Below are 71,065 nucleotides of genomic sequence, written 5' to 3'. Positions count from 1 at the left end.
TAAGCAGTTTAAGAAAATAGTATGATACACCGCCAATGGTGGCGTATTGCAACTTCTCATCTCCTTCAACTAGAAAATCACCATCCTTAGCTCGAGTAAATCCTCCAGCCAACCATCCCAAGTTCTTGTATCCCACTTCATGCAGCTTTGAAACCGCCACTATAGACCTGTTAGTTCCACATTGTTGCAGTGAAACAAATTAGGCACACGTACTATTCAGGCTAATTACCAAACAGACAACTAATAGAGGCAAACACTGCTTCATAAAAACAACAATATGATCAAAGATTTAAACTCTTTACCTTAGCCCCTCACCACAGGCAACAAGGAGCATGGCATCCTTGTCAGGAACAATCCGTTGAACCTGTGACACAAACTCCGAATTGATGGTAGTGAACTTCTGGCCAGTCCATAAGCCAATGTACCCCAAATGAACCCATTTCTTGAGTAAGGTAATAAGGGAGTTGTCCGTGTCCTTGATAAAGAGCGGAACATGCAGTGAACCAGACACTCGCGCTTTCTCTCTTTCCCACTCAGGCCTCACATCCAAAAGCTTCAACCCATCAGATTTCAAGGCAATGGCAGCTTCTTTCGGAGGGATCGCTCTAACGATCCCTGACTCTATCAGTTGCTTTCCGGATTTTCCACCTCCTATGGATGCATTTATTCGTAAACTGAAGCTGTTAGTGTGTTTTTTGTCAAGTTTCAGGGCTAATGACTGGAAATTCAAGTTTAATGTTGCCATTTTCTAAAACTTAAGCTCTATCCTACTCTCCTTATCTGAAACTAATTCTAAGGTCAGTTTTGTACTACATTATTTGATGTTATGGGACCATGCATGGTCCATGATCAACTTAAAACGACATAGCTTTCCTATTTTCACCCTTATATCTTACATAATAATTGATCCTTGACGAATTAAGGAGTACTGCAATAGATTTTACCCAAATAGAAGAATCAATTGTGTAAAAGAGCAGTGAGTAAAAGAACATCAACTATATTATAGGTGTTTCACTCGTGAGAAAATGGGCCCACCATTTACAATGACAAGAATTGAAGGGCCAAAACCAATGAAGAGGACACCAACAATAACAACAACCTGCCAATTATTTACCACAACTAATCAATTCATGGCATTCATAGGTTGGCCTTTTTAGTTCTACTTAATTCATTTACTCTAATAATAGCAATTTTGTAAATGATTATGTAACTTTGGTAATTATGTAATCAACACTAAAGTAGGAATTTATTACCAAGGGAACCCAAAATCAAAATTATGAATTCATGTTTTCTTGTTGTGTTGTGGTAGGATACTAGGATTTACTTACCTCCATCTCTATTACCATAAAAGAATGTCATATGTTTGACTTTTTATGTTTCAATTAGAGAATCATACACGCAAAAAAACACTAGTCATTCCTTAACTATTGCAATTTTGACACTTTTGATCATGTTCATATATTCTCGTTTACCATATATTGTGATTTGTACATTCAAAAAATATTGTCGTGTGTTGTCTTACTAAATTCATCTTGATATATATTTCAATTTTTGTATAACATCAATTTTATTTTTTTTTAAAGTAAAGATATTTAAGATTTATAAAGTGTTTTGGCCTAAGAAGCTTAATCCGAATAATATGTCTATATAGTTCCGAGAACGAGTTCCATTTAATTTGTTAATATCAAATTCTTACCAATATTGGCAATATATGAGTATATATTAATATAGCTATAGAACCTATGGTTTGTCATCAGAACTCATCACGTCTAATTATAGATTATTTATGAATTTAAGGATGCAATTTGTACTTATTATATATCTTCGGCAATTTCTACTGTTAAATCGGTTGAAATATTTGAATCGTTCCTTTCATATATACTTCTATATTCAACAAGAACTAAACCTTTGAAATTCTAGAAGAATAAGAATCATTCTTGCAAGTGATTAGATTCAGTCACTATATTCTGCCTAATTAAATAAATTGGTTTATTGGTGTACAAGTATGTTCCAACATCTTCTATTGATCTTAAACATTAGTCTTTATATACATACGTACTCCTATTGATCACATATGAACTCCTTAAAACTCATTTTATAAGTCAAAACACTCAAATTGATAATTCTTCAATGCGAACAAATAAACCAAATAGTTTCTATACAAGTTCAATTTAACTCCAATAAGTTCAGTTCTTATCTTAATTTTATTCTCTCATAAAATATTCAGTTTAGTCAATCAGAACAGACCCGAAGTAGTACACTATTAGCTTAGTATATTGAACATAAGTCAAAACAACGCTAGTATGTTTTATGCATTGTTTGGTTAAATTTCCATCTCATTAAAGATCAGCACTCTCTATTATACTTCTTAACACTCACTTTCCTTCTTAATTTCACTGTTTATCTTCAGTAATTATGTCAATAAAACAGTATTTTGCTAATCTTAAAATGGTGTGTTATTGCAGTTTAAGTATGGAGTACTACAAGAATCTCAATCATGCTTAGATTAATCGCTCCAAATTATAAATACTACCTCAAATATTATATGCAACTTTTACATTTTTTATATTTTATAAATAAACCCTAAAGTTACACATTTAACGAAGATAGGTTAAAGTATTAATCAGATACAAACAAATTACTACTTAGAAAAAGAAAAACACGAAGTGTTTCCATGAAATCCATCAGTAAAGTCACCTCTTTTAATGGCAACTTACTATTTTTAACTGCAAAGTAGGCAAGTAGCAGTAAAATTCGTCCTGTTGTCGTGGCCAGCGCAGGAATATAAAATTACTACTTCCACGAATTCAGCATAATTTAATGATATAAAAAGTGCAAATAATTAAGCGTTGTTTAATTATAAACAAATTGACAATGTGTAATTAATAAATAATGATGGTGGAAGTAGTTTATTACAGAAGATTCCAAATACTATTGACATTGTCCCCGTACCGTGCTGAAAACGTTGAGAGAGTAGTAGGGAGTTAGTAAATAATAAATGTTACATTTGACACTTGCATTCTACTCCCATATTTCTAAGTGATAAATGTTCGTTGTATCAAGTATCAACCTTCGTTTAGCCCAATACCCCGTAGTTCATAAGGTAATGACCTAATGGGTGATTATGAAATTAGTACTCCCTCGGAATTTCTCCAAATTTTCTCAAAAAGCGTGGATAATGCCTTTACTTTTGGAAATTTTTGACTTTTTTTCACTTGGAAATAAAAATTTCCTAAATATTTACCATGTTCTCTAATAACCCCCGTGAGTCCAATTAGCTGGGTGGAACCATCAAATTAGCCTTTCAACGGCCAATTTACCGGTTAACAACTTGCACCGATTTCATTAACTCAAGCCTACCACAAACATTTATGACAACATATAATGATCATATATGGTTCCAGACGGCATTATATGACCCTGAGATGTATCCCCTCAAATCTAAATGCTTTTCAACACCGGGTTCCGAAACATTCAAAATTTCTCAAAAAGCGAGGATATTAAGCCTTAAATTTTGAAAATTTTGACTTTTTTCGCTCGAAAATAAAAATTGCCGAAATGTTTACCATGTTCCCTAATACCGTCAGGGAGTTCCACTGGGTAGGTGGCCTGGAACCATCCCATTATCAATTTACCGGTTTACAACTTGTACCGATTTTACTAATTCAACCCTACCACGAACATTTATGACAACAAAATAATGATCATATAAGGTTCCGAATGGCATTGTATGACCCCGAGATGTATCCTCTAGAATTTCAAGACTTTTCGACATTGGGCCCTGAAACCTTTGAAATTTCTCATCAAAAGGCGTGGATATTAGCCTTCAATTTTGGAATTTTAATTTTGAATTTTTTTCGCCCGGAAATAAAAATTGTCGAAATTTTTACCATAGTCCCTAATACCCTGCGGGAATGATATGTCTATTTTATATAGTGTTTTACCCCCGTCCCGTGGTCATTATTAGTAGTGTTTTTGGCTCTTTCGGGCCACTTTTATTGCTAATTTGTGTGCTTTAGTGTTTTCGTAGTTTCAGTTGTGTTTTACAGGAAATTGCACTCTTGGAGCATTTTCCCGGGCCTTATTGGATCGACTACGGAAGCTAGAAGGACACGACCACTTTTGGAGCCCAAGATCGGTGAGAGCCGGTGACCAAGGGCTCGGTAATTTGGATCACGAGGCATTTGGACCATGTATTCGAGACCCGAGAGGAAATATGGATTGGGCCGAGAAATCTAGCCCAATCGAAGTCCAAGCCTCGAAGATGAAGACTGGGCCCGATCGGGCAAGCATACGCCCGATCGGGCGGCTGCGTGTGTTAGTGCCATCAAGGAAAGGCGCGCCCGATCGGGTGAGCGTAGGCTCGATCGGGCGCGGCATATCAGAAGGAGCATAGTAAAAAATGGCGGGCCCGATCGGGCGCCCCTTCGCCCGATCGGGCGCGTGTTTTTCCTAGAGTTTGATTAAGTTTAGTTTAATTCGTGTTTTAGGAAAGGTTTATATACGTTTTTGTACGGAAGTAGGACGGATCATCCTCTTCTCTCTTAGACTTTCTCTCTCTACTTAGTTTTCTCTCTCTTAAACTCTCTCCAAACCTTTGTTCTTAATTCTTTCATTAATTCCAGATTATTTTGGTAACGATTTCTCTTCCTTTAATCTTATTTATTTTTATTCCTTCCATCATGATTTATTTTATTACTTTGATTAGTTTAGTTTTTATTATGTGTGAGTAGTTTAATTTCTAGGGTTTATGGGGATCTAATAAATAATATGAAGGGGTAAATTATTGTTGTTGATTATCAATACTAGATTAATTTCCTATTGATTGATTTAATGCTCTGTGACTAGATTAGGCCTATCTTTTATGCATGAGTTTGACAATATTGATTCAAGAATCGTGAGATGAGAATTAATGTTTAGGTCTAGTTTCAATAGGCAAGTTAATTTATAAATGGTTAAGTCAAGATTCGAGAGATGAGATTTAATACCGATAAATTAATTGTGTGATTGTAATAAGTAGCGAGAGCCCTTTACAATCTGGTTAATTGATGCGTTGATGATTGACTATTATTGATTGTTGGTATTGCATGATAATTTCTTATTGGATTGTTTTAATGTTTTACAATTGCGGCTTGTAAAAGTATAGCAATATTAAATTGATGAATCGAGCAGATGTTAATTTGATATTAAAGGCTATTTTCAATAAGAACTTAGATCTGGTAAATTGCGAGAGCCTGTTAGATCTCTGTTGATTAATAAATTGCGAGAGCCTGTTAATCATGTTATTTATGCAATGTCAATGATTGATTACTATGTTTTACCCTGGAATATTATTTATTGGTGAACCTATGCTCTAGATCCCTTTATATATTGTTCTCTTCTTACTCTTATCCTTAGTAGTTTAGTTTCTTGCTTAATTATAAATATTGGTTACTTAAATAATTTAGATTATATTAATTAATTAGGAGTAAAAAGACTAGTTTCCCTGTGGAGATCGACCCTACTTCCCTATCTACTTTAGCTAGAGGACTTAGGAATTATTTTTGATTAGGGGATACGACTTTACCCTGTCAGGGAGTCCAATTAGATGGGTGGAACCATCCAATTTGTCTTTAAACAATCAATTTACCGATTTATAACTTGCACCGATTTCAATAACTCAAGCCTATCACGAATATTTATGACAATAAATAATGATCATATATGGTTCCAAACGACATAATATGAACCTGAGATGTGTTCCCTAGAATTTCAAGACTTTAAGACAACGGGTCCTGAAGACTTCAAAATTTCTCAAAAAGCGTGGATATTAGCCTTCACTTTTTGAATTTTTTTACTTTTTTTCGCCCGAAAATAAAAATTGTCGAAATTTTTACCATGATCCCTAATACTCTCTAGGAGTCCAATTGGTTGAGTGGAACCATCCAGTTTGCGTTTTAATGGCCTATTTACTGGTTTACAACTTGCAACGATTTCATTAATTCAAGCCTACTACGAACATTAATGACAACATAAAATGATTATATATGGTTCAAAACGACATTATATGACCCCGAGATGTATCCCAAAAAATCTTAAGGCTTTTCGACACCTGGCCCCGAAACCTCCAAAATTTCACTAAAAGCTCTTGGAAACCTCCAAAACGACATTAGCCTTCAATTTTTTTGACTTATTTTCCCCCGGAAATAAAATTTTCAAAATGTTTACCATGGTCCCTAAAACCCTCCGGGCGTCGAATTGGGTGTGGCACTATCCAATTTGCCATTAAACAAACAATTTAACGGTTTACAACTTGCACTGATTTCATTAACTCAAGCCTACCACGAACATTTATGATAACATATAATGATCATATATGGTTCCAAATGGTCATAACTCAAGCCTAGAATTTTAAAACTTTTCGACACCGGGTTCCGCTCCAAAATTTCGCAAAATGCGTGGATATTAAACTTCAATTTTGGAATTTTTTGAATTTTTTTTGCCCGAAAATAAAAATTGCCGTAATATTTACAATGGTCCATAATATCCTCCGGGAGTCCACCTGGCTAGGTGCAACTATCAAATTTGCCTTTAAACATCCGATTTACCGGTTTACAACTTGCACTGATTTCATTAACTCTAGCCTACCACGAACATTTATGATAACAAATAATGATCATATATGGTTCCAAACGACATTATATGACCCTGAAATCTTCCCTAAAATTTCAAGACTTTTCGACATCGGGCTCCGAAACTCCCAAAATTTCTCAAAAAACGTGGATATTAGACTTCTTTTTTCGATTTTTTTTAACTTTTTTACGCCCGGAATAAAAATTGCCGAAAAGTTTACCATGGTCCCTAATACCCTTCGGAAGCCCAATTGGGTGGGTGGAACCATCCAATTTGCATTTAAACGACCAATTTACCGTTTTACAACTTGCACCGATTTTATTAACTCAAGCCTACCACGAATATTTATGACTACATACAATGATCATATATGCTTCCAAACGACATTATATGACCCCGAAACGTATTCCCTAAAATCTCAAGCCTTTTCGACACCGTGCCACGAAACATCCAAAATTTCTCAAAAAGCGTAGATATATATAAGTCTTCAATTTTGGAATTTTAATTTTTGAATTTTTTTCACCCGAAAATAAAAATTGCCGAAATGTTTACCATAATAGTCCCTAATACCCTGCGGGAGTCCAATTAGGTGGGTGGAACTATCCAATTTGTCTTTAAACGACCAATTTATCGATTTACAACTTGCACCGATTTCAATAACTCAAGCCTATCACGAACATTTATGACAATAAATAATGATCATATATGGTTCCAAATGACATTATATGAACCCGAGATTTATTCCCTAGAATTTCAAGACTTTTAGACAACGGGTCCTAAAGACTACAAATTTCTCAAAAATCGTGGATATTAGCCTTCAATTTTGGAATTTTTTGACTTATTTTCCCTTTAAAATAAAAATTTCCGAAATATTTACCATGGTTCCTAAAACACCCCAGACGTCCAATTGAGTGGGTGGCACTATCCAATTTGCCTTTAAACAACCAATTTACCGGTTTACAACTTGCACTGATTTCATTAACTCAAGCCTACCACGAACATTTATGATAACATATAATGATCATATATGGATCCAAATGGCATTATATGACCCCGAGATGTATCCCCTAGAATTTTAAGACTTTTCGACAACGGGCTCTGAAACCTCCAAAATTTCACAAAATGCGTGGATATTAGACTTCAATTTTGGATTTTTTTGACTTTTTTTCGCCGGAAAAAAAAATTGTCGTAATGTTTACAATGGTCCATAGACTATAATATCCTACGGGAGTCCACCTTGCTGGGTGGAACCATCCAATTTGCCTTTAAACAACCGATTTACCGGTTTACAACTTGCACTGATTTCATTAACTATAGCCTACCACGAACATTTATGATAACAAATAATGATCATGTATGGTTCCAAACGACATTATATGACCCCAAAATGTATTCCTGACAAGCGCACATTAGGGCGCGCTTTAAGGCATATAAATGGGTGATTTTGGATGTATTTAGGCCCGTTTTGGTCGTTTATTGCCTTGTTACACTCGTTTCCTTCATATTACGTGCTTCACGGGTTTCGGTCTGTTTTTGGTGTGTTAACAGGTATAGTTGACCAAGTTATGTCGAGTCCCGAACCATTGGTGCGTAATCAGGCTATTATCGATCCTAGTCCACCAAGCTAAGGCTTTGCTGCGGTTCTCAAGGCCTTGAAAGGCAAGTTAAGTAGCAGGCAAGGAAGAACAGTTCACAAATATGACACCTGTTCACTATTTTGCTCACAACTTTCGGTATACAAATGATAATGGAGTGATTCCAATTGCATTGGAAAGTAGACTTGAAGAGATTTCCAACGATATATTGCACGCCTCAAACAGAGCTCTGGATAAGAAGTTGTGACTGTTTTAAGAAGACCAAAGTGCCTGCAACCTTCCTGCCTATGCTGCACGGCCGTGCCACTTTTAGCACGGCCATGCCAGGCATTAGCACGGCCGTGCCAAGCCAATTTCCATGCCCGTGCTAGTGCCAGATTCAGCATGGTCGTGCCAGGCATTAGCACGGTCTTGCCAGATTCAGCACGGCCGTGCCAGGCATTAGCACGACCGTGCCAAATTCAGCACGGCCGTGCCATAATTGAAGATATTGTGGATCAGCTACTGCCATGCTTGCACGGCCGTGCCACTTCCAGCACGGCCGTGCCGATTCACGAAGGGCAGCCTGCGATTTACTTTCCGATTTAAAACATATATATATAGCCCGATTGTAAGGGTTAAGAGACAGTTTTTAGAGAGAGTTTTGAGAGCCTTTGTAGAGAGTTATTGGAAAACGTTCTTAGTATTAGAGATTCATTAGTTTTCTTAGAGATATTTCTAGAGATTTTAGTTTTCTTGGATTGATTTGAAGCAAGATTTGCGAAGATTCTTTGTATTATTCATTGACGACGGATATCAAAGTTCTGAACTTTTCCATTGATTCGCATCAATACAATTGGTATTATTCATTCTTGTTTATTAATCAAGCTTTATTATTCCTTAATCAGAATTCATGTTTATATCTATTATGCTTTTGGATTTCATTATTGCTTTGATTATGAATATGTGTGAGTAGTCTCCTAGCTAGGGTTTCGGGATGAAACCCGGCCTAGGTAATCTATGTAATTGAGGATTGATTTTGATAAACGGATTGTGATTAAATTGATTATATGCGATTGCATGTTAATTCATTATAATAGGAGTAGCTAACCTAGAATCTTGAATTTGATTGCATGATATTCTTGATTTGAACAAGAGATTGTGAATTGAGTATTTCATTATTGAATGTGTTTTGATTATGTATCGAGTAATGTTAAGTGCATGAGAAATCCAAGCTTAGTATTGCCCGTTGTCTTCCTATCATATGATATTGATCAGACTTATAGTCTTTGCATATCCCGTTTGTCTCTGTGATTCCTTGCTGCTTAGTTACCAATGGTTAGGCGGATTCCCGTTCTCCCTAGTGTCTTAGTTTATCGATTTATTCCATCTTATTAGTAGTATTTTAGAATACCATTTTCCATTGATTTCGAACTAGCTTAGGTTTAAGATTGATTTGCAATTACTCTCGTTCCTCGTGGACCGAACCTTTATTTGCCATTGTACTTGGTTATAGGGTGTTCGTATAAGTATTGTTTGATTGAGAGTTAGATTGTAGCGACCGATTTAACCCTCGTCAAAATGGCGCCGTTGCCGGGGAGCGGTGTTTGTTAATTGCTTTTTGATTTCTTGAGTCTAGTTCATCATAAAAAAAAAGCACAAAAAGATTTTTCCCTTTTGGCTACACTTGTAGCCCTGCTATTTAATTGGTTTGGTTAGTGTGTATGCGCAGGCCTAAACAGAGAGAATTAATACCCTTCGATCCAGAAATCGAAATAACTTTGAAGAGCAATCGTAAATCTCGATTGACGTCATCAAACTCTCAAGGAAAGGAACACAACACACAACAGGTTCCAATGGAAGACATACCGCGCCAACCTAATCGGCCAGCACCACGACCCCTTAAGGAGTTGGGAACTCCTGGGGCGTATAGAGCTTCAAGTGGGATTGCTCCACCCACTACTGAGGCCAATGATTTCGAGATTCGGCCAGCTATGATCACCCTCATCGAGAGAAGGCAGTTTAGTGGTGCCAAGCATGAGAGCCCTTTGGCTCATTTGAACGAATTTGAGAAGTACTGCAATACCATCAAGGTTAATGGGGTGAATCAAGAGTTCGTGAGATTGAAGCTTTTCCCCTTTTCACTTATTGGGAGAGCTCTCGAATGGTTAGAGAAGGAGGTGAAGCCGAACTCTCTACACACTTGGGATGATGTCACGACAGCATTTTTGGGAAGATTCTATTCTCAAAAGAAGACGGCCGACGCTAGAGCCTTGATTCAAGGGTTTCGGCAAAGGAGTGGGGAGTCGATCTATGAAGCATGGGAAAGGTACAAGGAGTACCAAAGAGAGTGCCCACACCACGGAATCCCAACATATCAAGTTTTATAGATTTTCTATGGAGGATTGAGTCCTCAAGGGAAGACCAGTTTGGATGCGGGAGCAGGTGGCCCAATAATGAACAAAACTGAAGAGCAAGTCATAGATATTATCGAAGATGTGGTACGACACCACATGGATTGGCAAGACGGCGAGCGAGATGCTGTGAACAAGAGTGGAGGAGCGGTCTATTTAGTGGACCACCTCAATGCCATTAGCAACCTGACATCACAAATTACGAACCTCGGGAAGGAGATGTCAGTGATTAAAGCCAAGCTCGATTCCGTGCCATTGCAAGATCTTCCCTCCCAATATAAGGGGAGAGGTATGAATCCTAATCCTTCCGTTTCTAATATGTCTGTAGGATGTATTTTCTGTGAAAACTGTGGGTCTTATGATCATTATACTAATGCTTGTAATTTTGATCCCTCATATGATCCTAATAATAATGATAGTAATAGATATAATAATGAACAGGTCAATGCTATGTCTTATGATAACGGACCTAGGAATGACAATAATAGATATCTGCCACCTAATCAAAGAGGGAACAATTATAATCAGGGAGGTAATGATTTTGATTATCAAAACCAGTGGGGAAATAGGGGCCAAAGGGACCAAAATTCCCAAGGACCCTATAATCAACATGGTGGTTTTGGAAATCAAAACCAATACCAACAGGGTAATCAAATGAATCATAATTCCCAAGGGAAATTCAATCAAGGGGGAAACGGCATTAATAACAGGGGAAACTGGAATAATAATAAGGGGTACTCTAATCAAAATCCCCAACAATCTAATGTGCGTGGTTCCCGAGCTACAAATGATAATTATTATGCTCATGGACCACCACAGAGATCTAGCTTGGAGGAAATGATGGAGTCCCAGGCCAAAATGTTCAACACTTTTATGTCCACCACTGATAAAAAGTTTAGTGAAGTGATGACACATAATAAGATGCTTGAAACCCAGATTTCTCAGTTGGCTAGTGCTATAAAAGATGGGGTTGGAGTTTCAAAACTACCGCCTCAAGGTATTGACCCTAAAAACTCTGTAAATGCTATCACCACTAGGAGTGGAAAGACATTGAGGGGGAGCGATGAAGTAGTACCCCCTAGGAGTCAACCTGTGACTCCACCTATCACTGATAATGTTGTAGGAAGTAAGGATGAGAGGACCAGAGAAAAAGATAAAATTAATGAGGTCCCAAAGGAACAGGTGGGAGCACAAACCAATGAACCCGACCTATTACATAGACTCCCTACCCCCAAAAATATTTGAGACATAAGCTAGATGCCCAATTCGGGAAGTTTTTAGAGACCTTGAGAGAAGTCCACCTTTCTATACCATTCACTGATGCTATCAAGCAAATGCCTAACTATGCTAGGTTTTTAAAAGATATATTGAGTGGTAGAAGAAACTGTGAAGGGGTAGAAACTGTTAACCTCACTGAACACTGTAGTGCTATAATAATGAACAAAATGCCTCCTAAGTTAGGAGATCCGGGTAGCTTTTCAATCCCTTGTGCTATAAACAAAATGAATATTGATAATGCTTTGTGTGATCTTGGAGCTAGTGTTAGTCTCATGCCATATTCTGTTTATCAACGATTAAATATAGGAGAACTTATTCCCACTAACATATCCCTTCAATTAGCCGATAGATCGATCAAATTTCTAAAGGGTAAAGTGGAAGATGTTCCCCTAAGGGTGGGGAAGTTTGTCATACCTGTTGACTTTGTGGTCCTAGATATGGATGAGGATGTTCATATACCTATAATTCTAGGACGTCCTTTCCTAGCTACTTCGGGGGCCCTTATTGATGTAAAGGGTGCCAAGATTTCATTGAAAGTAGGAAAGGAGGTTTTAGATTTTGATTTAAATAAAACTATGAAATATCCTTGTTCTAATTCTGATAATTGCATGATGGTTGACACTGTTGATTCCATTGTCTCTGATATGCGTAACGAATTATTCTATACTAATCATGATTTTGAGTTGAATGAGAACAAGGAAAACAGGGACATGGAGGAGCAATTTCTAGATGCATTAGATGTGGCCACTGCAAAGGAGGCTAATGAAGCACCAAAGGTAAAGCTTAAACCCCTTCCAACACATCAAGGAAGGGTTTCCCCTGTGTTTGTAGTACCTAAGAAAGGGGCGGTGACTATTGTCAAGAATAAGAATGGTGAGCTTATCTCCACTGCAATGGCAAGTATTGATTATGGGTAACCTGTAATCCATGTGCTGCGTCAAGCTAATGACGTTAAAGAAGCGCTTCCGGGAGGCAACCCGAGACCCAGTCAATGAGGTAATTTTCTCTTTCCCTTTTTGCCTTCTAGGTAGTCTCTCGATGCCTGACATTGAGGACAATGTCTATACTAGCTTGGGGGGGGGGGGTGAATGGTTTCCTTGTTGATTTTCCCTTGTTTTTCTTCATATTCCTATAAAAAAATAAAAAAAAAATGAGTTTATTTTGGTTTCGTTTTGGTTTGTTTCTATCTAACCTGTGCAGATATGAAGACTCATGGAGGTAGCATTAGGAGCTTCGCCGCATCTCATGTTGTCTTAGTGTGTTTTCAAGAAGCATTTGGTGAAATCTTTCCCTTTTTCCTTTAGTTTTTTTTTTTGTTTTTGTGTGCAATATAGGAAAAGCTTCTGTTATGAGAATGTGTAGTATAGTTTATATGATTTGCCTCATAGTCTTTTCCTATATTTTTGGATCGTGATAAACTTGTCTAATTGCATAAACTTTTGGAATAATGCTTATATTTGGATTCGAAACGTGAATGAATGTGTGTGGAATATCTATTTCTACTTAAGCCAGTGATGAATACACAGTTTGAGTCTATTGTTGATCAATGTAGACGAGTCTAGGCGAAGGTAGTTGGTTAGAACACTTTTGTCATGTGAAACTCTATGCCTTTGGGCTGCGGTAAGATGGAGTCGCTTCCCATTTGTGGATTTGATCCCCTTAATTGGTAGTTGCTTTGTTTTTGAATCCCGTGAGATTTTATTGTTCTAGCCTTCATCATTCTTCTTGAGTGGCATATTTGGATCCTTGATTATGCATGTTTCGATCTTTGTGTTGACTTGTAGCTCCCAAAACCGACTTGACACTTTTAAGGGAGGAAGAGGGCACCTTTTTCATTTTTCTTATTCTTGTTCCTTTTGTTTTGTTACAAATTAATTTTCTTTTTACATCATCTTACTTGCTAACCATGTTGAGCCTTTAATTCCATTCTTGGTTACCCATGTTACAAACCCGATGGCCGATGTTTTACCAACCCTTAGTTGTGAAGCGTTTACCTCGCAAGGTTTGTTTGAGCTTATTGTGTATAAATCAAGAATAATGATCGATAGTTGGTTTGAGCAAGTTTGAAAGTGAGCTTAATTGTAAAGATGTAATATGAAAATTTGTTTTTGAAAAAAAAAGAAAAAAAAGAAAAGAAAATCAAAAAAAAAAAAAAAGAGGAGAAAAGTCGTCCGAATTGTGAAAAAGGCGAGGACATATGAATAAAAGCTTTGAAGTTTGAAAAAGGTGATTTGAGTGTGTATAACATAGAGAGTTTGGGATGTGTAAAAGTGTGATCAATGTTTATTGTGGAATGTGAATTGCATCTTTTGAACTATTGTTTTTAAGAATTGTGATTCTTGCGCTTCATTTAGGAATTAACCCCATTTTTTAAATTGTTTTCACCTACCTTACCCATTGCCAATACATTACAACCCTTTAAGACCCTTAGACTTTAGAGGTGTTCGGTTCTCAAACGGTGGAGGGAGATACCTTTCAACCCTATGGAAAGATTATGCGTAATCGAGATGTCGGGATACCTTTGTTATTTCCTCAAATATCACTTAATCTGGTTCCTTCGAGGAATCACGAGGGGCCAATTAGGGTGGTGATTTGAAGCAAAAGGGGAGGACGTGGCCGGTTTGGTTGGGTTTAGAGGGAAGCATGACTTCTTTGTTCTCTATGCTTGGTTTAGGTTTTGTTTACATTTTGATCAACGATACCTTGGATTGTGTGTCTCGTTGCTTGTTTGAGTGAGTTTTCATTCCGTGCATGGTTGTTCTAAGTAGGATCCATTGACTTCATTCCGTGCTAAATTGGATTTATATGTAATGACAATAGTTTATTTGATCCTGTGTGTGTGTGTATCCCTTAGTTTTGCTCGAGGACTAGCAAAAGTGTAGCTTGGGGGATTTTGACAAGCGCACATTAGGGCGCGCTTTAAGGCATATAAATGGGTGATTTTGGATGTATTTAGGCCCGTTTTGGTCGTTTATTGCCTTGTTACACTCGTTTCCTTCATATTACGTGCTTCACGGGTTTCGTCTGTTTTTGGTGTGTTAACAGGTATAGTTGACCAAGTTATGTCGAGTCCCGAACCATTGGTGCGTAATCAGGCTATTATCGATCCTAGTCCACCAAGATAAGGCTTTGCTGCGGTTCTCAAGGCCTTGAAAGGCAAGTTAAGTAGCAGGCAAGGCAGAACAGTTCACAAATATGACACCTGTTCACTATTTTGCTCACAACTTTCGGTATACAAATGATAATGGAGTGATTCCAGTTGCATTGGAAAGTAAACTTGAAGAGATTTCCAACGATATATTGCACGCCTCAAACGGAGCTTTGGATAAGAAGTCGTGACTGTTTTAAGAAGACCAAAGTGCCTGCAACCTTCCTGCCTATGCTGCACGGCCGTGCCACTTTTAGCACGGCCGTGCCAGGCATTAGCACGGCCGTGCCAGGCATTAGCACGGCCGTGACAAGCCAATTTCCATGCCCGTGCCAGTGCCAGATTCAGCACGGACGTGCCAGGCATTAGCACGGTCGTGCCAGATTCAGCACGGTCGTGCCAGGCATTAGCACGGCCGTGCCAAATTCAGCACGGCCGTGCCATAATTGAAGATATTGCGGATCAGCTACTGCCATGCTTGCACGGCCGTGCCACTTCCAGCACGGCCGTGCCGATTCACGAAGGGCAGCCTGCGATTTACTTTCCGATTTAAAACATATATATATAGCCCGATTGTAAGGGTTAAGAGACAGTTTTTAGAGAGAGTTTTGAGAGCCTTTGTAGAGAGTTATTGGAAAACGTTCTTAGTATTAGAGATTCATTAGTTTTCTTAGAGATATTTCTAGAGATTTTAGTTTTCTTGGATTGATTTGAAGCAAGATTTGCGAAGATTCTTTGTATTATTCATTGACGACGGATATCAAAGTTCTGAACTTTTCCATTGATTCGCATCAATACAATTGGTATTATTCATTCTTGTTTATTAATCAAGCTTTATTATTCCTTAATCAGAATTCATGTTTATATCTATTATGCTTTTGGAATTCATTATTGCTTTGATTATGAATATGTGTGAGTAGTCTCCTAGCTAGGGTTTCGGGATGAAACCCGGCCTAGGTAATCTATGTAATTGAGGATTGATTTTGATAAACGGATTGTGATTAAATTGATTATATGCGATTGCATGTTAATTCATTATAATAGGAGTAGCTAACCTAGAATCTTGAATTTGATTGCATGATATTCTTGATTTGAACAAGAGATTGTGAATTGAGTATTTCATTATTGAATGTGGTTTGATTATGTATCGAGTAATGTTAAGTGCATGAGAAATCCAAGCTTAGTATTGCCCGTTGTCTTCCTATCACATGATATTGATCAGACTTATAGTCTTTGCATATCCCGTTTGTCTCTGTGATTCCTTGTTGCTTAGTTACCAATGGTTAGGCGGATTCCCGTTCTCCCTAGTGTCTTAGTTTATCGATTTATTCCATCTTATTAGTAGTATTTTAGAATACCATTTTCCATTGATTTCGAACTAGCTTAGGTTTAAGATTGATTTGCAATTACTCTCGTTCCTCGTGGACCGAACCTTTATTTGCCATTGTACTTGGTTATAGGGTGTTCGTATAAGTATTGTTTGATTGAGAGTTAGATTGTAGCGACCGATTTAACCCTCGTCAATTCCCTAAAATTTCAAGACTTTTCGACATCGTGCTCCGAAACCTCCAAAAATTCTCAAAAAACGCGGATATTAGAATTCTATTTTTGAATTTTTTTAACTTTTTTACGCCCAAATTAAAAATCTCCAAAACGTTTATTATGGTCCCTAATACCCTCCGGCAGTCCAATTGGGTGGGTGGAACCATCCAATTTGCATTTAAACGGCCAATTTACCGATTTACAACTTGCACCGATTTTATTAACTCAAGCCTACCATGAATATTTATGACTGCATATAATGATCATATATGGTTCCAAACGGCATTATATGACCCCGAGATGTATTCTCTAAAATCTCAAGCCTTTTCGACACCGTGCCCTGAAACATCCAAAATTTCTCGAAAAACGTGGATATAAGCCTTCAATTTTGTAATTTTTTGACTTTTTTTTCGTCCGGAAATAAGAATTGCTAAAATTTTTACCATGGTCCCTAATACCCTCCAGGAGTCCAATTGGGTGGGTGTATCCATCCAATTTGCCTTTAAACGACCAATTCACCGGTTTACAACTTGCACCGATTTGATTAAATTAAATCAAGTCTACCACGAACATTTATGACAACATATAATGATCATAAATGGTTCTAAACGCTATTATATGATCCCGAGATGTATCTCCTAAAATTTCAAGGCTTTTCGATACCAGGCAATGAATCCTCAAAAAATTCTCAAAACGCGTGGATATTAGCCTTTAATTTTTGAAATTTTGGACTTTTTTCGTCTGGAAATAATAATTGCCGTAATTTTTACCATGATCCTTAATACCGTCCGGGAGTCCAATTGGGTGGGTTGAACCATCCAATTTGCCTTTAAACGACAAATTTACCGTTTTACAACTTGCACCAATTTCATTAACTCAAGTTTATCACGAACATTTATGACAATAAATAATGATCATATTTGGTTCCAAACGGAATTATATGACCCCAAGATGTATCCTCTAGAATTTCAAGACTTTTTGACACCGGACCCTGAATCCTTTAAAATATCTCAGAAAGCGTGAATATTAGCCTTCAATTTGAAATTTTTGACTTTTTTTCGCCCTGAAATAAAAATTGTCGAAATGTATATCATGGTCCCTAATACCCTATGGGAGTCCAATTAGGTTGGTGGAACCATTCAATTTGCCTTGAATTGGCCAATTTACCGGTTTACAACTTGCATGGATTTCATTAACTCAAGCCTACTACGAACATTTATGACAACAAATAATGATCATATATGGTTCCAAACGGCATTAAATGATCCCGAGAGGTATCCCATAGAATTACAAGACTTTTCGACAGCGGGTCACAAAACCTCCAAAATTTTTCAAAAAGAGTGGATATTAGCCTTCAATTTTGGAATTTTTTGATTTTTTTTTTCTTCCGGAAACAAAAATTGTCGTAATGTTTACCATAGTCCCTAGTCCTTCCATGCCTATTTCTTTTTCTCTCTATTATGTAAGTAATAAATGAAAGAAATAGGCATATAACTAAGGGACATAGGGAGTATGCGTTCTATTCACTTTTCACTTATCCTAACTTATAAAAAAATTAGTTTAGTACGTAAATTGTACATTGTAAATTGAAATTGAAATTAAATGGAGTAGCTCTTTATATGAATTTATTCTTGTTTTAGTTGTCTTAACTCTTAATACCACGTAAAAATTTATCAACTTTTTATATGAACTTTATTTTACTAAGATAAGTGGGATTGAATTAACAGAATGTCAATCTGCTTAGAACTTTAATTAATCTCAACTCCTTATTAATTATGTTGAAAACTCAAAAAAAAAAAAAAAAAACAGATCTGGAACCAAACAAATGGAGTTTTTGGTAAAAAGTTGAGCTCGATAAAAAAAATAAAAAAAGAACAATCAATAACAATGTTATCATCTTAATTAATGGTAGGTAGTAGTATAGTGCAATGAGGTCAGTGAGTTAATAAGAATTGCGTAAGCGGCATGTCCCATGAGCCATGACTAATTACAGGCATGTATGTGTACATTGCAGTATTGCACCATGTATTTGTACATGATTCCCTGCTTATCTTTGTACAATATTAATTTAGAATTCTACATTTTCTACCCTAAACAATAAAAATGACATCAATAAGACTGTCGGTTGGAATTTATAATCATCAAAACTTATAATTCCGTAGCCAAATCGTACAACATAAATATTTATTCTACCATGCACATTGCACAATATAAAGGGTACACTATTTGAAAAATATTGAGGGTTTATAATTCAAAGTGACATATATCGTTTGATGATAATTCAACAAGTGACATATGTAAGGTTGATCGCTAGAGAGAAATATTTTCGACATTTTAATCGTTGAATAAATTGTGCTCTCACAATAGGAGCATCAAAATCAGTTCCTAATCGATGAATAATATGACTATATATCCGTGTCCTACTAGTTAAAGTGCAAGGTTAGTTACTAGATTGAAGAAGACCTTTCTTTTTGAGAAGACGACAGAAGAATACAAATTATTAAGCAAGAAGAATATAATCTAAAGATTGATGATACCTTAGATATATAAAATTAAATTAAGTAATGAAGATAAGAGCAATTATGCAAAGAAAACAATGGGCAAGAACAACAAGACCAGTGAGACAAGAAAATGAAAGAAAAGTGTGAGTGAACAGTGAAAAGGGTCCCACAAAAGTATTCATCAAAATAATACACGTACTTCAAAGGGTTGAGCATTAAGACACTTGGGTGGCTTGTGAACTACTTAATCGCTAAGTTTTTAATTATTATATTTAACTTGATTGATAATTTCATCATCCATCTGTAATTTATATTATTATTTATTTTTATATTTAGCAATGATCATTCCATCAATCTTTTGCTTCCATTCTTTTAACATTAATTGGATGTCACAAAGAGAAAAGTTAAGGGAATCAATAAAAGTTGAATGCACAGTTTCACCCATTTTCACCCTGAGAAAATGATTGAAAGAATTTTACAAGTTCATGAATAGACTTGATTAATTCGTTAGGCTCATACTACTCGTATTATATATAACTTGATTAAATTCGAGTTCGATGTTATAGTTGATCATTATGAAATGAACGATTAGGATTACATGAAGGAGAGAAACAGGGGAACAAAAAAGGTGCAATTGAGATTAGGCCAAACAAGAAGAAACCGACACTACTTAATATATATAGGTGAATAAGGTGATTATGAATCATGTACTGTAATAATTTGCAAAAAAACAAACTAATGGTAATATAGGGTAGTTAAGATCAAAATCAAAAGTTAAACAATCTAACTAGAAATTTATCACCAAAAATTATCATTCAACCGACACTACTTAATATATATAGGTGAATAAGGTGATTATGAATCATGTACTGTAATAATTTGCAAGAAAAACAAACTAATGGTAATATAGGGTAGTTAAGATCAAAATCAAAAGTTAAACAATCTAACCAGAAATTTATCACCAAAAATTATCATTCACCTAATTTTAAAGACAATGCACCAATAAATGCCAATGTAATTTGGGATAGTTTATTATTAAGTGTAACATTTCCACCATGCATTATACTTATTCCAACCCATATTTGTACAAATATCAGTGTGTAAATTAAGTGTTCACCTACTGTTAATTAAATCACATCACCTTCACTTTATTTGCTCTGCCCCCTTTTTTTTATTTGTAAGGAGGACACCTGATTTCCTCCAGAAACCCTACCACCTCTGTGAGTTATGTAATTTATGTTCCCTTTTATGTTTCCTTAAAATTACGATACTAGTTTAACTTGTATACTTTGTAAATACACTTTTAATCATTGATATTCTTTGCTCACATAGTACTACTACTGTATTATGTTAAAAAAAAATTAATACCAAGGGCTTTGTTCTGATTACTGATTGGAGCTGAACTGTATTAGAAAATAAACTGAAATGAAAATAAGTTGAAGAGAACAAGCCTCAGTATATAAAATTTGATCATGAAAATAGTCATATAATATAAATTAAGACAGTCCAACATCTTCAACAATAACACCATGTTTTTTTTACAACGATAAATATAGATGATCAAAATTTGAGGTGTCAAAACCTCTAACTAATCCAAGCCGAAACCTACCCTAATATATTCGATTTAGATTTTAACTTGCATAGACACAATAATTTAACATGATTCATGATTGAAATTAAGCTCGACTCAACTTCATGGAACCCAAATTAATTTGCCACCGCCTCTAATCAAAATCAGTATGAGTTGTACATATGAATAATGGAAAAGTTAAACAATAAGAACACGAAGGAAAATGAGAGGAGTAAATTGGGTCGGAATTACAAGCACTACAAGGCTAGGCAAGCCGAATAGACACTGTAAAAATAGAATTACTCTGTACTTAAAATCCGTAAAAAAGATAAATAACTTTCCAGGTTGGCAGACCCAAACTCCAACTCATTAAACCGCACTCCAAGGTCATCAGAGTAACGGCTCCATCTCCATCCCCCCCAGCTGGACTCCAACCACTCATCTCCGGCGCACCTTTATCTACATTGCGCCTCCTCTCTTGCGCATTTTAGCTTTTTTTTTTGTCGGTAGATTTAGATATTTATTGAAAGCAGAGGACGAATTTTATTTGTACAGAAATACTGCCTATATATCCAGTAGTATCAAATTACATTATGCTTCATTTTTTTTCTTCTGCAATATATGAAAATGGAACAAATAATTGAACATTAAATTAAAAAATTTAATTAAAATCAGCGAATTTTCTACCGGGATGTGTATACGTGCGGAATATTGACGATGAGCTTCCTTCTTCACACGTGCGACTAAAAATCGCCGAGTTTCCGATGAGAACGTAATTTCGGAATGTCGTCATCTTCAACTTCCTCTTGCAAATTCCGTAAGCTTCGTATCGCAAATACGCCGTTTCCTTTTAATTTATTATCAGCTCTTCCAATGTCGTCAATGTCGGTCGAATCTACAAAGATTGATAATCAAATTAATTCATCTATATATTATACGGAGCATAAAATTGATATATTTGAAGTCATCATCACTTTTACCTATGAATTTCTCTGGTTGATTGAACAGATTAAACTGCGCCAACTCTGCAGAAGAATACCAAAAAGACGACGAAAATGTCAATTTGTATAGTTTAATCGGAAGAATAATTGAAGAATGAAGATGAAATTGAATTTACCTTTGGTAGAAGGATCGTGAGAGGAGAGATATAAGATGAAGAAGCAGAGAAGAATGAGGATAGGAATGAGATGAACAAATTTCTCAGGCTGAGAATGACATCGGAGAGGTTTTTCCGGCTTAATTTCGTCGTCATCGTCGCCGGAAAGTGAGGACGGAATTGATTCGCGTCGTTTAAGGTCGTCGGAAATTGAAGCGGCGTCGTCTTTGGATAATACTGCTCCTCTGACAGGAGAGCCTAACGATTGCCGCTGCATGTTTAGAGGAGAGAGAAAGAGATGAGGGAAGAGAGAGAAAGAGAATAGCTGGAGAGAGAGAGTAAGAGATGATAATGGTCTGAGAGAGTCTCAGTCGAGGTTTTAGTTGGAGGAGCGCATTATTTAGAGCGGAAAATTTATTTCTTTTTGGTTTTTTCCCCTTTCCACTTCAGAATTTTATTAATTAATGTGAATTATTTGATACTCCGTATAAATTATTTTTAGCAATTTGATTATCGGAATATATATATTGTATTTAATTACAGAGTATATTTTCAAACAAATACAGAAAGTTTTAGAGTCTTTGATCATCTAATTTGTACTTATCTAAAATATAAAAGGAATTTAGACAGGTTTTGAAAAAAAAAATCGTAAAATCGCACAAAAAAAAATATTTTTAGAGAAAATAAATTCAAATAAGCTAAAAGTTGAAATGAACCTTATCTTATAATGATTTATTTCGATATATAAGTTCAAATAATGTATATTCACCTCAATGAAAATAAGCTCAAAGAATACGTTGGATAATGTTACTTTATTCGCTAGATAGGACAATGATTCTAAATACTTGTTGTGAAATTAATATTGTGATAATTGATAGAGAATACATCAAGAAAATATTAGTGGATTATGAAATACGAGATAAAATATATTTTTTATTATGTAAAAAAAATATTTTTTCATGAAAATATATTTTTATTATGACATAGGAGCCAAGTAGTATTTCTTAACATAGAAAAGTAAAGATTGTCATCTCTATATTACAATCGTTTACAAATATGAACAATGATTAAGATTTGGTAAGAATCAATTGAGTTGATTATGAGTATATGACCTATGATTATCTAAAGTAATTTCAATTAACTTATGGTAAATAACAAGAGTAATTGGTAAAAAGTCAAAATTAAAGACAGTTAAAGTGGAAATAGGGATTAGGGCATTTGATTGGCGGGCCCATAAGCTTGTCGTAGAAGGGAGGATACTTTTTTTTTTATATCGTTTGTGATAATTGCAATTTGCATGTGACTTTAGGTTGTAAAAATGGTAGGCCCATTATAATACAAGTAAAGGTTAAGCGGAGGTAAAGTAAGTTGGTTAATTTGTGGTCAGCCCAATTTTATCCAATCCGTCGGTGACCGTTGGCTTTTCGGTTTGTTTATTTTTGAGGATGAAGGTGACCGTTGGAAGTGTGTGATGAGAGTGTTTACTTTATGTAGTTATCAATGGTTATGAACGTTTTACACTTTTACGTTTCATTTTATGAATGGTTGGAGCTTGTGTACGTAGTTTATGGGAGAGTGAAATGCAAAAATTGTCTTAAGCTCAATTATTGATTTGATGATGTTGTATTGTTGTTGATTAGGGATTATTACGGATTAGATTAAGCAATTTTAACATTGGTAGATTTCAATTACAAGTAGTTTAACGTATATGGTTTTGAGGATGGTACATAAAATGTGATATTTAGTCTTATCTATGCATACTTTTTTATAGGCTAAACAACTTACACTCATACGATAACGTAGAGTTGTATAACTCATATAAAAAGCTTGAAATGATAGGTTAAATCTAATGTGTGCAGTCCAGACAAATTTCGGAGGGATGATATTAGATGAGAATTTTGAGGGAAAATTGTTTGAGTTATAGGAGAGTACTTAAACCTAGGTTTTGACTAATTTTCTTAATATACTATTCAAAAATCAAAATATAATATAATAAATGGACTTCAAATAGTATGGTTTGTCTTGACAAATTTAGTGTATGCTACGTTTTACATAAGATGCTAGCTTCCAATCTTCCATATAAAAATTGCCATTTTCCATATCAATGGGTTGCTATTTGCTAACCTTTTTCAACATCTCTCATAACTTTTAATTTTTGAATCGATTCATCACTTTGATTACAAAAGTTGGGTAGATTGTGGATCACTGGTTTCTTTTATCATCATAACTTATTGGAGAAGAATAAACTTTTTATTGTTATCTTTGTGGATAAGGAAGAACTTGTGGCAACTTACAAGAACAACATACTAGAAATGATATGCGTATATAACCAATATTTAGATTTCACAAAGTATTAAGGGGGCGTTTTGTTCGCAGAGTGGTATAGGTTTGGAATAAGGAATAGGGTTAATATGGTATCGGGTTGGAACTTGATACTTAATACCATGTGTTTGGTTCAATTCTGAAATGAAATATCATCCCCTTAGTTTCATATATTTAATACCTAAAGGAATGGAATGAGTCAAACACACTCTTCTCCCAAGGTTTCTAAACCCCATACCTAATGGGAGGTATGGGTTTAAAAACCATATTTTTGACAACCAAACATATGGTATGAGTTTGGATCATTCTAACCCATACCTAATACCTATAATCCGCGAACCAAACGCCCCCTAAGTGAGTTTGTTTCATCATGAATCCATCCACCCAACACCTAAAATTTCAAAACTCATATGCCTATTAAGGTCTGTTCTCTTCAGATTATTTTAAATCAGTTCAGTTTACTTCTCTCGTAAAATATTCAGTTCAATTCAGTTCAGCACAGCACAGCCTAGTTCAGTCAATCAGAACATACCCTAATTTATACTCCATTCATTTCATTTGTTTAGAAGTATACCTCATCTTTCTTCATAACTCTTTAGATGTTACTTTCTCTGGATCATCAAACAATGAAATTCAAAATGTGTAACCCAGGAAATGATGAACTATGGGTTTGATTCTTTTAAAAAAATGATGCATGGTATAAATAAAGCCCAAAGATACTGAAAAGCCCAATCTTTCAATACAGAACCAGCCCAGTTGCCCAACAAAATATAGTAATTTTTATAATCCAAAATAACAAGACCAAGACCTCCATTTTTCTGAGTGCAGACCATTTAAAAACCAACTGCGCCTCCAATTTTCTGAAAAAAAAAAACAAAAATAGGAAGAAATTTCTGGCGGTACTTTTGACGATCTTGTAACTTGCTATAATAGAAATCTCACTCCACTTCTTCTTCTTCTTCTTCTTCTTCGATCAACCCAGAAAAACTTGAGCAGAAAGATAAACAAAAAAACCAGAAATGGTGTTATGGGAGATAACATTAGCGACGGCCTATTTCTTGGGATTGAAACGAACTTATAGACTTGCTTTGAAGATTCAACGTCGTCTTATTTCGCATAAACACCTTAAGATTCGTAATTTTGCTCAAAGGTTTCTTTCTTTTTCTTCATTTCTATACTTTCTTCTTATGCTTGTTGATTTTAATTGGCAAAATGTGATTATTTGTATCATCATAAGACATTATAATATGTGAAATTAGTGATAATCTACTATTATAGTGTTGAATGTTGGATTGATTTTTTATTTTTTGGGAATTGATGTTGAATGTTGATGATTTGGGGTTTTAGCAGAAGTTTTAGGGTTCATTGTAGCTCTTTCAGTAGGTTAATTAGGCGGTGGTTGCAATTTGGGTTTTGATTTAGAATATGCTCCAGGTTTCTTGTTAACGAATGATGAATAAAGGAATATTCTCTAGTTTAATTTTATCTTTGTATTTGTTTTCTTCTAGTTTGTTTGTTTGGTATGCTTATGTGCTTAGCTATTTGGACCATTAACTGTGTGAAGAAGGATTGGCCGATTCACAAACGATTCTCATGTACAAACTTTGCAACATTTGTTATAATGTTGGCTATCAATGCTCCAATTGGAAATAGATTAGCTCTAGATTAGGTATATATAGTCCAAGTAGTGAAGTGATTTGTCAACTCAACTCGTGTGTTGGAGCTAATACATTTGTAAGTGTTAGGATCAATCCTTTGCATTTAATTAAGAACCCTTCAGCAAAATGAAGTTTAGGGGTGCGGAGGACATGGTACTTGTAATCTTGTATCTCATGAGACGAAGAAAGTAAAAAAAAGTATTAGATGTATGGAGTTGGTTAGGTTAGGAAATTGGTTACTGACTAATCTATTTCTCTAGTTCTAGGAACTTTGGTCTTCTAAGGATAAAGTGAAGGAGGCAGATTGGGAGACAAGTTTATGCAGTTTGCATTATGGACGTACTGCACTTTTGGTCATCACTCATCAGCAGTATTGTAAATCATAAGACAACGAGTGATGGTCCCGATACCTTTGAAGTTGGTTTCACCCTTTATCTGAAGTAAACAATCAATAGTGGGATTTGCATAGAGGAGTAGAGGGTAAGAAAATGTTTGAAATGCCAAAACTAGCTTACTTTCATGCTGGATTGCTGATATTTTGTCTTTAGTATCTAAGATAGCAAGGCTTGGATTTTATATTGCATAGCCCTGGGTTTTGTACTGGATTTGCTGTCCAATAATTGCAATATGAGTGTATTTTGGTGCATGATTACATGCTGTTTGATATTTCATTGCTTGCTGCAAACTGCGGTAGAGCAGGCATAGCAAGAAATATCTCTGCTATGTAAAACCATACATATCTATTTTCTAATTCATTGGAGCCGTATGAGATTTGTTACTTCTCTGTAAATTAAATGATTACCTTTATGACAACCACTCTGAGCTGCATCTCTGATGTCTTGAATCTAGATAAGCACGTTTATGAGCATGTCAGAATATTGAGATAATGTTTTATAATGGATGAAAAGCCTGCTGAAAGACCCTTAATGTTTTCTTCAGACCGAGAATCTGTCTTGCTAGCTCGTAGAGGTATGCTGAGTCCTTTGTTCCAATTATCCATCAAAGATCATCATCTTTATACCTTTTGCAAAGACGCTGCTAGCTTAAAATATTTTCCTCATACCTTGCTTTTTTTTCATTTGCCATTTGCTAGTTGCAAGTTGCAAGTTGCAAGTTGCAAGCAGTCTACATTTTACTTGCCATAGCTCTACAAATTATGTCATATTTCTATTTTTCTTTGCTTCACAGACTATGTACGTAGTACTTGCAACCAGTGTCTAGAGAATGTTAACCAGTTAGTGATTTGCTGCTTCTTATATTCTGTCTTTTAGGAATTTTCTTCCTCTGTTTGCTCTTTGCTCATTCAAGTTGAAAAACAATATATTCTTTGAAGGGTTGATCATTTCTAAATGGTATATGTACCTGAGTGGATTCCATTTAGGGTGCTGTAGTTTAGTCTAGTCTATTTATTTGTGAAGAATTGTTTTTTTTAAAAAATTTTCTTGAAGAACTGGTCACAGCTTCAATATCTCATCAAATTCTATTTTCGAGGCTCACTTGGGAATATGACTCCATGTTATGGACTTATGGGTCATTATTTCTTATCTTATGGTCTTGAAACGAAGAAACAAGTGCAGGCCAGGCAACATTTCCTTTATGTAAAATGCTGTATTTATCAACATAGTTGTGGAAAAAAGGAACTTTTTTTACCCTAGATCATGGCCAAAGTCATCCTCTACTATGAGGAAACAATTTTGTTAGAACTAAGATCATGTTGATGCTGTTAATGTGCTCTTGTTTATTCTTCTATGGTTTCAGTTTTCCAGGGATGTTCATTTGCTCATTTGGTGCTAATAATTTCTCAAAAACCATCATTTGGCTCTAGTAAAATTGGCACAATAGCATATCAAGCAAATAATGTTGATAAATGCGTTTTTTTTGCTGAAGTTAGGGCCTGTTCTCATACGTTGAAATTCAGTTCAGCTCAGCTTTGCTCAGCTCAGTTCAGTTCAGCTCCTAATTTCCTTCTCTTATAAAATATTCAGTTCAGATGAGTTCAGTCAATGAGAACATACCCTTAAATGGTGTCTTCATGATTTTCCTAAGTATTTTAAGGGGGTTGTTGGTAAATGAAGAATTGGTGAGGATTACCCAGTAGAAGGTTTTGGGAGTGTCTTATGTTAGATTAAGTTTGAAGATTTTCCCCTGCCAGGCTACTTTTCAAATAGTATTAATAAAGTCCATGGTGATGTCACTTATGTGCTGCTAACTTAAATTACTGTATTATATTTTATTCAGACGAACCAGAGCTGTATTTGATGTAGCACTAAGGGTTCATCAGAACATTCAAGATAGAGACATACAAGTAGGTCGAAATGTTGGGAACTGGATCCTCAGATGGCTCGACAAGATGAAACCATCAGCCAATATCCGTGGTGCACCCCATGAGTTGCCTCCAGGAAATCACAACCAAGGCACTACCATGACAAAGCAATCAGACTATCACCAGAAAAACAATGGCAACACCCAGAAATTCAGCACCAGAAGTTCTGAAAAGGGTTCTGATCGGCATCTGTTTTCTGCTACTAGACCTACATGGTCTACAGCTTTTCCCTCCATCACAATCATGGCACGGCATCCGAAGTCCGTTGGCTCCCAGTACAGGCAACTTTTCCTCAGTGGCCCTCAATGGTTGGCACCAAGCAGTGGAAGTTCGGGATATAGAAGGGTCATTAGAGAGGATATCAGGCTGTGGATGCAACAGAATTAGCCTCTTTGATCAGCCTTTATCCTTCCTCTTCTATGTTGATAATCTACTGAAGTCTGTTGGACTTGGACATCTTGTGGCCAATGTCATAAAGTTAGAATTATTTTTTTTATTTTTATTTTTATTTGTTTCCCTGTTTGTTAATTGTTTTTATCCCAGTGAATCGCTCTCAGAAAATTACTGTAATTAGGTGGTGTTAACATCGGAGTCAATTTCATCAAGTCTGTGAACATGATGTCAATTTTGTGTACCTTTAAGGGCTTAAACCTTAGTATTATATACTCCTGGATCATGGTACTCCCTACTCAATATACTTGAGTTATTTTGCCTAAGTGTTAGGTTGATCAATGTTTAAAAAAAAACATGCAAATACAAAATAACATATACTTATTTTAAAAATAACATGTATATAAATTAAAATAACAAGAAATTCATATTAAAATAACAAAAAATTTATAAACCTGGAATACCATGCACACGGTACTCCAGGAGTAACATAGAATTTGCGCCTATCCAAATTAGAAAAAGAATAAAACAACCTAATAACGGCAGCACTACTTGCCGGAAAATTCTCAACAGTCTACAGTGAGCTTCAAAGGAGTAACATCGGCCACTCCCTTAAACTTCATCCTCAAAAAAAATTAAAAGAATATGAATAGCTAATTAAGCTATAGCAAGTGCATTATTATGTTGGTTATTGTCGTTAAAAACTTGGAGGAAAACAAAGCCAATCTTTCTTTCTTGTCCAAACCTAAAGGACCATAACTGACTAACATCACCTAGTTTAAGACCAATTTTGTTAACCACATCCATCCAACCACCTTGCAGCACTAGATTCTTCTTCTCTTTCGTATTCTTTGGCCACATTGATAGATATAGCTCTCTCTCTTCTTTGTTTCGCAATAGTAAAGTCACATTAATATCGCCGCCTTCTTTCAATGTTTTTACTTCTTCACCTGTTAAAATAAGTCCATTATGCTCGCGCATGTCCCTCTTCGGAATCAATAATCGATTTTGTCGATCCCACAAATCCGCATAAGGTATGTATTTTTGCATTACAAGCTTAGGCACCTCACCTCCCATAACCACTGCTTTCTCTACCAGTTCACTTGGAAGATTAGGGGGGGTTAAATTTTGCCTTTTTCTTTTCTCTTTTTTTGCTTCTTTGATGACTTATTATGGCCTTGTTCCAAAGAACGACGTCTCTTTAGCACCCTTTTTTTTTTTTATTTTTTTATTTTCTTGATTTACAACAAGTGAATTATTATTTGTCATAACACTTGCATAAATCTTCAGGGATGATAGCCTTATCGACGTTGTCATTATTTTTTCTTCGTGCATAAATCTTTTTACCAAAAAGTATAATCATAGTAATAGTATCATTATTATTACTACTACATGCTTCTTCAGGGTTGTTGACATTGTCTTTACTATTTCCTTCTGCAAATATCTCTTTTCCAAAAAGCTTAATCGATTTCACCATTATTGCAACGGATGATCTTTGAAGTTAGAAGCTAGTTGAAAATATTATGAAAAGGTACGTGAGAAAGAAAAATATTGGTGTATGAAAATTGTAAGTGAAACTCAATTATTTGGGTCAGTATATATAATACTATTAACCGCTTTATGATTTATGGAAATAAGTTTGGGATAATGCTAATGTTAGTCCTAATTCTAATCAAAATGGAATAATGCTATTTTTTTTTTTGGTGTTTAAAGAGCCACAAGGGCAGGATGAGAATTGATTCCAGAATCTCCTGGAACCGGAAGGGAAACTCTAACCACTTGAGCTATCCTTCACTCTCAAATGGGATAATGCTAATGCTAGTCCGGCCGGCCTAATTCTAATTAAAGTTGACACTAACTTTTTAAATAAAATTATTTGTACAATTGTGTTGTAAAGTTGCCAAAGTTATCAAACATTATCCAAGTTAGATTAAAATTACCCCAATATAAACCTTGAGTCTATAATATATTATCGGTGTATGAAAATTGTAAGTGAGAAAACTCAAATATTTGGATCAATATATATAATACTCTGACCGTTTTATTTATGAAAACAAACTTTAGATAATGCTAAGAGCATCAACACTGGTGGTATGATTTTATACCACGGTGTAAATATTCATCCAAAATATGATATATTTTACTACAATGATGGTGTAAAAGTATACTATGGAATGATATATACCATCTCATGGTAAACATTTGCTTTGGTCCCCGTGTAACATAAACCAACCAGGTTAAAGTAAATAATCATAAAAAAAAATATCATTGTTCATAATTTTTCAAGACCTACACATAGACACCCATATTGATATAGTTTTAATTCTAATAATAAAATAAAATATAATTATAATTAAATTAGTTGTATAATCAATACGTATAGGAGAAAGAAAGTGTGGTGGTAAACTTTTTTTATACCATGGGTGAGGTAATTTTTGGAGAAAATATATTGTATTGTGGTATAAATAATGTGGAGGAGTGAGAAAGTGATAGAGAGAGAGGAATGGTATAAATTTTTATACCATGAGTGATGATGGTCTTAATGCGAATGTAATCTTAATTCTAATTTAAGTGGGTTAACTCCACCGTCACAATTTTTTATCCATCCAACAAATAAATCTACAAAAGATCTTAACGGCGTGTAGTCGACGGCCGGCGACTTCCTAGCGCGTTCATCTCCGACGGATCACAGTTTTACCCTTAATTGGTATTTCTCTCTCCTCTAAACCCTAATTTTATCTTCAATCATCAATTGTATGCAATCCTTAGGCAATTCGATCTAATTTTGTAATTAAAGACTTGGAAGTTTCCTAATTTCTTTTTCTATCTATATGATTTAAGAAAATTTAGGGATTTTAGTTCTATTCAAAATAAAAAATCAAAATTGGATTTCAATTGTTAATTGCTTGGGCTTACTCTCAATTTTTCCTCAATTTTCCCCAATTCGATCTAGTTCTATAATTAAAGACTTGAATGTGCTTTCGATTGATCTTAACTGTAGACTATTAATTTACATTGCAAATCAAATTTGGTTTTTATAGGGTTGATTCCGAATTTACAATTTTACATGTATGATAGTGTAATATTCAGCTCCATTGAGTTCTTGAGACTATTAACGGTTAAGTTTTGACGTCTTTGTTTGTTTGGCTTGTATCAGTTACATCATGATATGAAAATAGTCAGTTTGATGTTGATTTCTGCTTGATGTTTTTTCAATTTGTGTGGTTGATTCAATTGCTTCTCCATATGCCTCCTGTCATTTTTTTCACACTCGCATTACACAAATTCTCTTCTATATTTGGAAGTGGATGATTAAGATTGGATGAATTGGACGATATTAGTGTAATTAGGCATTCTGCTTATTTGCCTTTGTGAAACAAGCTCTCACAACACAGTTTACACAGAATATAGAACATAGTTGCTACGACTGAGGAGCGTACACTGATGGAGCTTGCAGACAGGGCTGTTGGTTTTCTGTTGTGTTGTATCAGCTTATCAATATTCACGTACTATACTTTATGGGTTATCATCCTGGTAAGTTCAAATCTGATTAATTTTTCATATATAGTCTGTATGAGCTTATGTTATGTAACAAAATTCTTCATGGATCATTGCAGCCATTTGTTGACAGCGACCACTTCATCCACCAGTATTTCTTACCTCAGGAGTATGCGATCATCATCCCTGTTCTTGCTGGTGTTACACTTCTTTGTTTTCTCAGCGTCTTCATTGGATCTGTAATGTTGAAATCCAAAAAGAAGAAGGCTTAATCTCATTTGTCTTCATTTTTTTTTCCCTTTTGCTTTCAAATTTTTCATGAAGGTTGTTTATAATCCTCCTGTAAGATTGTTAGTACAGCCTTTATGATACCAATTTCAGTAGTGTATGTATACGGGAACAACCGTTGGTATCTATTAGCAGTGTTATTGTTCAGAAATTTCTTTTACCTTTTGTCATTATCAAATTTACTTGTTGAATACATGGGCTTCAAGCTTTCAGCTGCTTTTCTGTTGGAAATTACAGTTGCCATGCAAAATACTACATACTTCATATATGGAGACAATGGAGTAGATGATGAAAGGCATCGCTTTTCAAGATTGTTACCTGCTATTATATGTATAGTGTTGGTGGTATCGTGAAGTTAAAAAAACATGATAGAGAGGCAAGATAACGAAGGAAGTAATTGTCGTATTCCATGACCATGATATTAGAGGGCGGTACCATCTCAGAAACAAAACTTTTGATGCAAGGCCTTGCTTCTTTGTTTAACTTGTATAAGAGTTAAGAGTATACTTGAAAACAATGTGGTGGATTGAGAAGAGTTTAAATGAAAGAGGATAGTAAATCATTGCTTTAACGATATAAAGTCTGTAAATTACTCGTAAACTTTATTCAAATAAGTGTATTTGTGGCAAGATAAACAATCATTAGCCTGTTACAAATTTCTTCAGGCAATTAGCAGTCTTGAGCCCAATATCTTACTCGTACTTATCTATGATAAAGCTAAAGAAAGGAATGTGCCTTCTTACAGAAAAATCAATTACAAACAAGTAAGCTCTTTACAGAATGTATCAAACGCTGCACAACAAGATATCTTTCCAATAATACGAAAAGGGCACATCTGCACTTCTAGTCAAGAAGCGGACTCCCTTCTCTGACAAGCACAAAGAGGCCACCATCTCCTCTTGAAATCCTAAAATCTTCATCGACATATGTGAATAGCAACCAAGATGAAGTGCGTTCACCTGGAATGGAAAGCTTAAGAGGTGGCAGGCCATATAATGACCGTGAAATACTTGCTGCTGCCTCCTGAACAGGGTTCAGGAGCTGCTGCACAGGAGAAAGGGTAATATTTTGTCCAAACACATTTATATTCTCTGGAAGATCAAATTGAGATTTAATCTTTGGAGGCTCAAAAGTGGCTTCTTTAAATTGAACCTGCATATCAGAAATCAGCTGATTAGCACATTTAATCTCCATTTAAGCATCTTAACTGAAAGAAAATAATCAAATTCTCAAATAAAATAATGATTCCTCCTCATAAATTTGCAACCTGTGGGGAATTACACTATTCAACACACAACTTTAATCTATCTCAGACCCTGAAAAGAATTGAGTTGAGATACTTTCCATAAACCCCACGAGATCCCAAGAGGCCAGAGTGGTTGGAATCGTCCACTTCATAAAATATGCTTCCTATCACCTGTGTAACCGTGTTACATTGACTCTTCATTCATTTCAAGTACACATGTCAGACCCTCAACACTCAGACATGAGAATGACACTTGGACACTTCACTTTTAGTTCAAACTATTGAATTTTTTTTCCCACAAAATAGCCGAGTCAGACGCTTGGACACATACCCATGTCGGACATTTGTATCCGAGTCCATGTGACATAGCCTATCACAGACACAAGATCACAAGATGTCTTTATGTAATCGGCCAATGGACGCATAAGGTTCCAAATAACCTTTTATGGCGCAGAAGTCTCTGACCTATTTGACAAACCTTCTACTAAACAAAGGATCGATTCTTTCTACTTGCTTTCCCAAACTGTCGAAGATTCTAAAGGTTTTGTGGCAATTAAATTAATAATGAGTCATTATTGAATGTTTATTGAGAAGGTTATAGGCTTTCATGGAGTCCCTTAAACCTTAAAGGATGGTATCCATTGAGTGGTTCGCATAAATTTAAGATAATCTTAGGTGGAGATGGAGGTGAGAGTGAGTATATTTGCAATGGCTGGGGTGGGTAATTGGGGATTATGAAAGGTTGGGTAATTAGATGGAGGAGGAAAAAAAAAGGGGGGATGGATGTGGTTTGGGTAGATAGTGAATAAGTGATTTCCCTTTTTAGTTTTAGCATATACAAGTATATAATCTAACAAAATTCCATGAAGTATGAGATGATATATTTATTTGCATGCATATATATGAGTAAAAGTAAACTGATGATATGCAAGAAAACATAAAGAGAGAGAATTCTAGTGAGAGAAGAGACCAAACAATCCAACAAATTAAGGAAAGAACCCAGAACCCATGCGAAAATCTAGATCGAAGCTACTACCACCCAGTTCAATCCTACTCTACTCAATTCTCTTACTTAGAACCAAATAACTGCAATTCCAGCATATCTCTTGGTCAAGCCTCATCACTTAAAGGAAAACACAGTGTACACATGCACAATTTCATCTAAAAAATCAGCAATCCCCATATATAAAAATAGAATATTAAAACTGATTCCCTATCCGACACAATTACAATTGTGTAGCTTTCAATCTCCAAATCACTAGATCTACACGTCATAGTCATGGAGCCTCAAAAGGCTTGATCTTTGATAAAATGCTTAACAGTAATTATTATAGCTAAATACAAATGGTGGGGCTACAAAAGGCAAAGAGAGCACTTGAATGGTCTGAGCCTAAGAGTCCGCACATTAATTGTATAGATAAGGCTGCACCATCTACTACGTCCCTCCAAGTCTCCAACCAGCAAAACACTCACCCACACAACAATTGTAGGCAATTGCAGTTAGGACATGGCATCATTCTGATTTTACATTAGGATTTTCGTTGAATTCTATGGTCTTTAAGTACCGTGCCTACCCAGTACCGAGAAATACATGTGATTACATGAACACATTTTTTGGAATGAGATATATGAACAATTTTGGAAGGGGCAAAGAAGATTCATTATTATGAAAAGAAAGCAATGCCATAACAGTAACATAAGATAAACAAGTAAAACAAATGAAAGTGACACCACAACACAAGGTATTGATTTGAACGACAACGCTATTAACTCGATTCCATATATAGCCCAGACCATGTGCAAGCTACATTCATCACACCACAAAGCAAAGGTTTGTTCAATTACCTGTATCCTTGAAGGGCTACTAACATCAAATTTGGCTGTTGCACTAAATGAGAATGTTGCAAAAGGACTGGACAATGTGGTCGAATTCTCTACAGTTTGGCTGGTGGTGCTAATGGCTTGACATATTTGTTGAACTTTTAGCAACGGTGTAGATCCAAGAGCAAGAAGAGGCAACAACTCAGAAAAGGCTGTGTACCTGATAAATACAGAGAAAATGATAGATGAGGCATGGTAAAGAGGATGAATAAAATTTCCTGTTATAGCTCAGACAAAATCTCAGATGATGACCGTTAATATCAAAGGATGTTTATGATAATATGCATCAGATGTCAATATATTCTTCAACTTCATAGCATGTGAATATGTGATCTCTTATATTCTGAAGTTTTATGTTGTGAATTTTCTATTAACTCTTTTAACATCTAAAGGTTCATTGAACACAAGAATATCAGCACACACACACACACACTACAGGGTCAGTTATAACTTTTTAAAAATTGGCATTTAGTAACATACAATCGTGGCTGATTCAAGACAACATTTCCTTGTTAATGCACCAACTCTCTTCCACTGTTCTACCATAATTTTCCTTCAAAATATTTCAACAGAATAAAATTCTGAAGGAAAATGGCAACCAATCACAATAAATGGCTATTAATACTATCTTATCCCATGAGTGAAGAAATAGTGCCCAACATCACAATATCATTAGGAAATAGGATGGTGAGTTGGTGACTAGCCAATAAGGTTAGAGGGTAACTTCATGGTTTAGTATGGAACCTCACTAGTGTGCGAGTCGCTGATCATACTCCCTTGTTTCCATACATAATTGTCACATTATCCTAATTCATTTATAATTAAGGATATAACTTCATTCACTGCTACATGCTTACATCCTTTATATGGACACATCATTGCTTAATTCTCCCCATCACTCATTCTAATTGAGGGGAAGTTCGAAAAATCCAATTATGATCCACTACTATCCTAACAAGCATGTCATCTTTTTTCCAAGCATCCCAAAATAGTATACGTGACTAGTATAACAGTGACAAAACAACCCAAATACAGGCACACAACAAATTCCCATTTCCACTTATCACCCTAAAAAAGACTACAATATGATCTTCCCTAAAAATTAAAAACAACAATTCAATCAATACTTCAATATAAATCAATGTAAGTATAACATAGTAAGAATTAAAATCAAATTCACAATGTAGAAGTAACAGGGGATAAATTAAAACACAAGACAAGAACATAGAAAAGCTTACACCAAAACCCAATTGCCATCAAGCAAGCCCGGAACCTCAGTCGGGTTAGGATTCGGGTTCGCCGCCTCGAGTTGATTAACAAGCTCCGATACCTCAGCCCGAACCTCAGCTGAGGCCCGAAACCCGAGCTCCGACCCATAAAGAGAATCCAACAAACACCTCTTCAGCTCCCAATTCTTGTTCACCCAAGTACTACTACTACCATTAGTTTCTCTCTCCTTAATCTCTTCGCCGTCAATTGCAAGACGGCCCCATTCATCTTCATCCTCGCGAATGGGCGGGTCGGAGTCGGCGAACCTGGACTCAGTCTTGGGCTCAGGCCCAGATTTCTCGCCCCATTCGTCGGAAACTGTGACAGAAACATTGAACTCAGGTGGGTTCACGGAGGCGGAAGGGTTGGGCTTGGGCTTTGGGTCTGGGCCCCATTCATCGTCTTCATCGGAGGAAGAAGCGGAAGAACGGGAGGATAAGAAGGTTCTGGAAGAAGGACGCGTGGAGGAGAGAGAAAGAAGTGGGGTTTGAGAAGGGAGGAGAGAGAAAGAAGAAAACTGGTTGTGGTTGTAATGGAGGATTGAGGATTTGGGGAAGAAGATGGAAGGTGGTGGAGTTGAGAGAATCGTCATTTTTGTTAATGGAATGAAAAAATTGAGGGAGATTTGGTGGACATGGGTGTTTTTTTACTATTTTCTGTTTGTGTATGTTGTTAACTTGGACCTATTGATCAAATTTTGTAAGGCTTCAAATATTTTGCACAATATTTGAGAGACTAGTGTAAATTGTAGAGTGAGGGATTGATTGGCCGACATACTCGCTTCGTCCAAAAAGAGTGGTGTCAAAATCTGATCGGATCAATTCAATTTGAAATCGATAAAAAAAATCAAATTATACTTGAATTAACACCTCTATTTGAAAATAATGGCTATGATATCTGTATGTTTTGTTAGGATTTCAAAGTATAAGTATCATTGATTTATATGACAATGGTTTGCAATTGTATATGGAAATAATTTAAATAATTGATGGGAAATAATTAATAAAAATGAATACTTATGAATTGGTTTTTTTTAGTGATACATGGAATATTTATTATAATCGATATTGAACATGATATCATATTTGTCAAGATAAATTAAAGTAGATTCCATTTGTTTAATACACAAAATTTTGTACTTCTTATTATTAAACAAAGTGGAGTATATGTATTAATGTATATGTTAGTATTGGTCTTTCTTAACTCAATAGTAGCAGGAGTCAACCTTAGAGACAACTAGAGACGATTTTCTTATCCCGATATCCATGCTAGCACTTTCAACCTGAGCATCATCAATGTCTTCACTATTGAAGCTTTAGCCTTGCACAAAGGCATCTCCTAGCTCTCCAACAAGATATATATTCAGACTATTCACAATATTTATATCAAAGGCAACAATCTCTTAGTTATTAATTCATATTCAATCAAAGGTGGTACTTGGTCCCATCCATGGAAAACCGAGCATCTTAACTTAACCAATTTTGATACCTAGATCGAGTATTCATCATACTTATTGAGAGCCAAGTAAAACGGCAGATTAGATCGCGAATCTTATTGAGTATATAACAGGAACATTTACCCTTGTAATAACTCTAGTCTTGTTTCCGTTTTCTCATCCAATACATTAGGAATTCCCCTCGTGGAAAGAGTTTCCTAACAAAGTAACAATGTTTTTTTTTTCATAATTACCTTATAAAATAAAGTTATTCTAAATTGCACCAAAAAGTTTTCTTGATGGCTAATGTACATAAAAGAGAGATTATATTCAAAAAAAAAAAAAAAAAAAAAAAAAAAAACAGAAAAGAGAGATTAAAAATGCATGATCAAGTTTAGAGAAGACCCTAATGGTGGTGATTCATGCTAATGGAAAAAACTCAAACAAACCTAGTTAAGAAGAATGCTTGCAACAAGTGTACATTGCACCACCACGAGGATGGTTTGTCCTTAATACTGATGAAGTGGCAAAGGTTGCGCGACGCCAGCAGGAGGAGGGGGATTATTCGAGATGAACAGAGGAAGAAGATGCAGATCGATTGGCTTTACATCAAACTTTGGCTCATGTTCATCCTATGAAGGTTAAAAGCTGAACTAAAAGGCTGTTGAGATAGGCATTTATTGCTCTTGCCTTCAAATTTGGGGTCAAATACCTAATTATCAAATGGATAATCATTCATTTGGCAATTTAATCTAGCACTTCATGCAAGGATAGGAACCTTACAGAGGAGAATGAGTCCATATTCTCCACAACAGTCAAAGATTAATTAAGGAGAATAGTTGGAAAGTTACATTTTTTTTTTTTTTTTTAAACCAGTTGGAAAGTTACATTATAATATTATATTGGTAAAAAGAAGAGAGAGAAAGAGATTAACGTGACAAAGTGAAAATAGCATGCATAAAGACCAATTAACCACCAATTAGGACATGCTTGGATCGGGAATAATATCAATTTAGGGAGTAATAAAAGTCAAATTTGAAAAAACATAAGTAATTAGAGGTGTTGTAGGAGACTAGGTTTTTGCAAATAAAATAAGGTAGTTGTGAGTTTGTGACATAAGGAAAAGAGAGGGATAAAATCCTCACAATGAGCGTAATAGTTAGTGTAACTATCAACCCCAAAATGAGGGTATTAGTTCATCTTACTTCGCCTCATACCACACCACTACTACATAATTTTTCTTACAATCACACTATCACTATCTCCTCCTTCCCTATATTCACTTTCATTTTACTTAGTTTGACTTTTATTGTCCTAGTAATACATCTCCATCCTCAATCCAAGCATGCCTTTAAATATCTACAATGGGGCTTAGAGTTCAATAGAAGATTTTTACGTAGATTTTTTTTTTTTTTAATTTTTTTTTTTACATATTTTTAATAAAGATGATCAGATCAAGCCCCAATTGGATGAAATAGAGAAAATTCTTATGATAATTAAATGTAAAGTTGTTAGCACCATGTAACCACTTCGAACATTGCTCGAGCCAAAATGCTAACTGAGTAAGTTGTATATATGCTTTTTTATTTCTTCTCAATACGACGACTCTTCAATTAGACATCAATCTCAGTCTCATAACTTTCTACATTCTTAAGTAATTGCTCCCTTTTTTAGTTTTACACTATTCGCCGACTAAATCTTCTTTAATTTTTTACTTTTTTTTTTTATTACTTAATTGTTCATTAAAAATATACTTGTTCAAAGATTTTGTTTGTTTCCTTTTAATTTGTACTTTCGATATTTCTATTTCTTTTAACCAAAAATTAAAGAAACTAATTAATGGTTCAAATTGTGCGTAGGAGAACGTAAAATTAAATCTTATACGGAGTATGAAGCAATTAAATTTGAGAAAGGGTGAAGTACTTAATTTCCATCCATTCACTTCAAAGTATTCTAATTATATTTCCCACCTACTACTTAAGACTAGAGCAAGGACTAATTAATGTATTGTGTTGGCTTTCTAATTACAAGTTGATAAACCTAATTTGTCCAAAAAAAAAAAAAAAAAGAGGATTGATAAACCTAATTCATTTACAGTATTTTGTTTAATTACTCATATATAAAATTCATGCATGTCTGACCCTTTTATAAACGTTTTGCGCTCATATTTACTTGTAAAAAGATCGACTAGTACAGTAGTACAACGATAAACCTTGCTAATAAAAAAAAAATAATAAAAAAAAACAAGTATACAAGTATGATATAAGTTGCAATGCATGCCATTTTTTAAGATAAGATATAGTTAATTGCTTAAAATTAAACTGAGTTAAGATAAGTCGATTAAAATGAAACCTCCACACACATGAAGGATGAACAATTTAAATACCTATAACATCATGCAATCCCCATATATGTATTTGAAATACCTTGTTATATTGGTACCATCATCCTATTATTTTAGGTCAAAGAACAAAAATTAATAAGCTTTTGATCTATCTAGCTTTATAATTTAAAGATAGTTAGGATGTATTCAATTCATTTGATTTTCACTTGTCTGAACTTATTTTATATTTATTTGAACTTATTAGACCCTAGTAAAACTAAAATAATTTGAGCTTGTCATGTCACGTATGATTTTAAGCTACTAACTTTTTTTTTTTATAGCTGTTTTGTACCCCTAATGGTTAGCTATTAGCTTGCTAATTAAATAAGCTTGACTTTCTCAATTATCTTTATAAATTTAATTATTTGATACATTAATCTCCAATAATTTTGGAAACTTTTTTCTCAAGCTAATTAATTTGCTTGGCCAAACTAATTACATTTTTTAGCTTCAATGGTCAAGTTGGTAGCTAGAGGCTTTTAAAAATTGCAAGCAAGTCCCTACCTACAACCATTAAAATTGCTCACGTATTCTATCTTAAATCATTTGAACTTATGATATTTCAAATTAGTAAAAATAAGGTTAATATAGCAAAACCTTTATCCAGTAATTAGTGAAAATAATGGATAAGATCAAATGTATTAATGTACTCCGTATTATACATATATCCTTACATTAAATAGTGTATTAAATGGTAACAATAGATAATGGTAAATTAAATTTGAAGATATCATATTAAATATAGAATCATCTATCCAATAATATTTTTAATAGTATGAACACAAAAATTTGATATGCATTTTATTCTAAAATCACCATCATTACTCTTTTCAAAAAAAAAAAAAAAATAAAAAAAATAAAATACCATCATTACTCTTACAATTATCCATGTCCTAACGTATTGAACAAATTAAAATCATGGCAAATACTTAAATGTCCAACAAATATCCTCTTTATCAGTCCAACTTCTTAATAATGTGTTAGAAATAAGTTTATAAACATTAAATTTCAACTTTTATAAGCTCCCCAATTACATTATAGTGTGTATTAATTTATGTATCCATGTCTTTTTGCAAAATTATGTGGTTTAATATCTTACTAGCTACACAAACTTATAGAGAAAAAGTTGTTAGGAGATGAGAAATCATCATGAACAATGTGGACAATGCATTAATTATATACTTCATCTCCCAAAAAAAAAAAAAAACACAAAATTCAAAAAAGAAAATTAAAAACATTGATTATAATTAATAAAATTTTGTTGGTAGAAAATTAATAGCCTTTTTTTTATTCATCATCATGGGAGCAAAATCCCTTTTTATTTTCAATTTATATTTTTTTACACTTTTTAAGCCATAAAAAAAGCTTTGTTAGGACCTAGCATTGACAATACCTTATTTAAATCCCTCCTAACCCGTAGATTTTGTCCATTGTAACCTCCAAATCAACGGTCTATATTCGTTGACCTATTTGAACTTGACCTTATTACTCACTCACTCTCCTCACGTAAAACGGAAAAACCCGAAAAATTCAAAACCTTCTTTTTACTATTTAATCGCGTGTATCAAACGTTACAATTAACGGCTAAGATCTCATCATGTGAATACCACGCGCTATTCAAGAATTTGATTAATACAAAGAAAAAGGAAAAGTTTTGACTTTGTGAGAGAGAGTAAAGAAGGCTACATGAAACGGAAAAGCATAAACCAATTAAATACTGCCACGTGTTTTCAGAAACAGACGACTGAATAAGTGGCATTCATCGGTTTTTGTCAGAGAGAAATAAATTACGCTTCCTAGATTTATTTAATTTTTTTGATAAATAAAATTAAAAATAAAAATTCATTTATCAAAATATAGAAGGGCAACCCACTAAAAATAAAGCTTGCTTCTTTTTTTTTTTTTTTGCTCTTTCTCTCTCTACTCTTTTAACACTAAACAAGAGTGAGTATGAAGTGAGAGAAAGTGATTTTAAGAGAGGAATTTTTTTTTTTATTTTTTTGTGTTTTGCTAAGGTGGATCCAAACAAGTTTGAAAAAGATATAATCTAATGCTCAAATATTGGTATATTCATTGAGCTCTATTGTTTTATTATTTATGGTCCCGTTAATGTTACATTCATTTGAAAATATGATTTTAGGTTTGTGTTTTTTTTATAATCAAACAAAAAATTGGTATATTCGCTTTCAATTTTACTTTTTTTTTGTTTTGTTATGATTTTTTTTTATTTATTCCGGTGTTTTGATGTTTCGTATTATATCACGAGGTAGGTGGTTGTAGCTAGGAACTCAAAAAAAACCTTTTATGGTAGAAAATCATTTTGATTTTCCTCATTAATTTTGACTTTTTAATTATTAAACAAAAATAATTAATTAATTTAAAAAAAAGGCTGTTCGTTAACAAATTATTTAAATATAATTATTGCACTAACTTTTTATCCAATCCAGTCAATAATTCTTGCATTATTTTTGTTACCTTAGATGTTAGAATGGTAGACAAATGAATAAAAGGATTATGACAACCTAACCCTAAGTTGGTAATTGTTGATATTTTCATTTTATTGAAGATTTGGATATCAAGGGAGCAATTATTGGAGGAGAAAAGAAGGAATTGAAGATAGTATAATTAGCATAATAATGTATGGAGATTGTCAAGTAGCAGCAGCATTACCTTCAACAATGGGAGAAAATGGGATGTCATCAACACCTGATTGTTCTTCTCTTTTCGCTTCGTCTCTTCGAAACCCTAACAATCATAATCACAATCATCATCATGTCAATGCCTTTACTTTCATGGCTTCGCTTCCGCCTGCCTTCCATCCTTTCCCTACTATCCTCCCTGTAATGTTCCTCATTCCCTCTCTCCTCTTAAGCTCTCCTTTTATTTTATTTTAATTATTTATTATTTTATTAATTTGATTTCTGTGTATTTTTGTAAGGTGAAGGAGGAGAGAGGGAAGGAGGAGATGGTGGAGAGCTTGTCAGGAAGCGAACTCAACATGGAAGGACAAGGTGGTCTTTCTGGGAACGAGCTCGAAAGTCTTAGTGAAGATCCGCTCAACCCCAACCAATTGCAACCGTCTCAGAGTGGTAAGAAGAAGCGTTACCACCGCCACACTGCTCGTCAGATTCAAGAAATGGAAGCGTACGTATACGCTTCATTTTTTACTTTCGTCCAAATTTAATTGTCACATAAAATACAAATAATTGTTTACCATATAATTTTTTTTTTTTTTTTTTTTTGGAAAATTATGATAATTTAATTATATTATTAGTCATTTTGTTTGTTTGTTTGTTTTTTTTTTTTAACAGTCTTTTCAGAGAATGTCCGCACCCTGATGATAAGCAAAGGATGAAGCTTAGCCAAGATCTAGGGCTGAAGCCACGCCAAGTCAAGTTTTGGTTCCAAAATCGCCGTACCCAAATGAAGGTGCGAACCATACATTTCTCAAAATTGATTTAATTAATAACGTAATTAATTAGAAGAAAAGGTTTAATTTATATTTTGAATACTCGTATAAATTTAAATATTTTCAATTCATCCCCTCGTAATTTTCCAACTTGATGGTCGAGTAATTAGAGAGAATCCTGTCTAGCTACACGAGCTATATCGGATCTACGATAGTAGTAGTATATACATAAGGAGTACATTATTTACGCGGTTAATTAATTGAAATCTTACATAGAATACCAAATGGGGCTAAAGGGTTGCACCATTGATGGCAGAAAGCCAGCTGTGAGTGAGTGAGTGAGGGTTAGAACTGTAACAGTGACAGCTTCGTAGTTCCCTAGGAAGATTAAAAATAAATAAATAACAAAAAAGGACCAAGGCTAGGGTTTTATTTTTATTTTTTTTTACTGTGGTTTTTGTTAAAAAAAAAAAAAAAAAAAAAAAAATGAAAGAAGAAGATAATATTAGGTAGTACAGAAAATGAAAGCTTGATGATGAAAATGGAAGACTTAAAAGAAGAAGGAGAGGAAGAAGAAGAAGTATAATAAAGAGGATTAAATGAATTTACCTGTACCACAGTCATTCCCAAAGCTAAAAAATTTAATGGCTTAAATGTTCCCCACCCCCCAATGTTCATTGTCCCAGCTGTAGGCCTAATGCAGTCAGTACTCAGTAGTAGTGTTCAATTTATTGTGCTTTTTTTCTTCAATTATAACAGTACATTGCAATGAGATTATTATTTAATTTCATGCATTATTATGTTAATACATCTCCATTTTGTTTCAATTAAGCTATGTTGTTTAATGTGTTTTAGTGTCACACTCGGCTATTCAAACTCGTGTTTGAGAGTACGTACTTGTGGTAGATTGATTTAATTAAATGATTTGATTAATGTGATAATATAAATGCATGTACATATGTGTTTGATTAGGCACAACAAGATAGAACTGATAATGTGATACTGAGGGCTGAGAATGATAACTTGAAGAACGAAAACTATCGCTTGCAAGCAGTCTTGAGGAGCCTTGTTTGTCCTGGATGTGGAGGTGGCTCCATTCTAGGAGAGGTCGAATATGATGAGCAGCAACTGCGCCTTGAGAATGCTAGGCTTAAAGAAGAGGTGTGTTCTTATTTATATATGTTTTATAAGCCACAATTTGCTAGGGCTCTTTGATTTTGGACTAGTGAAATTAATTTGTGTTATTTCATGTACAAATTGTAATACTATTGACTTATTGATATATGTTTTGGATCCTGAGCATCTTAGCTATGATTACTGCCTCATAATTAGCTAAGATTATTCTTCTAATTAAAGTAATTGGTCCACAAATGATTAATTTTTTTTTGGTCATATTCAGTATTCTAAAACTGCAAGTAACAATTAGCTGATGTCTTAACATCAGTGACACATTATTGCATTAGTATCAGTTTGTTTAATGGTAGAATCATCACTAAATTCAAGTGTATTCTTGTGTAAGCTTGTATGCATAATTAAGAAGGCTATTAAGTGAAATCATTATCTCATTATTCAATATAAATCACAATAATTTGTACTACTTGTCTCTTTTACAGTATGACCGAGTTTGCGCAGTTGCATCAAGGTACACTGGCCGATCACTCCAATCTCTTGGACCATCTCCACCACCGGCAGCTCTCCTACCACCCCCTTCTCTTGACCTAGACATGGGAATGTACTCGAGGCACTTCCAAGAGTCAATGCCTCCTTGCACCCAAATGCTTCCAATGCCATTGCTTCCCGAGCCTGCTACTGAATTCCCTGGTGCTGGAAGTGGTAATGGTAGCGGAAGTGGGAGTGGTAGTGGTAGTGGTGGAGGTGGCTTAATATTGGATGAAGAGAGGCCCCTTGCTATGGAACTGGCCATGTCTTCCATGGACGAGTTGCTTAAGATGTGTCATGTGAACGAGCCCCTTTGGTTTCGCAATAGTAGCAACTCCATGGAAGTGCTTAACATGGAAGAGTATTCGAGGATGTTCCCTTGGCCTCATCATCATGCTGATCCTCTCAAGCAACATTACAATGAGTTAAGGACCGAGGCTACTAGGGATAAGGCGCTTGTCATCATGAACAGCATCAATCTTGTAGATTCTTTCCTTGATGCCGTAAGCCCTCTATATTACATACATTATTAACCTAATATGCTTCTTCATTTGGCTATTGTCTTGTTTTTGTTTACCATTTTCTAATCTGTACGCGATTATCCCTCTTGTCAAATTAACAACAGAATAAATGGATGGAGTTGTTTCCTTCCATTGTCTCTCGTGCCAAGACTGTTCAGATTCTTGCTCCAGGAGCCTCCGGTCATGCAAGTGGCGCGCTTCATCTGGTTAGTTCATTCATGACACATTGATCTTCTTTAAAAGTCACTTAATTTCTTTCAATTAATATGTTTCGGAAAAGATAACATTTTCCTTGGAAGGACTATCATGCAAAAGAACCCTGCATTGATTATCTTATACAACATGAAAAGGCCTTGATCATTGTTTATTCCTTCTTGCAGATGTTCGCGGAGTTGCAAGTGCTTTCACCATTAGTACCTACCCGTGAGACTTATTTCCTCCGGTATTGCCACCACAACGCAGAGGAAGGCATGTGGGCTATTGTTGATTTCCCTGTGGATAACTTCCAAGGAAGCCTTCAACTCTCTCAAAATAGTATTCCTAGATACAGGAAACGCACTTCAGGCTGCATCATTCAAGACATGCCTAATGGTTACTCAAAGGTAATTAAAAATAATACATTACATAAATGAACTAATCCCTACTATACTCTTATGTAATGAACAATTGAAATTTATGACATTAATGTAGGTTATATGGGTTGAACATGCGGAGGTATTAGAAGAAAAACCAATCCACCAAACTTTTGATCAATATGTTCATAGCGCGATGGCATTTGGGGCAAAACGTTGGTTGGCTATACTTCAAAGGCAATGTGAGAGGGTTGCTAGTCTCATGGCCAGAAATGTATCTGACCTTGGAGGTTGCAACAAACTCTAATACTGATTACTTTGTTATAAATTTCATTCTATCTAGATTTCAGCTGAACTAACCAGCAAATATGTTGTTCATGCAGTGATACAGTCACCAGAAGCAAGGAAGAATTTCATGAAGCTGGCACAAAGGATGATAAGAACATTAAGTGTAAATATAAGCACTTCAGGGGGTCAGTCTTGGACTGCATTATCTGAATCTGCAGACGATACAGTTAGAATTACAACTAGGAAAATCATGGAACCAGGGCAGCCTAATGGATTGATCCTCTGTGCGGTGTCCACTACTTGGCTGCCTTATTCTCATGACCGGGTTTTTGATCTGTTGAAGAATGAATATCGAAGGTCTCAGGTAATTTGGCTCATGATCAGCCAATGCAATCAAATGTTATATTATTAGTAGGCTTTTTAACTGAAGTAGTGGTTTTAGAAATACAATTAAGTATGATTACGTTTTTATGTTTACCAGCTTGAAGCTCTTTCTAATGGAAGTTCCTTACATGAGGTGGCTCATATCGCCAATGGATCTCATCCAGGAAACTGCATCTCTCTCTTTCGCATCAATGTGAGTTTCCTTTATCTTCATTGTTACAAAACCTATTATTATTATTATTTTTTTACAGTGGCTATTATCTTTTTTATGGTTATTGCATCAGTAAGATATGCACCATTGATAGTAAAAAGAAATCCGGTGACATCAAGGGTGTAACTTTATTTTTATTGTTTCAATAAGTACAAAAACTTGTAGTCATCTTGATAATATCATATTGTTTCTAGGTTTATGTTCATGAATCTCTTAATTCGTACTCGTACTTGTAATCTTGTATTAATGAATGATCATATCATTTATGGTTGTGTTTAATGGCGTTATTTAATGTTAATTTAGGTGGCAAGTAATTCATCACAGAATGTGGAGCTAATGCTGCAAGAGAGCTGCACAGACCCCTCAGGTAGCTTAGTCGTGTACGCCACAATGGAAGTTGACTACATCCAGCTAGTGATGAGTGGTGAGGACCCTTCTTGCATTCCTCTCCTCCCAACGGGGTTCTCCATAATACCCCTGGGACAAAACAATATTACACCCGATGCCACAAACAACACAGATGGCCAGAGTTCCTCCAGCAACATGGGTGGTGGATGCCTCCTAACAGTCGGGATCCAAGTCCATGCCAGTGCAAGCCCTAATGCCAAGCTTAACCTTTCAAGCGTGAACGCCATCAACAACCACATCTGCAGCATGGTCCACCAAATCAACGCTGCCCTTGGCAACACCAACGGAAACAGCAACACAATCACTAACACCAATGACAACATCAATAACGCTAGTAATACTTGTGTTGCTTCAACCAGTAATAACAACGCTGTTGGCTCGTAAATTGAGGCCAAGAGCGTTGTTAATTACTACCCTCCATGTTTTTAAGAGGTTATTGTATTTTGGGAGGGCTTAAAGGAAACAATATAGATGAGAAAAGAGTACAAGTGGAAGAAGTAGACTTTGAATTTTATTTTTCTTTTACAAAAAATGGTTAGTAATTGGTAAATAAAAAATCTACTACAACTACTAATGTACGAGTAGTTAGGTGTGTGAAAAAACAGTGGGATTAATGAAGGAGTAAGAATTGGTGGTGGAAGTCAAGAGCGCACCAGATGTGATCCTTGGATATGGCTAAGCTAGTTGGTTGGTCGGCCGAGGCTAATTTCTTACCAGTCATCCAAGGGTGTTGGTTCGGGCATTGACTTCTGCTTTTACTCATTTAATTTATTGGGTCCTTTTTTTTTCTTCTTTTTATTTAAAAATTCTATTTTTATGGGACTTTTTGGTGGATTACTTTTTATTGATGTAATTGAAGAATTTAGTGTTCAATTTATGAGTTCATTTATGTTGGTAGTTGTGGTTAGTCTTTCTGCTGTCTTGTTATTTTCTTCATCTGTTCTATTTTTTTACTAGTGGCTTGGTTGGATGAGTGAGTAATAATTTCTTCAGGTTGGTATGATTTGTGGATTTTCATGGTTATGCTAAAATCACGAATATGCTCACATGGGACTATTAAAGCCGTCCGCAAAGGCTTAAAATTGTATTCAATACTCAATACAGAAATAGAGAAGTACTTGTAATGGTCGTTATGTATAAGAAGGTAAAAGTAAGAACCTAAAATGGAGTTAACGAATAACTACAGTTGATGTGTTAATCAAGAAATTCATGGCTAATGCTTTTCCTGAGTTTTGTACAAGGAAATGAATTGAAAATACTTGTGTCAATCTATTCTCCGAATCATTTATAGGAGTATGAAGTAGTAAGTCCATACTAGATTGATGAACCCTAAGAACTATCCCATAAAAGAACCAGCTTAGTTGATATTTAGCAAAAAATATAATGATGGGGTAAACCCTAAAGAAATACAAAGTATCAATAGTGAATTTAACTAGAATATGATTATATGATTGTTGAATAATTTTCAGGATCTTCTTTTAAGTTCTGAGTAAAATCCGAATTAATAACGGAGAAAGTATCATTTTTGTTGCTGTCACACAGCATGTTTGTGCTCTTAACTATTTTCCAATTCTAAGTTTCATAAACAAGTATAAAGACCAACAAGCATAACAATGCAACATAAAAGTTCTGAACTTGTTTCAACATTTAAAGCAAACCCTACATTTTTGAAAGATCATATCAGAACCAAATGCTTCTCCCAACAGATAAAATAAAGGCTGTATATATGTCAGCGGTTCAACCAGTAGTCATTAAGGACGTCATGGTACATGAGCTCGAAACTCATCTACATCATTATCCTTTGTAACCATAGCTTTTATCAGCTAAGAAGAAGGAGAAAGTTAATTCTATAACAAACAATTCTTGTAAAGCCTTCTTATGCAGTTCACCATTAGATAAAATTCTCATAATAATATTTACCATCAGATCAATGTATTGTAGCAACATCAGAAGCTTGATTTTGTAATGTATAGTACCAACAATATAATCTATCTAACCCAGTAATATAAGCAAATAGGGATAGTAGTTATTTTCAATGAAGATACGTACTTTCCATCAAACGATCAGAAGAAGTTAAGCTCCAGTTTGAATTAAATGGTCAGAATTCATCGCCATCCTCAATTTCTTCCTCTGTTTTTTAAGCAGTAAGTGGATGCCAACAAGAGTAATGACACTTAAATTCAATGTTCACCATTTATCAGCCAGGGACTCAGAACCTGAAAAGAAAAATGAGATTAAGCAATTTAACTAATATTCATAAGGTTTGTCAGAAATAACTGCAATCAGCTGCAATCAGACCCTCTTACTCAGTTCCAACCTGAGTCATATAACTACTTGGAGAAACTCCTAGTTGATCTTGAGGATAACAATGGAAAGATTATAAAGATTAGTTGCTTAACTTTCATGTAATTTTATCTTCCCTTTCTCCTAATATCTCCCAGAGTTATTTATTTGGCATCAGAGAGTTTTCAAGCCCCAAAACCTAGCTTATTCTATTGCAAGTCATGAATCTTGCATGTATGCAGGATATAAACAAGAGAGCTATTATTACATTCACAGTATAAAATTGAGTTGAATGTAAAAGATCCAAATCTAAATAATTGCAACATTATGTTTCTGAAACTAGATTAAATGAATGTAGTGTTGAACTTACTGCTTGCATTAAAATAAAAAAGAATCAATAAAGGCGTCATCCTCTATATTTAAATTGTCTGCTGCATGATCCTGATTCGTTTTTAATCCAACATAATCAAAGCATCTAGAGCCTTATTCTTAAAATCCACCACCGGGATAAGCTACAGTGATGTTACGCGTCTAATCCTAATAAATGTGTCTCTTTCTTTGTGCATACGGATGCATAAATTAGTGCAGCGGACAGCTACACGTCCCATAACCACCTTAAACGCAATAATTAAAGAGCGTAAATGATAAGATATCAAGGAAAGAGTTAATGGAAGAGCGGAGAAGATATGGTTTATTGCAACTCAATGATGCAAGAACAATCATTAAAAATTCAACGGGTGTAGAAAAGATAACGATTAATAGTTCTTTTCTGTTCCATTAATAGCAAACGACAAGAGACTATAAAACAATCACAAAATTCATAAACATACTGCAGTTTCATTAGTATAAGCAAGCATTAACTAGAGGTCTATTTAGTTAGTCGTTCTGATTGGCTGGCTACTTTTTCATACATGATGGAGTCTAAGTAGAGGATGCGTTATAGTATAATAAATAAAGAACTAGCTTTATCAACTATAATGACATAGAACTACAGAAGAAATATACTGTATTGTACTGAATCAAAGTCAATTATGGAAATAAATCTAATGTAATAGATTAAAGAAAAAGATTCAGTTAAATTTTAATTCCCCGTTATGTTGTGACCTCTAGAAGGATGTGAATCAAGCTCGCCTTAAAAGGAAAAAAGGTAGCTCGCTGGTTTGAAATTTCTAGACAGAAAAAAACAGAGTGGTAATCCAACTTTTGTCTGTTCTTGCTTTTTTACTACTGCTATTGACATAGAAAAAAAAAAGGATGAAGCATGTGAATCAACTACAGGAACTAATAGCACTGCCAGTAATAAAAAGGAAATTAGTAAAACAAGGATGAGTATGGATTGCCTTAGAACAGATCGAAGGAAGAATAGAGGCATGTACTAGTCCATTCCTAAAGAAGAGTTTAAAAAAAAAAACAAGACTATATATCTAGTAAGTCTGGTCCGGACACAGGATTTAGATGTGCTAGTGCTTACTTAAGATCTCATAGCTTTGAAATTTCTAGACTGAAGGAAGAAAGAGTCAAAGTGGGAGAATCACACTACTGTATGTTCTTGCTCTTTTAATACTGCTACTGATGTAGAAACAAAAAGAAGGATAAAGCACTTGAATAAGCTACAAGAACTAAAAGCACAGCCAGTCATGAAACAAGAATGAGGTTGAATATTGAAGAGTATGGATTGCTTTAGAAAAGAAAGAAGAATATTGGCATGACTAGTCAATTCCTAAAGACGAGCTTAAGAAAAGCAAAAGGAGGAGGGGTAGAGGGAAAAAAGGACACAGGATTCAAACATGCTAGTGCTTACTTGAGATCTTTGGATCAGACTTGTTAGGCAGTCCCGTGTTCTATATAGCTGAAAGCACCAATAATATATTCCTTTCATAATGGAAAACAGCACTGTCTTCAGCAAAAATATGAAGCAGGACTCTAACTAACATAATCCCCTACCCCCCACTTATCCTCCCTCCTCTATCTACCACCACCACAAGCCAATTTGCCTAGATTACTTTGATCAAACCGAAAGGTTTCAGACAAATTAACTAGAAATAGGCCACTCTTCCTAGAATACTCCACAGTTCATTCACCTCTTTCTGCAAATTCACCAACAAGTGAAACTTTGAAAGACAACTACAATCTTGACTAAATCATAATGGGTTTCTTGCAACTAAGTTGTTAGATTCACATAATGTCCACCAAACTCGAGCTTGTTATGGAAATGGAATCATAATGCATTCCGGCTACATAATGACAATCGACAAGCACAAGGAAACCTATAATAGCTCCTTATAGCAAGTTATTTTGGGAAAGGGTCACCAAATTAGGGTCAATTACACTCCACCAAAAACCCCCTTTGAAGTGAATTGCAACTCCCTAAACATTTTACAATAAGACGATCAAAGTCACCCCCTTTGCATAATGATTATCATAACTCAACTCACATCCTACAATTAGTCACTTTAGAATTCCATACACTTTCTTTTTCATTACCCTAGAACAACTATTCACCAAGTCATACATTCTATATTTCTACAACACCTTCAAATCAAAGAAGTAAACCTACTTGCAATATAAATAGTCAATTATCTCTATACCTTTTGCACAGAATCAACAGAACAATTGATAAAAATGCTCATCATCACTGTTCAGACTTGCAATTAAAAAAGATTTAAACTTTGTTGAAGATTTAAACAATGATTTGACAACATACTCAAATAAAGCATTAGAATTTTCATGGGATATTCCAATTCTATAATTGATGAGCAGAAATTAAAGGAAAAAAACGGAACCAATGAAGCATAATTAAATAGATAAATTGAAAACTGAGAAACAAACCTTGAATGAGAAAGGCAAAAATGGCATTTTGCATTTTGCGGAATTGAATCCAAATCACCCGCTTCCTCGTATTTCTCTCCCTTCACCTTCGGTGTGTATTTCATAGTTTCTTCTTCCTTTTCCTTTCTCGTATATGTCGCATTTGCTGAGGAAATTCTCTCAATTTGGGTGTAGACTCGTGTAGAGATAATAGAAAATTAGAAATTGACGACTTTTTTTATTTTATTTTATTTTTTTTATTTTTAAAATTTTTATTACTCCGTATTATTTATTTTTTCTTTTCCGTATTTTTATTCCACTTATAGAATTTTTCCTAAAAATTGGTTAAACGTAAATTTGTTCCCTACATGCATCGATTTAAAAATGTATTCTCACATTATTGTCCAAGTATGATTGGTAATAGCTTCGTTTTTTTTTTTTTTTTTTTCCTGGTTCAACATAGAACTGCTAACACCATTTGCGGTTCTAAAAGACAAAAGGAAGTGGAAAAGAAATTATAGTGTGATGTTATTTAATTACTAAAACTACTAACGGTTTACAACGGTTCTATGTTGAACTAGAAAAAAAAATAACGAAGCTTTCACCAATCCTATGTAGACAATAGTGTGAAATAAGTTTATAAACCAATGCATATAGAGAATAAATTACGTTTAAGCAATTTTTAGGGAAATCGTTCCCTCCTAAAGTTCCTAATTAGTAATGATTAAGTATACGAGTATTTCGGTATTAATAATGTAATTGAAACATTTCAAATAGCATCTTAATACAAAATCAATATTTGCTTCATGATTAGGCTTACAAATTATCGAATATAAGTACTTGTAATTGGTAAAGTTAAGAACAAAGTTTTTGACATACGAGCCACATTTTTTGCTCATGCTTCCTAGTTAGTGTCTAATATTGGAAAGTTACACCCAAGAGTCCTGTCCAAAATAAAAAAAAAACAAAAACAAAACAAGAGTAATTTTTACTCATTTTGATGATTTTTTAACCTTATTTAATCAAAAATATAAATAAAAAAAAATAGTTAGGTTGGTTTTGTGGAGAGAGAGATTAAATAAAACTCGGCGATTTCTGTCTATTTCATTCCTAGCTAATCACTAAAGTAGACGAGAGGATGAGATTATGCAAATAACTTATGTACGGGTTAATGTATAACACTTGGAAAACGCAAGAGTCCAAATTTATAATGACATAGATCTTGGGCTAACATGGCACAACTTTTCTTCGACATATTTTAGGCACAACCTCAACCAACCCACTAAAGCATGAGACCTACATGACCTTGTCTAAGTCTAGCTCTAAGTTGACTCTTTAGACCTCCTGCCCATGTCTCACACTTCCAACAAAATAATTTAGCAGATTAGAAAATATACACAACCAAACGAGATAATAGCAAATCTAGCTAACCTTCAAACCAGCTAAACAACCAGATATCTTGTCAAAGAGGGGATAAATAAAAAAGAATATTTAAACGTGCAATCAGATTACGTAGTTCTTGATCAAGCAAACTTCAACACCCTTTAAGACAAAGTTGGGTTCTAATTTCATCACCATCCTTGAGCTGCTGCTCCTCTACTGTATTGGTCTCTGAAATCCGGCGACCAAGACGAATGCAATAAAGCTGTAAGTTTGTACGGATCGACTGATTCGACTCTGGCCAGTGGCGGATCCAGGATTTTCGAGATAGTGTGTCACCATCAATTATTGATCATTTGTGAAAGTACAATTTGTCACATCCCATCATCGTCCACCGACCGCATAAAATATCAAAATATAGTCAAAGCTTGAATAATGAACAAAAAAAATACATAAAAAGTTCATTTCATAAAGTAATTCAAATTCATATTACAACTAAAAAAGTACTAATTTTATTACAATTGCTCTCGACGAGTTTTCATATTTTGATAACGATGTACAATATCATCCATGCTAACATTGTAAAACAAATCTCTTTCTAGATAAGTAATCAAACAATCATTCAACATTTGATCTCCCATGCTATTACGCAATTTATCTTTTACTTGCGTCATTCCAGAAAATACTCTTTCTACACTTGCCGTTGCAACGGGAAGAATCAACACTAACTTCAAAAGTAAGTAGACTCGATCATGAGTTTCAAACTTTCCCGTCTCAACAAGTTTCGTAGAAAGTTCACTTAGACTTTTCAAATTCCAAAATCTCTCATCATTTCGAACATCAACAATGAAATTTTCAAGTGAATGTTCAAAAAATAATAACTCAGAGCTTGAAAATTCATCGGGATAAAATTTGGCAAGTTGAACTAACTTTCTTTTGTCAAAAGAATGAAACCGATTTGCAGGATTAAAGCAAGACATACACACAAGTAATTCCTTACTTACCTCGGGAAATCGATTTTCAAGTTCTTGTAATTGAAGATCAATGACACTTAGGAAGACTTCAACTCTAAAATGATGAAGATTAGTCACTTGTGGACCTTTACCTCTATACATTCTTCTCCCAGGAACAATATACTGCCCCTCCATGTTTGGAACCTCAATGTCATATTTAGCCATAAAAGAAGTGACTTTTTCCATATGTTAATCCCATCCTTCATCTCTTAACTTTTGCAAATTAGTCTTGGTTACATCAACCATGACCATTGCATTGACAATATCTTGATCATGTTTTTGCAATGCCACATTCAACGCATTTGTAATTCCAAATATATCAACCATCAAGTGTGCCACAAACACAAAATCAAATGACATCAACAAGTGTGTAATAGATTGTGCTTTATTTGAATCAAGTGTATCAGATACTTCTGCAATGGAATCAAGTGACAAAAGTATTGAAGGATATAAATCAAGCACATTCAAAATGGTTTTAAAATGAGATCCCCAACGAGTATCACAAGGTCTACATAAGCCACGTTCTTGATTTAAACCAGTTCCCAATTCAATTTCACCCAAGGACAATGCTTCTACAACCCCTTGACGTTGTTTTTCTCGAAGAAATTGTCTCCTCTTAGGTGAACCTCCCACAAAGTTCAAGAGAGGTGCAAGTACATCAATAAAAAGCCAACCACAATCTGAGTTTTTCTTAGCAAGAGCAACTTGTGTCAATTGAAGTTGGTGAGCAAAGCAATGAACAAAGTATGCTTGAGAACATTCATTCAAAATTAGAGTTTTAAGGCCATTGATTGAACCTTGCATATTACTTGCCCCATCATAACCCTGACCTCGAACTTGAGAGAAAGTTAAAGAGTGTTCCATGAGTAATGACTCAATAGCAGCTTTTAGAGTCAAAGAACTAGTATTAGGAACATGCACAATACCAAGAAAACGCTCACACACTTCCCCCTTTTTATTAACAAATCTCAAGCAAAGTGCCATTTGTTCCTTATCGGAAACATCGGCAGATTCATCAGCAAGAATAGCAAAAAATCCACCATCAAGTTCTTCCAATATTGCTTTAGTTGTTTCTTTTGCACAAGCATTGATTATATCTTTTTGGATACTTGGAGAAGTAAGTTGACAATTACCGGGGGCCATTTTAAAAACAACTTTGGAATACTCAAGATCATGGTTTGAAAGAAGAGTTAATAATGAAAGAAAGTTACCTCTAGACAATGAACTTTCCTTTTCATCATGACCACGAAAAGGCAACCCTTGGAACAATAGCCATCTGATGGTTTCAATTGAAGCTTCCAATCTCTTACGATAGGCACTCATGGTTTCCGCCGTTTGTTTTGATAAAGCGGTGGCAATGCTACTCATTTGATGCACGAATAAATTCATAGCAATCACAGCATTATTGTGAGCACTCTTGTGTCCACCAACATGCTTTACAATTGTGTTTCTTCTATTCCAATATCTGAAACCTCCATTAACAAAAGCATCGACTCCTGCTGTGTTACTATCCTCCATTAACGAGTATTTGGTTCACTTTCTTGGGAATTTTGTTCATTTTCTTGTAGTGGAGGATTTGGTTCACGTTCTTGAGAAGGTAAATCATTTTGTGGAGGAGGAGGATTTAGATTAGGCACTTTTTTAGTAAAAAAACTTGAAATGTCTCGAGTTGTTTTTCTTTTCATTCTGAAATTGAAGTTAAAGGGTGAATGAGATAAATCAATCTAAATGTTTGACTTATCCAAATTTCCCACAATGATAACCAACAAGAAAACTACTTTACACCACGATAAAGATGTATAAGCATAACATTTCTATTAATCCAACTATCACAAAAATAGCATATAATAAAAAACAGAATCAATGAACATTGTAAGAAATTTCATACAAACAACTACCACCCATTTTCGTTAACCTTTCTTTTATAAAGTCAAATTATTATTAATCCATCATACTCTCTAATTACTTTTTTTCTACCAACAAATCAACATCAACAAGTTATAAAACATGACTAAATCAACTAGTGTAAAGGGTTTGTCACAGGTAAAGTTGGCCTCTTTGAGTCTTTGATAACCAATTTTGCCCAATTTCACAGCCACCCCCTCCCCTTGACCCCTTCCCTGCACCACCACCGAAACCAGTAAGGCAGACAGTGAGACAGGCAGTAAGCCAGTAAACCACCCTAATTCCCTAAAATAGCACAATTTACACAAATACACAATAGTTATAGGCTTATAGAACTACAATTAAATACACGGTTAACAAAAATAAATATACAAATACAAGTACGATTAACCCCCATTTCAATTTCTACTTCCATTAACAAAAAATTCGTACACCATTTGTCAAATTGTCAAGAGTAAAGAGTTCAAGATCTAACCTGGCTGTAGGCAGTAGGCTGCTTCAATGAAGGAGCGAAGCTCAGCGTGAGGCGTGACTCAGAGCCTCTGAAAGAGTGAAAGTACGAAGCCCCTTCAATGGAGAATTTCGACCCTGCAATTATCAACTCATTTATCAACCCACAATTATCAAAATTCGAATGATTGACTCAATTATCAACCCACAATTACCAAAATTTGAAGAACCCTAAATAATTACAGAAAAAGAACTTAAACAAGATCTAACCTTTGACTCCTTTGAGATTGCTTCGGTGGAGAAGAAAAAGCTCAAACGCCCCTTCAATGGAGTTTTTGCGAGTAGCCGACTAGCCGAGTATGCTTGAATGCTTGAAGCTTCAATTCTTCAATGGAGCCATGGAGGAGAGAGTAGAGAGAGAGAGAGGGGATTAGGGGAAGCGTGGCTGTGTTGTAAGGGAATTAGGGGTTCTGGGTCTTTGGCCTTTGGGAGTGGAAAGATGCGTGAGTGAGTGTAATTGTTTTTTTTTTTTTTTTTTTTTTTTTTCAAAATTAATAGTGTGTCACCGGACCCACTATGACACTAAGTGGGTCCGCCCCTGACTCTGGCCCTTCCGGTGATAATTTATCAAACATCTGACTCAAACGAGTGTTTTGAGTGACTCTGAACTGCGTCATTCTGCCCGTAATACATTTCACTTTCAGTGTAAGATGTGAGGGTATTATACTCAAGGAAGAACCTGAAAGAAGAGGGGAGATTCAAGTAAAGTATCAAACACCAAACTTCTAAGAGTTGAGAACCTGGAATTAGAACCTTCTAAGAGTCAAAGTCTTAGAAGGTTCCAAGAGTTAAAATCAAACAATAAACTTCTAAGATTCAAGTAAACTAAAGTATCAAACAATCAAGTAATCAACCACTTAAAAACGGCTAACCCAATCAGTTTCAGCTTTTGATGTTCACCAAATACAGCCATAATCTTCTGATTTATTAGCATTAAATAAAGTAACCCAAATCCTATACTGAAGCATTACAAATAGAGAATAACATTTTACTTTAATAATTTTTGTCTAGCATCAGAAAACTCCAAAATGAGAGCTAATTTAGGATGTAGAAAGCTCTCTTTCAAAGGAAGTCAAATAATTTTACCTAATATGGATTGTATTTAGGATCCTAATCTGAATGTAAAATAATAATTTTGAACTAGATTGAGTTAAACCAGAGTTGAACTTACTCATTGTTTTGAAATTAAAGCAATCAATGTCACCATCTTCTATCTTTAGTTCGTTAGCTGTATGATTCTGAGTCAACTTTAATTCACGGTGAACAAAGCATAGAGAGCCTTGTTCTTGAGATCCACTGTTAGGAAAACACTGCATAAGCTGAGGCAGTATAGCTGTAGAGCGTTTCACTCTAAGAATCGTGTCTTTCTCTTTGTGCATGCGAATGATTAGAGTTACATAAGGCACAGCTTCAAACCCCGAACTACCTTAAACACATTGATCAAAAGAAGGAAAATGTGAGTAAATCAAAAGATATGATATGAAAGAACTGTGGAGATTGAAGATACATCAACGACAATTCTACTGGAGAACATAGTTATAATATGTCATTTAAAATAGAATCATACATACCGATGTGATATTATCTTCAGATTTTTATACCATACTATAATTACTAATTTCTCACCTGGTGCATAAACTTCAAACATGTATTACAGTATATAGAAATGGCAAGCTAGTTTTTTTTTTTTTTTCTTCTGCTGATTCGAACAACAACACAAAAGACAAGTATCACCAAATTTGTGAATATAGTACAAATCCACCAGCATCAAGTTATCAGCACTAGATTAAGAACTAAATACAGCAAATAAATATTTAGTGATATGTTCTGCTCTTCCCAAGGCAGCTGGGTGTAGGATAATAGTAACAGGGAAATAGAATATGGAATAAGTCTATCCAATCACTATGTTGATGACAAAAATTATTGTACAAGTAATGCTTGATAAAAAGCATTTTGGGATCAACAAATTCACCATTAAATATGGCGTAGTTAAAAATTGATGGATTAAATAAAACCATGTATGATCATGCTAGAGTTGCTTACCCCTCTTGTTAGTACTTACTCTGATATCTAAACGGAAACAGCTGGAACACTTGGTGTGAGGTACTAAGTTAAAATGAACTTTTAACTTCTCAAAGGTAGAAGAAGGTTAGAGTCTAAATTTTTCTCTGGCTACTAAGGAGCCGTATTTCCCAAATTTGGATTTCTTGGCTAAAGAAAATGCTTTTCGAAACCATGTCACAGATGACTCTTTCTCTTTTACTGGTGTTTTTACATAGCATAAGGCTGGAGCACTACAATAGCTACTAGCACTCTCAATAATAAAAAGTAAATAAGGAAGAATAGTGACAAGTAATGAATTGCTTAGTTTAAAACAGCAGCAGGATACTTATTTCATCAGTAAGTCATACTCCGTAAATGATAAATCAGAATTCATCCTCTATACATTTCAGTAAAAACTTTACTTTTCTGTCTTTCAAAAGCATAATTAGGCACAGGATAGCAGCACAAATGATAAATAAGGTTGCATGTTTCCAATTTTCCTCCTAATCCCAAGTTGTAGGATTTACTTAATTGAAAGGAAAAGGTAAAATGTTCTTCAATTCCCTCAATCTACATTCAATATTTATACAAAGGAAAGTTGGTACCTCACTCTCCCTTTCCCTATCGAACCCTAACCAAAATTCAAATACAGAAAACTAGTTAACTAGGTACCTCACACCCCCTTCCCCCACCCTTCTCGAATCTTAAACCTCATATAGTATCCAAAAAAGTGAAATCGGTCACTCACTCTTCCATCCCTTCTCACCAAATTATTGTATCCAAAAACAATGTTGGCAATATGATCACTTTCCTTATCTTCAGTCTCCCCTCATCCTTACAGATAATTGCACTGATCAACTACTCTAACCCCTAGATTTTCCCTTTCAAACACTCCATATTCACAAACAACAGTCTAACCCCGAGAAGTAAACACACTATCAAATCAATATAATCTGTCAGATATAAACAATCAATAAAAAGTAAAACTTTCATATTATATTATAACCAAAAATAAATAAATCAATTTCCAAGAGTGAGGAGCAAACCACGATTAGGAAAGGCAAAAATGACATCATCATGAAGCATTCCAAGTTGATGGGGAGTATCCGTTTCCCTTAACTTTGCACCATTCAACTCGAATTGGGTTGTTTGATAATCCAAACCCAATTTCTGACAATACTCAATCATCAACCATCGAAATGGAATGCCAATCTCAATGTTAAAGATAACCCCTTCTTCTCTTTCACTTTCCGAATTCGACCATTTAACCACCTTCACTTTTACATTCTTAGTTTCATCTTTGGCATCTGCTGAAACTTCCCCATTAACTTCATCCGAAGTAATGTCAATTGGTACATCTGGGTTGTATCTCCGTTTCATTGTTGCCATGCCAATTTCCTATTACATTATTCGGCAAGTCTTACACGATTAATTGCACTTACTAATATATGCATATATATAATTCATAGTTTCATATTTATATTATTATAAGATCTTGAACATGTATAACTCACAATCACATTAATCAATAAGTAATTAAACTAACACATGATCCAACTCTTGAATAGATTATTAAAATAACATAAGGAGAACAAGGGTTAGTGGTTCATTTGCACAACAGTAAATCATTTACTCCCTCCATTTCTAAATTACGTTCCTCTTTCTAGCATTTATTCCTCACATAATAGAGAGAAAGAGGAATGTAATTTAGGGACGGAGGAGATAAGAGATGAGAGAAGAGAGAGAGAGATCCTCCCGTGCCACCCCATCAAACCCCTTCCCGCCGGACCCCCCGCACCCACCTCCTCCTCCAGATAAGCCCAATCAAACTCCGCCTACCATCCCCATCACCCCCTTGTTAGGGGCAGAATAGTCTTTTCATATTTGTTTGTTATAACTAACTTTCTGTTTCAGTTGTTAATAGTTAGTTAGCTGGGTATAATCGATTAGCAAGCTATATAAGTTAATCTTGTTCTTTCTATTTCAATGAATCATATATTGAAACAGAAATCTCCTTTCTCTCTCTACTTTTCTCTCTCTTTCCTCTGTTTTCTAGTAGTCAACATAGTTGACATATCGTAGGATTATCATCCTACATCAGTGGTATCAGAGCTAAGTTCCACCATTTTTGTGCACTTTCAGAGCTTATTATTCATGAACATAAGCTGTTTGATAAAAGGTCTGAGTGAAGTTTTGTTCCAATCTTGAACGATTTCAAGAAATCTGGCACCAATTTCTAAGGCAGTTCAATCCAAATTTGCTAAAATGGAGGAGCAAGTGAAGCAGCTGGAGAAGAAAATCGAAGAACAAGCCAGCAATATGCAGGCATTGATGCAGATGGTGCGGGAACTCAAGGAGGGTGGAGGAAGCAATATGGATTCTCAAAGGAATAGCAATGGAGGTACTCTTAATCGACCTCAAGGTATGGTTCCTAAAATCCAGTTCCCCACATTTGATGGATCTAATCCAAGAATTTGGATCAAGAAATGTAGTAGATATTTTAGTTTGTGCAAGATTGCTAATGAAGTTAGGGTGGATTTAGCTTCTCTATACATGATTGATAAAGCTGAGAGTTGGGTGTCTAGCTACTTGTCTGTTAGAAAGAATGTCGATTGGGATGATTTTATAATTGATGTCACTCCTAGATTCAAGGATGGGAAGGGTATAAATGTTGTTGAACAATTCAATAAGTTGCAACAAGATGATAATCTTGAAGATTATATTGATAAGTTTGAGGATTTGAGGTCAGTTTTGCTGCAAAATGGTCATTGTTTATCTGAGGAGTACATTCTTGAATGTTTTGTGGGTGGTTTGAAGTTTGCCATTAAACCATTTGTGAGAGCCTTTAACCCTTCTTCAATAACTGAAGCTGTTGGGTATGCAAGATTACAGGAAGAACAGTTAGTTGCTTATTCTTCCAAACCTGCAGCAAAGCCTTTTCAAAATTACCAAAACACCAAACAGTACACACCAAACACATATAAACCTCCCCTGTTACCTACACCACATACTAAACCAACTTCACAAGTCCTAACCAAATTTCAACCTAGACCCTTTAAACACATTCCAGCTGATGTAAGGGCAGAAAAAATAGCAAAAGGGCTTTGCTACTATTGTGATCAGAAGTATGACAGAGTTCACAAATGCAGTTTTACAGAAACACAGCTGTTTACTGTTGAATTCCAAGTGATATTGAAGTGCAGGAGTATTCTGATGAATGTGATGAAGACAGTTTGATTTGTGACAGTGAGCCTAGAATTTCTATGAATGCTTTGTCAGGTAATCAGAGTTTTCATACTATGAGAGTAGTTGGTATGATGAATGGGAAGCCCTTACATATTGTGATTGATTCTGGAAGTACTCATAACTTCCTGGATTTGACTTTAGCTACCAAGTTGGGCTGTCAAGTGGAGAAAATTAGTCCTCAATCAGTTACAGTGGCTGATGGGAACCACATTGCTTGTCAGCATAAGTGTTCCAAATTTGAATGGGTGATGAATAAGAGAAACTTTGAGGCAGAAGTTATGCTTATTTCTTTGGGAGGTTGTGACATGGTGTTGGGAGTTCAATGGCTGAGTACTTTGGGACAGATTAATTGGGATTTTAAAAAAATTGCTTATGCGGTTTGATTTGGATGGAGAGGTGTTTTCTTTGAAAGGGATTCCACCTAAGAAAGTACAGGTAGTTGATGGAAAACCTGATGCTAAGGTATTAGCTAATGCAGCTCATTTGTGTTTGTTACAAGTGGTGGATATGGATATAGGTTCTTTGGAATCTGAATGTATTCTGTCTTCAAATGAGCTTGACTGTAGTTCAGTTTCTGAGTTACAAGATCTTAAGGATCAATTCAGTGATATTTTTGCTGATCCTGCAGAGCTGCCACCCCTTAGAGGTGTCTTTGACCATAAGATTCCTCTAGTTCCTAATGCTAGTCTTGTCAATATAAGGCCTTATAGATATCCATTAAAACAAAGAGATGTGATTGAGCAACTTATTCAAGAAATGGTTGATAGAGGGATAGTTCAAAATAGCTCAAGTCCTTTTGCTTCACCTGTGGTGTTGGTGGGTAAGAAAGATGGAACATGGGTGCTATGTGTGGACTACAGGGAGCTAAACAAGAGAACTGTCAAGGATAAATTTCCAATTCCAGTTGTGGAATAATTGATTGATGAGCTTGCTGGTGCAAAAGTGTTCACTAAACTGGATTTAAGGCCTAGTTATCATCAACTTAGGGTGCATCCAGATGATATATACAAAACTGCATTCAAAACAAATATTGGGCATTTTGAATTTCTGGTTATTCCCTTTGGGCTGACTAATGCTCCTACATCTTTCCAGAACTGGATGAATCAGGTTTTTAAACCATTGTTGAGGAAATGTGTGTTGATATTTTTTGATGATATACTAGTTTATAGCAGCAGTTGAGTGACCATTGGGAGCATTTGTCTGAAGTTTTTAGTTTAATGAGACAACATAAAATGTTTGCAAAAGAAAGCAAGTGTTCTTTTGCAATGGAAAAGGTTGAATACCTGGGTCATTTTATTTCTGCAAAAGGAGTAGAGACAGATCCTAAGAAAATTGAGGTTGTTTCTAAATGGCCAGTACCCAAGTCAGTTAAAGAATTGAGAACTTTTTTGGGGTTATCTGGTTATTATAGAAAGTTTGTGAAGAATTATGCTGTGATCTGCAGGCCCTTAAATGAGTTACTTAAAAAGGGTTCTTTCTCTTGGAATTCTTTAGCTCAACAAGCCTTTGAAAGTCTGAAATTGGCATTAGTTTCTTCTCCTGTGTTAGCAGTTCCTGATTTTACAAAACAATTTATAGTTGAGACAGATGCTTCTCAGTTGGGTATTGGTGCTGTTTTGGTTCAGGAAGGGCATCCCTTGGCTTATATTAGCAAAACTTTGGGGCCAAAGGGTCAGAAATTGTCAGTATATGAGAAAGAGCTGCTGGCTATTGTTTTTGCAGTGCAAAAGTGGGAACAATATTTAACTGATAATCATTTTTTGATCAAAACTGATCAGAAGAGTCTTAAATGGCTTTTAGAACAGAAGATTTCTACACCATTTCAGCAGTTTTGGTTATCCAAGCTGATGGGATTCGATTATGAAATGCAGTATAGGAGGGGTCAGGAAAATTTAGCAGCAGATGCTCTATCGAGGAAGCAAGGGTCTGTTATGATTTTGATGGCTATTTCAGTAATCTCTACTGATCTTGTCTCTCAGATCAAGTCAAGTTATCATTTGGATTTTAACTTGATTGAAATAATTGAGGAATTACAGGATGTGACTGTTTTTGCTGGGTTTTCACTAAAAAATGGATTATTGAGGAAGAAAAACAGAATAGTTGTGGGGCCAGATGAACAGCGAGCTGAGACTGAAATTGATTAACTGGCAACATTCTTCTCCTGAAGGTGGTCACTCTGGCAGGGAATTAACTGTTAAAAGGTTGAAATGTTTGTTTCACTGGAAGGGTATGACAAATCATGTTAGACAGTTCATAAGAAGTTGTCAAGTTAGCTTCTAAATATGATAATGCTGCTAGCCCAGGGTTGTTACAACCTTTTCCAATTCTAGAGGAAGTTTGGTATGATATTTCCATGGATTTTATTACAGGTTTGCCTAAATCTGTAGGGAAAACAGTGATATTTGTGGTGGTTGATAGACTTAGTAAATATGCTCATTTTATAGCTTTATCACACCCTTTTACTGCTGTTCAAGTGGCATAGGCTTATCTTGATAATGTGTTCAAGTTACATGGTTGGCCAAGGAGTATAGTTAGTGATAGAGATTCTGTCTTCTTGAGCAATTTCTGGAAGGGATTATTTTCTCTTTATGGGACAGAATTTTTGTTATCTTCTGCTTATCACCCTCAAACAGATGGGCAGACAGAAGTGGTTAACAGGTGTTTGGAGACTTATTTGAGGTGTATGTGTGGAGAAAATTCCAAGTAGTGGAGCTTGTGGTTACCTTAGCTGAGTGGTGGTACAATACTCATTTCCACACTTCTATTCAGTTAACTCCTTATGAGGTTGTATATAATCAGCCACCTCCTTTACATTTGCCATATTTGGCTGGAGAATCAGTCAATGAGGTTGTTGACAGGAGCTTGTTAAAAATGGAAGCTATGATTGATACTCTCAAGTTTCATCTAAGAAGGGCTCAATCTAGAATGAAGTCTCAGACTGATAAGCACAGGACAGACAGGGAATTTTCAGTTGGAGAATGGGTTTGGCTGAAGCTGCAGGATTATAGACAGCAGACTGTAGTTAGGAGAAGTAACCAGAAATTGGCTTATAAGTATTTTGGTCCTTTTCAAGTTGCTGCTAAGGTGGGGAAATTTGCATACAAACTGTCTCTGCCAAATGATGCTCAAGTGCATGATGTTTTTCATGTCTCACAGTTGAAGAAATTTCATGGCACTTTGCCTATAGCTGCACATATTCCATCCTGGTTTCAAGGGCTACATGATTCTGTGTTCCCTAAACCTGCTGCTATTTTGGCTACAAGGATGGTGAAGCATCAAAATCAAGCTGTCATTCAATATTTGGTACATTGGGATGGTTTTCCTGATCATGAAGCTACTTGGGAGTTATCCATTGAATTTGAACAAAGATACCCAGATTTTGTGTTGCCTGAGTATTGAGGACAAGCCTCTTCTTGATGGGGGAAAGTATGTTAGGGGTAGAATAGTCTTTTCATATTTGTTTGTTATAACTAACTTTCTGTTTCAGTTGTTAATAGTTAGTTAGCTGGGTATAATCGATTAGAAAGCTATATAAGCTAATCTTGTTCTTTCTATTTCAATGAATCATATATTGAAACAGAAATCTCCTTTCTCTCTCTCTCTCTAGTTTCTCTCTTCTTTTCTCTCTCTTTCCTCTGTTTTCTAGTAGTCAACATAGTTGACATATCGTAGTATTATCATCCTACATCACCCCTCCATCCTGACCAACTTGGTCCAGCTGATGTGTCTATTTTATATAGTATTTTACCCCCGTCCCTTGGTCATAATTAGTAGTGTTTTTGGCTCTTTAGAGCCACTTTTATTACTAATTGGTGTTTTCTAGTGTCTTCGTAGATTTGGTTGACTTTTGCAGGGATTTATGCTTTTGGAGTATTTTCCCGGGATATTTTAGAGCAACTACGGAAGCTAGAAGGACGCAACCACTTTTGGAGCCCAGGATCGGTGAGAGTCGGTGATTAAGGGCTCGGTAATTGGGATCCCGAGGCGTTTGGACCAAGTATTCGAGACCCAAGAGGAAACCCAAATTGGGCCGAGAAATCTAGCCCAATCGAAGTCCAAGCCTCAAGAGGAGCAAAGACCCGATCGGGCAACCTCTAGCCCGATCGGCGCGGCAAACCATAGGGCTGCATGCTAAGGCGCGCCCGATCGTGCGAGCATCTAGCACGATCGGGCGATGCTTCTTGGGAAGAACGCGAAGAAAAAGGCGCGCCCGATCGGGTGCGCGTTTCTGGAAGACCTGATTTAGTTTAGTTTTAATTCTTGTTTTAGGAAACGTTTAAATACGATTTTGTACGGAATTATTAGACTACCTTCTTTCTTAGACTTTCTCTCTCTACTTAGGATCTTTTTTCTCTCTTAACTCTTCTCTCTCTCTTAACTCTTCTCTCAACTTTTGTTCTTGATTATTCCCATTAATACAGATTAGTTTGGTAACGATTTTTCTTCTCTTAATCTTGTTTCCTTTCATCATGACTTATTTTATTGCTTTGATTTGCTTAGTTTTTAATATGTGTGAGTAGTTTTATTTCTAGGGTTTATGTGGATCCATAAATAATATGAAGGGGTAATTTATTGTTGTTAATTATCAATGCTAGATTAATTTCCTATTGATTGATTTAATGCTCTGTGACTAGATTTGCGCAGATCTTTTATGCATGAGTTTAACAATATTGATTCGAGATTCGACAGATGAGAATTGATGTTTAGGGGTCTAGTTTCAATAGGCAGGTTAATTTATAAATGGTTAAGTCGAGATTCGAGAGATGAGATTTAATACCGGTAGATTAATTCTGTGATTGTAATACGTAGCGAAAGCCCTTTACAATCTGGTTAATTGATGCATTGATGATTGACTATTATTGATTATTGGTATTGCATGATAATTTCTTATTGAATTGTTTTAACGTTTTACAATTGCGGCTTGTAAAAGTATAGCAATATTAAATTGATGAATCGAGCAGATGTTAATTTGATATTAAAGGCTATTTTCAATAAGAACTTAGATCTAGTAAATTGCGAGAGCCTGTTAGATCTATGTTGATTAATAAATTGCGAGAGCCTGTTAATCGTGTTATTTATGCAATGTCAATGATTGATTACTATGTTTTACCCTGGAGTATTATTTATTGGTGAACCTATGCCCTAGATCCTTTTATATATTGTTTACTCCCTATTCCTATTCTTTGTAGTTTGGTTTCATACTCAAATATAAATATTGGTTACTTAGATAATTTAGATTATAATAATTAATTAGGAGTAAAAAGACTTGTTTCCCTGTGGAGATCGACCCTACTTCCCTATCTACTTTAGTTAGAGGATTTAGGTATTTACTTTTGATTAGGGGATACGACTTTACCCTGTCACCAGCCAAACAAATCTTTCCTCCAATCACTGACCCCCCACTCCGCTACTGAAAATCTACCCCCGTCCCTAATAGCTGCGATTGCATCCCCTCCTTCACCCCCTGCTACCTTTGACCCTTCTTCCCATCTTTCCCTAACCATAAACCCTTCTGACACACCCAAACTAGTATCACCTTGGATCAATTCAGTAACCTTCAAAGTTGTAGGGAAATCCCTTTCCTTTGACTACCTGAAACAAAAAATCATTCCTTTATGGAAACTTCCAGAATCGATAAAAATTAACACTTTGGGAAAGGGCTTCTATAACATCAACACCCCTTCTCCACAAGAGCAACAGCGCATTCTCGGTGGTGGTCCTTGGTTTATTGGCAAACTATTGGTTCATGTACAACCGTGGACCCCGGGCTTTCGAGCTTCGGAAGCCAGAATCACAACCGCCCCTGTTTGGATAGCCCTACCGGAATTGCCGATTGAATTCCATAACCAGGACATTTTACGGCAGATAGGAAACAAGGTTGGCTCCTTTATCAAGTCAGATCCATACCCTCTATTCTCCAACAAGTTCCTAGTTGCGAGGATTATGGTTCTGGTAGATCTGTCGAAGCCAAAAAAATCATCCATTTGGATTGGAAATTACAAGCAGAGTATTGTATATGAGAATCCACTCCCAGTTTGCAATATGTGCGAAACAATCGGCCACGATGGTGCTCAGTGTCCTAAGTCAGTACCATCACAGCAGCAACAACCACCCCAAAAGGACTCCGTCAAGGACTCAGCGACGGAGGAAGAAGAGTGGATCAAAGTCCAGAGAAACAGGGGAAGAAATTCAAAACCTGTGAAAGGACAGAAATACCCCCTAAACTCAAATCCAAACAAGGCGCCAAAAGACTTGTCTCAGCTTGGGGAGCAAGCAAAACAAACTTTACCAAAAGAGAAATCAGCCCCCGTGGAAGCACTCCAACCATCCAATGTTGTGACATTAAATCATATCCAGACCGTAGATGGAGTGGTCCAAAAAGAGATCTCAGAGGTCCCCTCCTCAAACCCTATTTTATTGCCATCTCCCTCACAAGTCAAACCTCACCAGCCAATTTCAAACCCCTCACCTGCACTAAACAATTCCATCAAAAAAGCTTCTTCTCCTAACAATGGTGTCATCAAACGGCACGGACCAATTCTCGGAGAGCGACGATCCTTTCCAATTCGGAAGCGACTCGGAAGAAGAATCAGTCCACTTCACTCCTCCACCTCTAAGAACTCTCCAACTCAGAAACTCAGTCCCAAATCCTCGATACACACTACCCTTCCAACCTCTACCCATCAGACTCCCCCTACCAATCTTCACCAAGAAATCAGTCCGTGCCCCACCGGAACTCAAGTTTCTAGACCCTCCGATTCCCCAGTACCCGGAAAACAACATCAACGACAAGAAAACTCTGCTGAAAACTCCATCCAAATGGTCGCGTGTGTCCCTCAACTACCTGAGAATGTTCATTCTCGACAACAATCTTGTGTCACCCCCATACCAAGAAATGATGATGGTCGAAAAAGAAGGAGGAAGCTTGTATCCAGCTCACCTACCGGATTTGAGAGACCTCAAAAGTCTCTGTCCTGCCTAGAAGCCCTACTCAGATGGTGGTTGCACAAGGCGCAAAAGGAGAACCTCCCATGGGTCATTCACCCATAACTGGCCTTCTTAGTGGACCCAACACCAGTCCTGCCTCAATCGCGAGAAACTTATGTTCTGTCAGCCAAACCATCAAAGATTGTGTGTGCTTCATTTGCAAACGCACTGGTCATCCTAGAAACTCATATGGAGTTCAAGCAGCTGGAGATAAAAGCCCAATTTCTGTACGATGTGGACCTGGATGTGGATCTGATGGAAGCCGAATTCACCCCCCTGACATCCAGGTTGCACAGTAGGACCTTATGGAAGTTTGTGGAGATAGGGGCCTCAGCACCACAGGAAGTGCGGAGGGAGTTCTTCAAAGACAAATCAATCCCTGAACCATTGATCATAGTGGCCTGGAATGCAAGAGGTATAGCCAGAGATGGCTTCCAAACAAATATCCACCACATAATCACTGAGCACCAGCCTGACCTTCTTTTTCTCTCGGAGATCAAGACCAGCAGAGCTCATACTGAGCATATTATTAAGGGGCTTCCTTATGACAGCTACGAACTAGCTGAGCCAAGGGGTTTTTCCGGAGGTGTTCTGCTTCTCTGGAATAGGAAGGTACTGCACTTCCAATCCTTGAGTCGTGACATTCATGCCATTCATGGTATCGTCAAGGTAATAGATTCAAACCTATCCTTCTATATTTCTGCATTTATGCTAGTCCTAGATATAGGGAAAGACTTGCAATGTGGGCGGAAATTGTAGACCTATCTAGAAATATAAATATGCCTTGGGTGTGTATAGGTGACTTCAATGAAATTTGTTGTTCTGCTGAAAAATTAGGTGGCACTCCTCTTAGACAAAACAGGGCAAACAAATTTTTGGAATTTATACACTCTGCTAGCCTAGTGGACTTAGGATTCATAGGCAATAAATTTACCTGGTCGAATAAAAGAAAGAGAAGACCAGTCATGCAAAGACTAGACAAAGCTCTCACCAACCTTGATTGGCTTACC

General features: G+C 35.5%; 8 protein-coding genes and 1 long non-coding RNA gene across 9 annotated transcripts in view; 4 read left to right on the top strand and 5 right to left on the bottom strand.

The window, feature by feature from the left end:
* Window positions 1–877, bottom strand: part of LOC110730131 (rhodanese-like domain-containing protein 10) — a 941-nt gene extending 64 nt beyond the window's left edge. Inside the window, exons 1-2 of the mRNA XM_021909906.1 lie at window positions 303–877; window positions 1–167 (exon numbers count right to left, since the gene is read on the bottom strand). The exon at window positions 1–167 is cut by the window's left edge and continues 64 nt beyond it. Coding sequence (XP_021765598.1) covers window positions 1–167; window positions 303–745 — 610 coding nt within the window. The 5' untranslated portion in view covers window positions 746–877. The remainder of the gene's footprint in view (window positions 168–302) is intronic.
* Window positions 878–20,765: 19,888 nt separating this feature from the next.
* Window positions 20,766–22,201, bottom strand: LOC110730129. The gene is made up of 3 exons (XM_021909903.1): window positions 21,757–22,201; window positions 21,620–21,664; window positions 20,766–21,534 (listed from the first exon to the last, which is right to left on the bottom strand). Exons 1-3 carry the CDS (start codon window positions 22,010–22,012, stop codon window positions 21,383–21,385), a joined length of 453 nt encoding a protein of 150 aa, XP_021765595.1. The 5' UTR covers window positions 22,013–22,201; the 3' UTR covers window positions 20,766–21,382.
* A 2,510-nt stretch (window positions 22,202–24,711) lies between these two features.
* On the top strand, window positions 24,712–28,714 carry LOC110730128. Its single transcript, XM_021909902.1, has 2 exons — window positions 24,712–25,207; window positions 27,954–28,714. The coding sequence occupies exons 1-2, from the start codon at window positions 25,077–25,079 to the stop codon at window positions 28,423–28,425; spliced, it is 603 nt and encodes a 200-aa protein (XP_021765594.1). The 5' UTR covers window positions 24,712–25,076; the 3' UTR covers window positions 28,426–28,714.
* A 2,244-nt stretch (window positions 28,715–30,958) lies between these two features.
* Window positions 30,959–32,426, top strand: LOC110730126 (dolichol-phosphate mannose synthase subunit 2-like). The gene is made up of 3 exons (XM_021909901.1): window positions 30,959–31,134; window positions 31,833–31,962; window positions 32,046–32,426. The coding sequence occupies exons 2-3, from the start codon at window positions 31,873–31,875 to the stop codon at window positions 32,196–32,198; spliced, it is 243 nt and encodes an 80-aa protein (XP_021765593.1). The 5' UTR covers window positions 30,959–31,134; window positions 31,833–31,872; the 3' UTR covers window positions 32,199–32,426.
* Window positions 32,427–32,780: 354 nt separating this feature from the next.
* On the bottom strand, window positions 32,781–37,335 carry LOC110730125 (probable plastid-lipid-associated protein 3, chloroplastic). The gene is made up of 3 exons (XM_021909900.1): window positions 36,580–37,335; window positions 35,306–35,501; window positions 32,781–33,366 (listed from the first exon to the last, which is right to left on the bottom strand). The coding sequence occupies exons 1-3, from the start codon at window positions 37,200–37,202 to the stop codon at window positions 33,058–33,060; spliced, it is 1,128 nt and encodes a 375-aa protein (XP_021765592.1). The 5' UTR covers window positions 37,203–37,335; the 3' UTR covers window positions 32,781–33,057.
* A 4,968-nt stretch (window positions 37,336–42,303) lies between these two features.
* Window positions 42,304–48,787, top strand: LOC110730123 (homeobox-leucine zipper protein HDG5-like). The gene is made up of 12 exons (XM_021909899.1): window positions 42,304–42,492; window positions 42,995–43,268; window positions 43,373–43,572; window positions 43,740–43,857; window positions 44,810–44,998; window positions 45,451–45,999; window positions 46,122–46,223; window positions 46,398–46,619; window positions 46,708–46,879; window positions 46,973–47,241; window positions 47,359–47,454; window positions 47,776–48,787. The coding sequence occupies exons 2-12, from the start codon at window positions 43,065–43,067 to the stop codon at window positions 48,262–48,264; spliced, it is 2,610 nt and encodes an 869-aa protein (XP_021765591.1). The 5' UTR covers window positions 42,304–42,492; window positions 42,995–43,064; the 3' UTR covers window positions 48,265–48,787.
* Window positions 46,453–53,401, bottom strand: LOC110730124. Its single transcript, XR_002512999.1, has 3 exons — window positions 52,993–53,401; window positions 49,930–50,096; window positions 46,453–46,582 (listed from the first exon to the last, which is right to left on the bottom strand). It is a non-coding gene; the product is annotated as an uncharacterized LOC110730124 (long non-coding RNA).
* A 2,152-nt stretch (window positions 53,402–55,553) lies between these two features.
* LOC110730019 (zinc finger MYM-type protein 1-like) lies at window positions 55,554–56,882 on the bottom strand. The gene has a single exon (XM_021909801.1). The coding sequence runs from the start codon at window positions 56,880–56,882 to the stop codon at window positions 55,554–55,556; it is 1,329 nt and encodes a 442-aa protein (XP_021765493.1).
* Window positions 56,883–62,087: 5,205 nt separating this feature from the next.
* Window positions 62,088–63,983, top strand: LOC110730018. The gene is made up of 3 exons (XM_021909800.1): window positions 62,088–62,897; window positions 63,026–63,398; window positions 63,481–63,983. Exons 1-3 carry the CDS (start codon window positions 62,088–62,090, stop codon window positions 63,981–63,983), a joined length of 1,686 nt encoding a protein of 561 aa, XP_021765492.1.
* Window positions 63,984–71,065: the final 7,082 nt, after the last annotated feature.

Source organism: Chenopodium quinoa, unplaced genomic scaffold (assembly GCF_001683475.1).
Source record: "Chenopodium quinoa cultivar QQ74 unplaced genomic scaffold, ASM168347v1, whole genome shotgun sequence".
NCBI classification, from domain to species: Eukaryota; Viridiplantae; Streptophyta; class Magnoliopsida; order Caryophyllales; family Amaranthaceae; genus Chenopodium; species Chenopodium quinoa.
This window is presented reverse-complemented; position numbering and strand designations above follow the sequence as displayed.

Coding starts and splice junctions, on each gene's coding strand:
- LOC110730129 (XM_021909903.1), bottom strand. CDS start 22,012: ATGCAGCGGCAATCGTTAGGCTCTCCTGTCAGAGGAGCAGTATTATCC. Junction 21,665..21,756: donor TCACGATCCTTCTACCAAAG/GTAAATTCAATT, acceptor ATTCTTCTGCAG/AGTTGGCGCAGTTTAATCTG. Junction 21,535..21,619: donor TCAACCAGAGAAATTCATAG/GTAAAAGTGATG, acceptor CAATCTTTGTAG/ATTCGACCGACATTGACGAC.
- LOC110730128 (XM_021909902.1), top strand. CDS start 25,077: ATGGTGTTATGGGAGATAACATTAGCGACGGCCTATTTCTTGGGATTG. Junction 25,208..27,953: donor ATTCGTAATTTTGCTCAAAG/GTTTCTTTCTTT, acceptor TATTTTATTCAG/ACGAACCAGAGCTGTATTTG.
- LOC110730126 (XM_021909901.1), top strand. CDS start 31,873: ATGGAGCTTGCAGACAGGGCTGTTGGTTTTCTGTTGTGTTGTATCAGC. Junction 31,963..32,045: donor CTTTATGGGTTATCATCCTG/GTAAGTTCAAAT, acceptor GGATCATTGCAG/CCATTTGTTGACAGCGACCA.
- LOC110730125 (XM_021909900.1), bottom strand. CDS start 37,202: ATGACGATTCTCTCAACTCCACCACCTTCCATCTTCTTCCCCAAATCC. Junction 35,502..36,579: donor GATGGCAATTGGGTTTTGGT/GTAAGCTTTTCT, acceptor TGTATTTATCAG/GTACACAGCCTTTTCTGAGT. Junction 33,367..35,305: donor GTAGCCCTTCAAGGATACAG/GTAATTGAACAA, acceptor TCTGATATGCAG/GTTCAATTTAAAGAAGCCAC.
- LOC110730123 (XM_021909899.1), top strand. CDS start 43,065: ATGTATGGAGATTGTCAAGTAGCAGCAGCATTACCTTCAACAATGGGA. Junction 43,858..44,809: donor ATCGCCGTACCCAAATGAAG/GTGCGAACCATA, acceptor GTGTTTGATTAG/GCACAACAAGATAGAACTGA. Junction 46,224..46,397: donor CAAGTGGCGCGCTTCATCTG/GTTAGTTCATTC, acceptor TCCTTCTTGCAG/ATGTTCGCGGAGTTGCAAGT.
- LOC110730019 (XM_021909801.1), bottom strand. CDS start 56,882: ATGGAGGATAGTAACACAGCAGGAGTCGATGCTTTTGTTAATGGAGGT.
- LOC110730018 (XM_021909800.1), top strand. CDS start 62,088: ATGGAGGAGCAAGTGAAGCAGCTGGAGAAGAAAATCGAAGAACAAGCC. Junction 62,898..63,025: donor TTAAACACATTCCAGCTGAT/GTAAGGGCAGAA, acceptor ATTGAAGTGCAG/GAGTATTCTGATGAATGTGA. Junction 63,399..63,480: donor GTTGGGAGTTCAATGGCTGA/GTACTTTGGGAC, acceptor TTTCTTTGAAAG/GGATTCCACCTAAGAAAGTA.